General features: G+C 46.6%; 3 protein-coding genes across 3 annotated transcripts; all 3 read right to left on the bottom strand.

Annotated features, from left to right (window-relative positions):
- Positions 1 to 21,859: 21,859 nt before the first annotated feature.
- On the bottom strand, positions 21,860 to 23,791 carry LOC149441684 (general transcription factor II-I repeat domain-containing protein 2A-like). Its single transcript, XM_089657060.1, has one exon. It carries the CDS (start codon positions 23,789 to 23,791, stop codon positions 21,860 to 21,862), a length of 1,932 nt encoding a protein of 643 aa, XP_089513186.1.
- A 3,826-nt stretch (positions 23,792 to 27,617) lies between these two features.
- LOC149441682 (uncharacterized) lies at positions 27,618 to 64,624 on the bottom strand. Its single transcript, XM_089657066.1, has 3 exons — positions 63,422 to 64,624; positions 50,386 to 50,393; positions 27,618 to 28,844 (listed from the first exon to the last, which is right to left on the bottom strand). Exons 1-3 carry the CDS (start codon positions 64,554 to 64,556, stop codon positions 27,834 to 27,836), a joined length of 2,154 nt encoding a protein of 717 aa, XP_089513192.1. The 5' UTR covers positions 64,557 to 64,624; the 3' UTR covers positions 27,618 to 27,833.
- LOC149441683 (uncharacterized) lies at positions 38,781 to 39,994 on the bottom strand. Its single transcript, XM_089657050.1, has 2 exons — positions 39,767 to 39,994; positions 38,781 to 39,654 (listed from the first exon to the last, which is right to left on the bottom strand). Exons 1-2 carry the CDS (start codon positions 39,992 to 39,994, stop codon positions 39,502 to 39,504), a joined length of 381 nt encoding a protein of 126 aa, XP_089513176.1. The 3' UTR covers positions 38,781 to 39,501.
- Positions 64,625 to 68,768: the final 4,144 nt, after the last annotated feature.

Here is a 68,768-nt window from a genome sequence, read left to right as displayed (position 1 = left end):
GACAAATGAAGTATGGGGAGTGAGTACCGGAGTATCCAGCCAGTTCTGCCAGAGAGACATAAGTCTCCTAGGAGAAGTTAGGTTTTCATGTATTATTATGGGGTTCACCTGCTCAATCCATGCCTGGTGGGACTATGAGTTGATAACCAGAATGCTTGGATTCGATTTGCAGGTTCGTTCAGAAAGTGCATCTAAGAATCCAAAAATCACAAGCTTAATCTCAGCTAGGGAGAGACTTTGTTCAATTAAAAGAAAAACTTCAAAGACAAGTGAGAAAATGTAAATGAGAAGCTGAGAGAAGAGCTAAAAACACTAAAAATACCCCCACAGATCTATCCTAGAAATTCAGTCTAAAATGTAACAATTACACCAAGAAAACCCTCAACTGAGGGAAGAGATAATGACACCAAAGATACAAATGGAGCTCAACAATCAGGAAAGAGAATCAAAGTGGATGATTTATACAAAGTACCCATCAAGGAACAACAGACCGGTGAGACCAATCAGCTTCCGAAATGTAACAAGACAAAGACCAGCAATAGCCAAGACAACTCTACTAATCCTGAGACCACAAATAGTGATGGCCGAACACCCCCCTGTTCAGGTCGCGGTCAAACATCCGAACCTACAGAATGTTCTACAGTGAATGTCAAACACAAAGGACTGAGAGGTGTCTTACCGCATCTGAGTATGAAGATCCCGCTCAGTTACTAATATCCGGCATGAGTTATGTGATGAAGTCACGCGGTATTTTAGTAGTGAGACATTCATTCATGTTCCTGGTGTCAGTGGGGCTCCCCGCTGACAGCTGAATGTCAAAAGAATTGTCAGCATTGCCCAGCAATTAAAAAAAAGCAAGCCCATCGAGACTGGTATGGATTTTGAGAGGAACCTTCCATGACAATTTTTTTTTAACCCCTTCCATATCGGGCACTTTTACCCCCTTCCTGCCCAGGCCAATTTTCAGGTTTCAGCGCTCTCACACTTTGAATGACAATTGCGCGATCATACAACATTGTACCCAAACTAAAATGTTATAATTTTCTTCACACAACTAGAGCTTTCTTTTGGTGGTATTTAATCACTGTTGCAGTTTTTATTTTTTTGCTAAATTAACAAAAAAAGACCGAAAATTTTTAAAAAAACACATTTTTCTTTGTTTCTGTTATAAAAGTTTGCAAATAAATAATTGTTCTTCATAAATTTAGGCCGAGATGTATTCTGCTACATGTCTTTGGTGAAAATAACCCAAATTAGGATGTATTTTTTAGTTTGTAGGAAAGTTATAGAGTTCACAAACTATGGTATAGATCTGAATATTGATCAATCCTGAAGTACTGACAGCCAATCTAATTTCTTGAGGTCCAAGAATGTCAGAACGGTACAGATATCCCCCAAATGTCAGAACAGTACAGATATCCCCCAAATGTCAGGACGGTACAGATATCCCCCAAATGTCAGGACGGTACAGATATCCCCCAAATGTCAGGACGGTACAGATATCCCCCAAATGTCAGGACGGTACAGATATCCCACCAAATGTCAGGACAGGACAGATATCCCCCAAATGTCAGAACAGTACAGATATCCCCCAAATGTCAGGACAGTACAGATATTCCCCAAATGTCAGGACAGTACAGATATCCCCCCAAATGTCAGGACAGTACAGATATCCCCCAAATGTCAGGACAGTACAGATATCCCCCAAATGTCAGGACGGTACAGATATCCCCCAAATGTCAGAACAGTACAGATATCCCCCAAATGTCAGGACAGTACAGATATCCCCCAAATGTCAGGACAGTACAGATATTCCCCAAATGTCAGGACAGTACAGATATCCCCCCAAATGTCAGGACAGTACAGATATCCCCCAAATGTCAGGACGGTACAGATATCCCCCAAATGACCCCTTTTTGCAGAGTAGACAGTCCGACGTACTTCATAAGAGGCATGGTGAGTTTTTTGAAGTTGTATTTTTTTTGTCAGAATTTTTTGGAAAATGAAAAAATGAAAAAAATTATTTTCACTATTTTTTTTTTTTACATACTGTCACCAGTGCAGTACAGCGTCATCATATAACTGGCATGGCGGTGATCAGGGACACTGACTGGTGACAGTATGAAAAAAAAAAATATATATATATTTTTTTTATTATTATTTTTACATTTTTATTACATTTTTTTCTTTTTTATTATTTTTTTTTTATATTTCACTATGTCCAAAGTAGTATAATATTACCATAGTAACATTGTACTACTTTGGGGAAGTGATCAGTATTTTTTTTTTTTTTACACGCAAGCATTTACCTGAATGACATCGATTCATTCAGGGGTTTTTTTTTTTGTGCGCTTAGCTGTGATTTGGCCACAGCTAATCACATGACATGTGCATGTGATTAGCTGTGACCATTCACAGCTAGACACACTAGTATACAATGGATGGCATGAATGAAGCTATCCATTGTATACAACTGTCTTGTGACCTGCTGTGATTGGTCACAACAGGTCACATGGCATCAGCAACGGGGGCTGATACTCAGATCTGTCATCGGCCATGTTCGAGGTACACAGTCGGTGAAAGATCGCGCTGCTGCGCGCTCTGCAAGTGCGAAAACTGTGCATGTGTGGGAGGACACCATATGGCTTCCACCTGGAAATCTACAGCCTTTTCCTGGCCACCAAACGGCTATTGGCTGGATGGCTATTGGTTAACAATGGCATGTGGGTCCCCCCAAAATCTATACCAGACCCTTATCTGAGTATGCAGCCCGGCAGGTCAGGAAAGGGGTGGTGAGCGCCCCCCTTCCTGAACCATACCAGGACACATGCCCTCAACATGGGGGGGTGCTTCGGGTCGGGAGCCCCCCAAAGCACCTTGTCCACATATTGATGGGGACAAGGGCCTCTTTCCCACAACCATGTCCTGTGGATGTTGTGGTCTGCAGCCTGGGGGTTTATTGGAATCTGAAAGCCCCCTTTAACAAGGGGACCCCAAGATCCTGCCCCCCCCCGCCTATGTGAAGGAGTTGGCGGTATATGACACTGCTACCCATTCACAAAAAAAAGTGTAGTGTAAAAAAGTGATAGGAGTCAGTCTTTGACCAGTCCTTTATTAAAAATAAACATTTAAAACAAAATGTCCCCCAAAGTAGATCCAACATCAATCACGATCCTGCCACCACCGCTACCCAAAAAAGGGGGAAAAAAAGCCCCGCTTACGACACTGGCTCCTGGCTGTCTGACAGCTGGGGCCATGACAACAGTTTTTATATACCCCGCCCCCATGTGACATCACCACACACTGTGATTGGTCAAAGTATTGCACCTGACTTGTGGTTAGGTGCATTGCTTTGTCCAATCACAATGCACTGTCAGGGCGCATTGCATTGTGGGGCATGGTGGGCAAACAGCCCACTGAACACCCATACTTTTTGTGTTTGCTGAACACACGAACGGCCCATGTTCAAATCAAACTTAGGTTCAACTCGAACATGAAGCCCATCCCTACAAACAAACAGTCATCAAACCACAAGAACAGCCAACAAACTCCGGATTCTTATTGTTATTAATAGACTCAAATGGGAAATATCTAAACATCAAACGACTCTTCCCAGGAACAAGAGACAACAAAATTCAAGTCCAACAACTGAACAAGCGATAGGAGTCATCAATGATCCATATTTCACCAACCCCAAACATATCATCATACACACCGACCCAAACATATCATCATACACACCGACCCAAATGTATCATCATACACACCGACCCAAACGTATCATCATACACACCGACCCAAACATATCATCATACACACCGACCCAAACATATCATCATACACACCGACCCAAACATATCATCATACACACCGACCCAAACATATCATCATACACACAGACCCAAACATATCATCATACACACCGACCCAAACATATCATCATACACACCGACCCAAACATATCATCATACACACCGACCCAAACATATCATCATACACACCGACCCAAACGTATCATCATACACACCGACCCAAACATATCATCATACACACCGACCCAAACATATCATCATACACACCGACCCAAACATATCATCATACACACCGACCCAAAACATATCATCATACACACCGACCCAAACATATCATCATACACACCAACCCAAACATATCATCATACACACCGACCCAAACGTATCATCATACACACCGACCCAAACATATCATCATACACACCAACCCAAACGTATCATCATACACACCGACCCAAACATATCATCATACACACCGACCCAAACGTATCATCATACACACCGACCCAAACATATCATCATACACACCGACCCAAACATATCATCATACACACCGACCCCAACATATCATCATACACACCAACCCAAACATATCATCATATACACCGACCCAAATGTATCATCATACCCACCGACCCAAACATATCATCATACACACCGACCCAAACATATCATCATACACACCGACCCAAACATATCATCATACACACCGACCCAAACATATCATCATACACACCGACCCAAACATATCATCATACACACAGACCCAAACATATCATCATACACACCGACCCAAACATATCATCATACACACCGACCCAAACATATCATCATACACACCGACCCAAACGTATCATCATACACACCGACCCAAACATATCATCATACACACCGACCCAAACATATCATCATACACACCGACCCAAACATATCATCATACACACCGACCCAAACATCCTCCAGGGACAAAAGGAAGCCTCTGAGAATAAACTATTACAACTAACAGAGACCGCACAACAGAAATGTCCTCACTCCAACATCATACTGTCCTCCCTAATTCCAAGGATGGACATAACAAACAGATAAAACCAGGTCAGAGCCTACCATTCACCTGACACAACATCATTCCATCATGACCCAACACCTCTATGACTACAAACAACTCAACTAACAAGGGGGCAGTCAACTAGCAAGACAACTCAAAGACATTGTACTGAATGGAACTCACAACCCGGGATCTGGCACAAACCATCTCAGATGGACACAATGGGGCTGATTTACTAAAACTGGAGTGTGCAAAATCTGGGGCAGCTGTGCATGGGAGCCAATCAGGTTTTGACTTCAGCTTGTTCAATTAAGCTTTGATTGGTTCCTATGCAGAGCAGCACCAGACTTTGCACTCTCCAGTGTCATCATAGGCTGTGTCCAGAATGACCACCCATCCCCCATATCAGCTGGCTTCAATGTTATATCTCACCTTGCTGCTAATGATGGCAATGCACCTTTCTCCTCAATGGTCCCATTATTAGGATATGACCCCAGAGTTCCTGATTATAGACTGTCATACGTCACCATCTTTATCATCCAAATGAAGAAACATTTCTGCTGCTGCATATGTAGTGGGTGGTGGAAACTTCCATTTTGTCTGTAAACTTCAGACAGACCTACTCAGTGGTGTGACTACAGATGATCCCTCAATATTGCCTCTCCAAGAATAATGTCCCTTCAATCTAATATTCCTAAAACATCTCTACAAGTCTTCTGCCAACAAAAACTTCTTCATGATACCTTTAGGGCTAAAGCCCAAACCTTTCCCCAGAAGGTCCATCTTACCCGATGTCAGTCCAGCTGAGGAGAAGGTGACAATTCCATCTATTTCTGTTGATGATGAATCATCTGTTGGGATGGTTGGATGAGTGGGAGATCCCTTGTTGCAGCGTTGATGTTTCCTACCTCCCCTGTGATCTCTACTGTTTCCTTGATTCTGATGGACAATACGAGGCCGGTGTTGTCCTTCTATAGATTCTAATAATGTGCCTCCAGCAGAGGAGGGAAGTGATGGGTCAGAGGCTGTAGAAGAAGCTCTAGTGAGCAGTCTAGATGGACGAGGTGAGTCTTGTGTAGGTGGTGCTCCAAGAGTACGCCTGATTAGTAGACGTTTAGATGTTGGACTCCTTCAGCTGCTCGGCTGACAATGCAGACTGCAGTGTAGACTCCACCTGTGTGATCTGTACAGCCAGAACAGGTTCTTCCTTCTGGAGAAATGAAACTCAGAGAACAATGGAGCTTCTGTTTAGGACTTGTGTAAACAGACCATTGAATTCCTCCCTGTCCACAAACAAAGCTGGGGCCAATTTACCTCCTAGCCCCCGTATAATAAGCTGTGCTTTCTAAGATTCAGCTAAAGCTATCTTTTTACATAGACAAGACAGTTGTCTTTTTAGGAACTTCTCAGGAGGACTTTGATCTGGTGTCATTTACCCAAAAAACCCTTCCCCTCCTCCACTAAGAACACCCCCTTTCTCCCCCATAGAGGACACCCCTCCTCCACTAAAGACACCCTCTCCACTGAAGATACTCCATTCCTCTCTTTTCCTCCACTGAAGACACCCCTTCCCCTCCTTTCCTGCACTGGGGACACCCTTCCCCTTCTGAGGACACTCTCTCCCTTAGTGTTGTCACCCCTCCCCCACTCAAGACACTCTTTCCACTGAGATCACCCCCTCCAGTTTAAGAAGCTCCGGGTAGTTCTGGTTATTAAGGATACGTGTGAATGTGATAAAACCTTGAGATTGGAAATAATATTTGGCCTTGCTCCAAATTCTGTCAATCAGTGCTAGAGTGGGGAACTGTGCTAGGGCTTTGAACTCACCTGCTTCCAGGCATTCCACTAAATGATCTGTGGACACAATCCCTAGAAGAAGTGAACTGACCGGGTCTGGGTGTGGATTGTCCTGCCAGGCTGGAAAGTGTTGTAACTGGGCCATAATATAATAAAGAGAAGGATTGGGAACCTCAGGGCCTCCCATATCTGTAGCCTCCTGTAGAGTTTCTAGTTCAATCTGAGGCGTGGCATCCACCAGATTAAGGAGCCAAACACCATATCAAATCTTCTAAAGATCCGTATAGGAATCCAAACAGGGACATTGTGCAGAATATAAAGTTATTGAGGGGCCCAGATCATTCTGATGAAGTTACACCTCCCTACCACGGATCGAGGGAGTTTAGTCCAGCTAGTTGTTTTCTGTTGAAATGTTTTAATTAATGGAGGTCAGTTTAGATCTGTATATTCGATAGAGTGGGGTGAATGATAATACCCAGATATATAAAGGAGGCCACTATTTCAATCTGCGCAGCTTCAGGTGGTATGGGATGTGTAAGGGTGTCCAGTGGGAGAAGGGTTGACTTATCCCAATTTATTGAGAAGCCGGAGAAGGAGCCAAATTCACTGATTAATGTCATTAGGTGTGTCAATGACACGCAAATGTATCACCCAAAAACAGAAGTCATACATCGTCATAGAACGCTACTTTCTCCATCTGCTCTCCTCTACAAAAACCATTTACCCGGACCCTCTCCAATGGCAGCCACCAGAGGTTCTATCACTATAGCGAATAACAGCGGGGAGAGAGGACAGCCCTGCCGTGTTCCTCTGCCTAGTGTGAATGAGATGGACAGGGCATTGTTAACCCGAATGGGCACAATAGAATAATTAAATCCACAAAATGAAAGTGTTCCCCAGGATTACATTTCACAAAGACTTGCCAAAGGTATCTCCATTCTACACTGCCAAACACCTTAGCAGCATCAGGAGACAAAATCACCGTCACCCATTGTCACGGACTGCCAGTGCCTCTCCCATCCCCCGCCATATCCCTCCACCCCTCCCTTCCCCCTTGCACATTCTGAAGTCTGGGGAGCTTCCATGGACAATGCTGGGCCGGCCGTTGCCGAGGCAACCTAGCCACGTCCCACTTGATTTTCAAAACTCTCGCACAGGAAGTAGCCCTTCTCTCTCTGCTCCTGTCCATGCGGCTGGAACCATCTTGCTCCCAGAAAGATGCTGGGAGGCTCGGGTGAGGGGGACTGAGCCTCCCCAGCCATTCCCCCTGCAGACCCCAAAAGGTCAGGACTGTAGCCCTCTACAATACCCATGGGTTGGGAGTCTCCACAGCTCTGCATGAGCCTTCTCCTCAAAGGTCAGACCCCACAGCTGAGACCCTGCCAGTCTGTAAGCCTGTCTACTGGGCACCCTTGCACCCTGTCTGCTGCTGAGTGCCCTGGGAGCTGCTGCTGAGGGAGCCTGCACACTGTCCGTGGCTGCGTGTCCCTGGAGGCTGTCTGCTGCTGAGTGCCCTGGGAGCTGCTGCTGTCTGCTGATCACTGGTTGTCCCTAGAATGCTGACAGCTGGTCATCCCTGTCTGGAGCCGCCTGCCGCTGAGGGTCTGCAAGCTGCTTACCGTGAGTGTCCTGAACTGTCCCCGCTGTGTGCACCGACCACCCGTGTCCTGAACTGTCCCCGCTGTGTGCACCGACCACCCGTGTCCTGAACTGTCCTTGTTGTGCGCACTGACCACCTGTGTCCTGAACTGTGTCGGCTGTGCGCACCAACCACCCGTGTTCTGAACTGTCCCCGCTGTGTGCACCGACCACCCGTGTCCTGAACTGTCCCTGTTGTGCGCACTGACCACCCGTGTTCTGAACTGTCTCCGCTGTGTGCACCGACCACCCGTGTCCTGAACCGTCCCTGTTGTGCGCACTGACCACCTGTGTCCTGAACTGTGCCTACTGTGTGCACCGACCACCCGTGTTCTGAACTGTTCCCGGTGTGTGCACCGACCACTCATGTCCTGAACTGTCTCCGCTGTGTGTGCACTGACCACGTGTCCTGATGGCATGCCTGGAGTATAGCTACCTGTGGTGCCCCTGAGTGTTTGAGCCATCACAACCCGTTGAGTCCCCGTGAACCCAATGACCCTAGAAAGCTGGGTGGGAGCTGTGCTGTGGCCAGTCTCCACAGCTAGAGTCCCGTTGAGTCCCCGAGGCCCCTGCCCAGGGGTAGATTGCCGCCTGTTGCTCGAGACCCCTGCCCAGGGGTAGATTGCCCCCTGTTGCCCAAGGCCCCTGCCCAGTGGTAGGTTGCCGCCTGTTGCCTGAGGCCCCTGCCCAGTGGTAGGTTGCCGCCTGTTGCCCGAGGCCCCTGCCCAGTGGTAGGTTGCCGCCTGTTGCCCAAGGCCCCTGCCCAGTGGTAGGTTGCCGCCTGTTGCCCGAGTCTCCAATCCGCTGTCCAGTCATGGAGGGAGCTTGGCTGAGGCCCCAAGCCTAGGGGGGAGATTGCCTGCCTGTCGCTGAAGACCCCCCGTGCCTGGAATCGTCCCTGGTTTGCGCACACATCACCCTCCCTGCCATTTCCCCATTGAGTGTCTGTCAATTTGTTGCTTCAATAAAGTTTTCTGTGTTCCCCATCTTCTCCGTGTGCTCTGTCCTGCCTACGCTTCCGTTACACCCATATTATCAGAAGGGATTTGAAGGTTAAGATAAAGCCTATGACTATTGATTGCTGTAGATCTGTTAGGAATGAAACCCGACTGATCCGGGTGAATAAGTGTAGAGAGAACCCTAGTTAGTCTGGTCACCAGTACTTCAGTAATAATTATGAGGTCTGAGGTCAATAGCGATATGGGCCAGTAGGATTCTGCTAAGGTTGGGTCCCTCCCCGGCTTCAAGTACGACTATTATTGCCTCAAACATGGGGAGGGAGTTCTGTTCCAATGCCACCTGGAGTATTTTAAGTAGTTCAGGTAGAAGTATTCCCCCAAAAGATTTGTAAATTTCCATCAGCAGCCCATCTCCGCCGGGAGCCTTGGAATTGGAGTATGAAGCTCCAGCCATCTGCAAGTCTTCAGGAGTGAGTGGTGCATTAAGCTTTTGCCTTTGTTGAATAGTAAGTTGAGGAAGTGTTAAAAACTCCCGCATGGTAGAGTCATCAGAAGACACTTTGGTAGAGTAGAGCGTTTCATGAAAAGATCTAAAGCCTTGTAAGATGGAGGGGGTATCTGTGACCAATTGAGTCGAGGGCAGTTTTAAAGAAGAGATATGAGAATATGGTCACTGAGTTTTGCAATGATTGCGAGAATATGACCCGTCTTTTCCCCCTCCTCAAGGCTTGAGAAGGAAAAAATGTTTATTTTCAGCATGCTGAAGTTGGACAGTGCGCAGAAACTGTTGTGCCGCAAGCACCCCCCTCTCTGTATCAGGGTTGGTATTGCTAAGATAGGCTTGTCCTGCCTTAGTTACAGATTGGCCGGCCTCAACCTCCCACTGTCTGGAGTTAGTCTTCATTCTGGAAATTTCTCTGATACACGTGCCTCTAATATATGCTTTCAAAGCATCCCAAACAATCATAGGAGACATTGAGGCCCTGATTTACTATTGTGCCTGGGCGCATATCCGTGGGCGAACGTCTAATTTTTACAAGCGACCGTCTACTTTTACCCCGCAACGAGATTAACTATTGAGCAGCGTCCATAAGTAGACGCCCAATCGAATTTACTAACGAGACACACGCCTGGAATCAGACTCACAAAGCAGACTTGGTAAGAGGCATGTCTAACACCATGAAAAATCACTGCAGAGACGTTCCCATTGAAATTTGCTTTGCCAAATATCAGGACTTCACTTTAAACAATATCTGCCATTTCAAAAAAAAATTAAGAATGTGTTAAAAATTGTTTTTTAAAAACAAATCAACACAGTAAAAAACTAGACGCCCGTGCAGCTTATTTGGCCGATATAAATGCGCATGCGCAGAACACATTTTAGACGTCCTCTGTGGGCGCTTGCTTTTTAGCCACTGCTCAATAGTAAATCTCAGTGTGGAGTCCTCTGACAGCCGGCACTTGGTCGCGTCTCCTGTGTGTGGAGTCCTCTGACAGCCGACACTCGGTCACGTCTCCTGTGTGTGGAGTCCTCTGACAGCCGGCACTCGGTCACGTCTCCTGTGTGTGGATTCCTCTGACAGCCGGCACTCGGTCGCGTCTCCTGTGTGTGGAGTCCTCTGACAGCCGGCACTCAGTCATGTCTCCTTTGTGTGGAGTCCTCTGACAGCCGGCACTCGGTCGCGTCTACTGCGTGTGGAGTCCTCTGACAGCCGGCACTCGGTCACGTCTCCTGTGTGTGGATTCCTCTGACAGCAGGCACTCGGTCACGTCTCCTGTGTGTGGAGTCCTCTGACAGCCGACACTCTGTCGCATCTCCTGTGTGTGGAGTCCTCTGACAGCTGGCACTCGGTCGCATCTCCTGTGTGTGGAGTCCTCTGACAGCCGGTACTCGGTCACGTCTCCTGTGTGTGGAGTCCTCTGACAGCCGGCACTCTGTCGCATCTCCTGTGTGTGGAGTCCTCTGACAGCCGGTACTCGGTCATGTCTCCTGTGTGTGGAGTCCTCTGACAGCCGGCACTCGGTCCCGTCTCCTGTGTGTGGAGTCCTCTGACAGCCGGCACTCGGTCCCGTCTCCTGTGTGTGGAGTCCTCTGACAGCCGACACTCAGTCACATCTACTGTGTGTGGAGTCCTCTGACAGCCGGCACTCGGTCACGTCTCCTGTGTGTGGAGTCCTCTGACAGCCGGCACTCGGTCACGTCTCCTGTGTGTGGAGTCCTCTGACAGCCGGCACTCGGTCGCATCTCCTGTGTGTGGAGTCCTCTGACAGCCGGCACTCGGTCACGTCTCCTGTGTGTGGAGTCCTCTGACAGCCGGCACTCGGTCACGTCTCCTGTGTGTGGAGTCCTCTGACAGCCGGCACTCGGTCACGTCTCCTGTGTGTGGAGTCCTCTGACAGCCGGCACTCGGTCACGTCTCCTGTGTGTGGATTCCTCTGACAGCCGGCACTCGGTCGCATCTCCTGTGTGTGGAGTCCTCTGACAGCCGGCACTCGGTCGCGTCTCCTGTGTTTAATAAACAGCACTCGGCATATCTTCATGTATTCTAATTTGATTTCCTTAGTTCTATTGATTCTATTTTTGTTTCTTATCCTTTATAATTATTTCTGTAATGATTTTACTTATTTAGAAGGTCTAGATAATATTTATTTTGACAGCTGAATGTAAAAATAAAGGTCTGCAATAAAAAAAAAAACAAAAAAAAAAACAGCATGGGTCCCCCCTCTCATCCATACCAAGCCCTTCAGGTCTGGTATGGATATTAAGGGGGAACTCCATGCCAAAATTTAAAAAAAAAAACAGCGTGGTGACCCCCTCAATATCCATACCAGACCCTTATCCGAGCATGCAGCCCGGCAGGTCAGGAAAGGGGGGGGACAAGCGAGCGCCCCCCCTCCTGAACCATACCAGGCCACATGCCCTCAACATGGGGGGTGCTTTGGGGAAGGAGGGGCTCCCCCCCAAAGCACCTTGTCCCCATGTTGATGGGGACAAGGGCCTCTTCCCCACAACCCTGGCCGGTGGTTGTGGGGGTCTGCGGGTGGGGGGCTTATCAGAATCCAGGGCGGGCTTATCAGAAATGGGGCGGGGTTTCTCGGATGAGGTCCCCGGCTGGCCCCCCCCTAACCTATTTAAGAGCTGTCAGTGAGACTTTTTTCAGAATGCTGGAAGCCTCCGACGGGACCGGAACTTTTTTTTTTCTTTTTTTGGATCGCCGCCGCCGTAATTGACGTTGGATCTACTTTGGGGGACATTGTTTTAATAAAGGACTTGTCAAAGACCCTGTACTGTGTTTTTTTTTTACACCACACTTTGTTTTTTTGTGAATGAGTAGCAGGATCATGTACCGCAGACTCATTCACGTGGGGGGGGGGCTGCGATCTGGGGGCCCCCTTGTTAAAGGGGGCTTCCAGATTCTAATAAGCCCCCCACCCGCAGACCCCCACAACCACCGGCCAGGGTTATGGGGAAGAGGCCCTTGTCCCCATCAACATGGGGACAAGGTGATTTGGGGGGGAGCCCCCCTGCCCCAAAGCACCCCCCCATGTTGAGGGCGTGTGGCATGGTATGGTTCAGGAGGGGGGGCGCTCGCTCTCTCCCCCTTTCCTTACCTGCCGGGCTGCATGCTCGGATAAGTGTCTGGTATGGATTTTGGGGGGAACCCCACGCTGCTGTTTTTTTCTTTAATTTCGGCGTGGAGTTCCCCCTTAATATCCATACTAGACCCGAAGGGCTTGGTGTGGATGGGAGGGGGACCCCACGCCGTTTTTTGTTTACATTTTGGGGTGGAGTTACCCCTTAAGATACATACCAGACCTGAAGGGCTTGGTGTGGATGGGAGGGGGGACCCCACGCTGTTTTTTATTTATTATAGTGCTGGTTTTTAAATGTAATTCTCCATTTTTTTTCTTCACTATAGCTCAGAAATTCACCTGTCACTTCCCCCAGCTAAAATAAAAAGTTTTCTTGGAATTTATATCCCTAAAGGAAACAATGTTTACTTTGAGTTTATTAAAAGATACAAAGTTTTCTGTAACTTCGGGGAAAGTGACTTCTAAGCTTGTGAACTATAGTGAAGAAAAAAAAAAAGGCGGCATTTGCATTTGAAAATCAGTGCCGACATACACTTTGTATTGTGAAAAAAATTAATTGTGTAAACCGAGGCATTATTTTCAATGGATTTTCATTCGGAAACCAAAAATTCCGTTAACCGAGGCGTTGGTAAACCGAGGTACGCCTGTATTAGTATTGCAATCCTTTGTATTGGGATACATAGAACCAACATACATCAGAATTGGCAACATAGCACAACATTTGTGTCACATTGGAGACATCTGGCTAGTTACACTGACCTTGCCCAGGGACTTAGGATTGATTCACACCACAGAAAGCAGCATCTTTGCTTTCTGTCTAAATGATCCCTAGAATGTGAATTAGAATTAGGCCTTGTCTGTTCAAACACCTTTAAAGTAGCACCTTATGTGAATGTCAAATGATGGGATGAGATAAGGGCCTGGACTAATGATTGATTGGATAATGCTGGTTTGCACTCCACCCCCTTTTGGGAAAGTTTATCAAACCATGAAAAGAGTGAGCGAGAGAGAGAAAAGGATAAAAAAAATTTTTATAAAATAATGGCATGGAGTCCCCCCCCCCCAAATCCATAACAGACCCTTGTCTGAGCATGCAGATACCGCATGCCTTCAAAGATTTATTTCCTTTGTTGAATTACCTGCTTGGTCACACTAGATGTGATTTAAAATTGTGCTTTTTGTTGGCAATTTCACCGTGTTTTCTGTAGATTTACCAATGAGTTATTGAATTTTCAATTGTGTTTTGCACTGCGGTTTCTATTGTAGTCTATATGTGAAATCGCTACAAAATGCTGAAAAAGTTATACAAGAACAACGTTTGAAATTGTGCTGCAGCAAATCGCTTACGTTAAGACACTCACATCCACATTCATTAGATCAGATATCAGGTACAATTTCAATTCCCAAATCGCACCTGAAATCGTACACCCTGGATGCGACTTGGCATGCGATTTGCATGATATGCGACTTACAAATCGTATGCCAAGTTGCACCCTATTGTCTGATATTAGAGCAGTCACATGGGTGCGTTTCCAACACTGATTTCTGAAGTAGTACATGTACTACTTTTGTGACGATTTGCATAGATATCTGTGTCAGATGTCTTGCAAATCACAAGGAAATCGGCATCTTCACTGTAGGTCGCACAATTTTCAAATCGGCTTTGATGTGACCGGGGTGTAAGGCCTTTTTATGTTTGATTTCCTGAATGTTTTTCCTATTTATGGGAAATGTTGCATGCTAGCAAAACTGAATTGACATTTTCAGTATTGCATGCGAGATGTGGTCATGTGACTGCCTTAACTCATGCGATAATCTGCAGTGAATTGTGCCCATAGGGCCAAGAAATATTGCCAATAGGGTTCCCTTTCACATTCCTGTTCAATGTTCTGTTGTATGCTGCACAGGTACACTTCACTGTAACTTTTTTTTTTACTCTGATTTATGGGGCCTGTATACCAAGGGTTAACACAGGTGGGAAGAGGATTCATCAGGTGCAAACACTTTCTCTGACCAAATGAATGACAGTGGTGGGTGTGGCCTACCTTATATAAAGAGTTGCAGTAGTGGGTGATTTTTGCCTTGTACAGGCACATTATTTCTGCAAGTCCTTGTCTGTGGTGGTTTGGGGAGGAAGAGATATTGTGGTGAATTGCCCCAGGCCACACTCACGCTGTGTTTGGGGGAGGAAGAGATATTGTGGTGAATTGCCCCAGGCAACACTCATGCTGTGTTTTGATGTGGGCTGTAAATGTTTTGCATGTTCTTCCTTCTAAGGTGTGTTTGTGTGTTATTGTACAATGATTGTGTTTATTATCTTTGCATTGTAATCCTAACACATGTCCATTGCTCTGCTCTTCCAAGTTTTCTTTATTTAGAATGAAATGCAGTTTTCAGACAAACATGGTGAGAAATGTGTGTCTGGGGGATTTGGGGAGGTGGGAGGTGTTTTTATTTTGGCACATATGTATTTTTATATTGATATTTCGATCTGCAGCTTGTTCTGCTGATAAGCCTAAGTGATTCCTATTAACTGTTTGTCTCCTGCTGTATCCTGTGAAAGCACAGTTCATTAGAGGTATAATCTTTTAGATTGTAAGCTCTTATGAGCAGGACCGTTCTATTTTAGCAACATCAATCCTGCTTTTTTTTTTTCTTCACCAAGAAATTGAATGTGCCTACTTGTTGTTGCTGTCCAAATAAATGTGGAATGTGTATTTGATCAAAAAACATTTGGACTATGTATTTTTTGAGGGGATTATTTCATGTTCTAGTTGAATGTAGCACAGTGGCTAAATGGTTAGCACTTCCACCTGGCAGTACTAGGGTCATTGGTTCGAATCCCAGCCATGGCACCTCCTGCCTGGAGTTTGCATTTTCTCCCTGTGCCTGTGTGTTTCCTCCAGGTACTCCGGTTTCCTCCCACACTCTAAAGACATGCTGGTAGGTTAATTGGATCCTGTCAAAATTGGCCCTATATGTGTATGAATGTAAGTTAGGGCTATTAGTACGCCCCTTGAGGGTTAGGGACTGATGTGAATTTACCACATACATGTAAAGCGCTGCGTAAATTGACAGCGCTATATGCAAGTATGTCCAAACTAACAAACCAAAAGCCCCCTATTGCATCACAAGACCATGTTATGTTCCAATAAATAGGTCATGTTCAATGTGCAGCTAGCTATTCTTTTTCTACAATCCTCTTAACAGTAATAAATTGGGCCCCCAATTTATGTTGACTTTGGGCCTTTACTGGCAAATATATATTCACCAATGTCATATACACAGTATAGCTGCAAACATACATTCACCAATGTCATATACACAGTAGAGCTGCAAACATACATTCACCAATGTCATATACACAGTATAGCTGCAAGCATACATTCACCAATGTCATATACACAGTATAGCTGCAAACATACAGTCACCAATGTCATATACACAGTAGAGCTGCAAGCATACATTCACCAATGTCATATACACAGTATAGCTGCAAGCATACATTCACCAATGTCATATACACAGTATAGCTGCAAACATACATTCACCAATGTCATATACACAGTATAGCTGCAAGCATACATTCACCAATGCCAAATCCACAATAGAACTGCAAACATATATTTGCGAATGTCACATACACAATGGAGCCACATGTAAAATTGATATGGTGCACAAATAAACGCCAAGACGGCTGTTGGAGTATGCGCTAGAGCAGCTGTCATACCGGAAATACATCATGACTTTGGCGGCAGGACGTTTGCACACACCTGGAAGTGGTAGTGGGGAGTGTGAGTGGATGGGAGTGTAGTTAGGAGAGTTTAGTGGTCATTTACAAGTCTATGTTTTAGTTTTGTGAATTGTTCTTTTGTGGAATTCAAGACCACATCTGGACATGGCGAGATCGCTGTTCTCCACTGAGGAGCTGATCCTCATTTGCTGCAGAAACATTACTAATAATTGTTGTATTTTCAGTTGAAAACATGTCCAATTCCTAGATCCATTGAGGTACATAGCAGAGGTTCAAGGTTCTTCCTAACTATACAGGTGGCACAGACACAAGCATACACCCAGGGCCACTGTTAGATATCATGGGGCCCCATACAGCATACCTGACAGCCCCCCACCGCCAGAGAAAATATCCAAATTATATTTATGGTAAAATACACTAAAAACTTTTGTTAATGGACATAATCCCAACCATATTCCTGTGAAATCTAAATGATAAAACTGTACTGAGTTCATAAATAAAGCTGTGTGTGTAATGGAGGTCTTGGGGCTCATGGGTGCTGTGGCCTGTAGAGTGGGAATCAGTGGTTGGTTTTTGTGGCTATCGCTGTTTGCAGGCAACCTATGTTACACAATGGAAATGCTGCAGGTCATAATTTGACAAGCATATGGGTGCAGGTGTACAGCCCTGAACACAGACAGTGAGCATTCAGGGCCACTTCCCCACGCCTTCACACCTGTCAGATGACAACCTATGTTCATACAGCTGCTGTGTCCCCATAGTGTAACAGGTGGCTCCAGCCACATAAAAAACCCCCTCATTCATGCTGTACAGGCCAGAGGACCTGCCCTGATGAAGTCACGTGTTAAGCGTGATGATACGCGTGGGCGGTGACGCACTTCCGGTCGGACGCCTTCTTTATTTACATTGGACACCCATGCAAGTACATCTGATCTGAGGTTTGATTTACATGTGATGTACAAGATGATTTTAAATGTGAGCGTATTCGATATGTGATACTTTGGTGAATAAATAGTTGTACACTATGCAAGCATTCACTTCTATTTTCTGAGGGATCAAGTGGCTGCAGCCACCTTATGTGCCTGAAGAGGAGATCTGCTGCCCTGTGAGCCTGTGCTGGAATCTGTACATGAGGGGAGGTCAGTGCGGAGAGCTGTGGAGGATTACCTACTATTAAGGGTCCATGTGTTAGTGATCCTGAAGGCCTTTTGACCCTATGCAGGTCGCAAGAGGGAGGTGAGCGGGGAATTCAGCAATTTTTGGATATCTCTGCACATTTATCAGCACAAAAAAGAAGAATTGCTGTGTACTTTATATATTTTTTTTGTATATTGTCAGGTGTTTTACACCTCTGTCAAGGTCCTACCTTTTCCCAGAGGTTATGTTACTCCATGTGCTAGCATCCATCTTGGATTTCTGCTGAGCATGATGGGAATCTTTTATGCCTTCAGGTCTCTGAGGTCCATCCCCCAGAGGGGTGTGGCTGAGTACATATAAGCCTGGGATCTGCACATGCTCTTTGCACTTGTGTCTTGTGTCTTTGTCTTGCTACAGCTCTGTGTATACGCTTGTGACTCTTCTGGTATTCTGACTCGGCTTGTGACTAAGACCATTCTCTGCGTTTCCCTTTGATCTGACCTTCTGTTGCTGAACCCGGCCCGTGACCTGTGATTCTCTGTCTACTGTTCTGTACTGTTTTGTCCCGTTGTTATTGACCCGGCTTGTCTGACTACGCTATTGTCATTCTCACCAACTACACGCCATTGGCGGCGGCCATTACCGCAGCTGGGGTGTCTCGGGGGCCGCGACCTGGTCCCTGGTTGCGTCAAGTCCATCCCCACCATCAGGGGCCCTGGTGAAGGGCAGCCTGGGACTTAGACTCCGCGCCCTGAGGGACTTCAGTCTGTTGGTGGTGGTTGTCGTCAGCCAGTGCGTTACCCTGCCACTAGGCCTACCTGTCCGTTCCACAGCCCTGCCCTGACACCTCACAGGACTTTATATATTTATTAATTTATTTATGTTTGTTTGCATGATCAGTTCTTAGGTTATGCGTTTATTGGGATGCACATGCGTTTTGTGTTATATGGTGGGAACTGATTTTTAGCTCCGGTGGGAGGTTTTTTAGCACATTGAGTCCTGTTGTGACTTGTTTGATTTGGAGCACTATTGGATCCTATTGGATTACTTGGGGCACCATTTATGGTATTTGGTCCTTTTAGGACCTCGTATTGACACTTGTCACACGTGATTCTTTATGAGTTTTTTGGCACTATTTAATATTGTGTGTTTATGTTATTTGTGTCACTAATTTTGCACTGTTTCACTTATTCATTTATATGTGAAGAATTGTTATGGTAGTAGTGCTGCATCATTTGTGTTTCATTCATCTTTGGAATGGTCAGTGTACCTGTCACCCCTTATATTTGATTACGGTTTCTGAATAAAATGAAGTGATTTTAATACTACTACACTATGGGCACAATCTTTATGGCTTCTTTATGGAGCCTGCAGAGCCTGTGAGGAGTACCAGTCTGAACAAGTACCCGGAGGAAGGGAATCCCTGAAAACAGGTGGCTGACCCTAAAGGAGACCTCTGGAGCTAAGCATCTTCCACCGACCGCAGAGCTGCCCATTCCTAGACGGATGTTCTACAGATAACCATCACACATCATCACCATTAGTCCCTAAGGAGGAATTTTTATATGTGCATTTCGATGCGCATCTGGTGAGCGCACAATCCTACCATTTTCGACAGCTATTATCTACATTGGTGGATTTTGGGATTATTCTTATGTTTTAGACTGATTCCACCCCTCTAGTTTTATTTCAAGTGCTGCACTTTGTATTTTATTTTTCATCATACTTCTAAGGTGTCCTGTGTAGTGTGGTGATAGCACCTCCTCTGGAGGTTCATGTTCTAAGGTGTCCTGTGTAGTGTGGTGATAGCGCCTCCTCTGGAAGTTCATGTTCTAAGTTGTCCTGTGTAGTGTGGTGATAGCGCCTCCTCTGGATGTTCATGTTCTAAGGTGTCCTGCGTAGTGTGGTGATAGCGCCTCCTCTGGAGGTTCATGTTCTAAGGTGTCCTGCGTAGTGTGGTGATAGCGCCTCCTCTGGATGTTCATGTTCTAAGGTGTCCTGCGTAGTGTGGTGATAGCGCCTCCTCTGGATGTTCATGTTCTAAGGTGTCCTGCGTAGTGTGGTGATAGCGCCTCCTCTGGAGGTTCATGTTCTAAGGTGTCCTGCGTAGTGTGGTGATAGCGCCTCCTCTGGAGGTTCATGTTCTAAGGTGTCCTGCGTAGTGTGGTGATAGCGCCTCCTCTGGAGGTTCATGTTCTAAGGTGTCCTGCGTAGTGTGGTGATAGCGCCTCCTCTGGAGGTTCATGTTCTAAGGTGTCCTGCGTAGTGTGGTGATAGCGCCTCCTCTGGAGGTTCATGTTCTAAGGTGTCCTTTGTAGTGTGGTGATAGCGCCTCCTCTGGAGGTTCATGTTCTAAGGTGTCCTGCGTAGTGTGGTGATAGGGCCTCCTATGGAGGTTCATGTTCTAAGGTGTCCTGTGCAGAGTGGTGATAGCGCCTCCTCTGGAGGTTCATGTTCTAAGGTGTCCTGTGTAGTGTGGTGATAGGGCCTCCTCTGGAGGTTCATGTTCTAAGGTGTCCTGTGTAGTGTGGTGATAGCGCCTCCTCTGGAGGTTCATGTTCTCAGGTGTCCTGTGTAGTGTGGTGATAGCGCCTCCTCTGGAGGTTCATGTTCTAAGGTGTCCTGTGCAGTGTGGTGATAGCGCCTCCTCTGGAGGTTTATGTTCTAAGGTGTCCTGTGTAGTGTGGTGATAGCGCCTCCTCTGGAGGTTCATGTTCTAAGGTGTCCTGTGTAGTGTGGTGATAGCGCCTCCTCTGGAGGTTCATGTTCTCAGGTGTCCTGTGTAGTGTGGTGATAGCGCCTCCTCTGGAGGTTCATGTTCTCAGGTGTCCTGTGCAGTGTGGTGATAGCGCCTCCTCTGGAGGTTCATGTTCTAAGGTGTCCTGTGCAGTGTGGTGATAGCGCCTCCTCTGGAGGTTCATGTTCTCAGGTGTCCTGTGCAGTGTGGTGATAGCACCTCCTCTGGAGGTTCATGTTCTCAGGTGTCCTGTGCAGTGTGGTGATAGGGCCTCCTCTGGAGGTTCATGTTCTAAGGTGTCCTGTGCAGTGTGGTGATAGCGCCTCCTCTGGAGGTTCATGTTCTCAGGTGTCCTGTGCAGTGTGGTGATAGCGCCTCCTCTGGAGGTTCATGTTCTAAGGTGTCCTGTGCAGTGTGGTGATAGGGCCTCCTATGGAGTTTCATGTTCTAAGGTGTCCTGTGTAGTGTGGTGATAGGGCCTCCTCTGAAGGTTCATGTTCTAAGGTGTCCTGTGCAGTGTGGTGATAGGGCCTCCTAAGAAGTTTCATGTTCTAAGGTGTCCTGTGCAGTGTGGTGATAGGGCCTCCTATGGAGTTTCATGTTCTAAGGTGTCCTGTGTAGTGTGGTGATAGGGCCTCCTATGGAGTTTCATGTTCTAAGGTGTCCTGTGTAGTGTGGTGATAGCGCCTCCTCTGGAGGTTCATGTTCTAAGATGACCTGTGTAGTGTGGTGATAGCGCCTCCTCTGAAGGTTCATGTTCTAAGGTGTCCTGTGTAGTGTGGTGATAGCGCCTCCTCTGGAGGTTCATGTTCTAAGGTGTCCTGTGTAGTGTGGTGATAGCGCCTCCTCTGGAGGTTCATGTTCTAAGGTGTCCTGTGTAGTGTGGTGATAGCGCCTCCTCTGGAGGTTCATGTTCTAAGGTGTCCTGTGTAGTGTGGTGATAGCGCCTCCTCTGGAGGTTCATGTTCTAAGGTGACCTGTGCAGTGTGGTGATAGCGCCTCCTCTGGAGGTTCATGTTCTCAGGTGTCCTGTGCAGTGTGGTGATAGCGCCTCCTCTGGAGGTTCATGTTCTAAGGCAGTGGTGGGCAACCTTTTTTTTCAACTGAGCCAAATCTCGCCAAAACCACGATTGAAATTTATTTTGAGAGCCACATTTTTAAAACTGAAAATACATAGGATGGTACACTGTTTTTAGTTTCAATAACTTTTTATTGAGAATATTCTGCATGCAAGTATCCACATAGGTCGGGAGGATACAAATAACACAACTAATAAAACAAAAACTTTAGAACGATATTATTTATCGATAACGTTAAATTCCGTAAAATTTGCCTTACAATGTAGAGAAAATGACATCCTGACAATGACTGACAAAGTCACAACCACTAATGTGAACATTGGCCTTGCATTTCCTTGGATAGTTTGAGTAAGTCAGGTTTGTATGTTGTTGTTTTTAATTTTAGGCACGATTCCAGGTTCTCATCGATGCGACGATTTCTCGATTTACTCTTGATAAGGTTCATGCTTGAAAATGATTGTTCGCATAAATATGTAGACCCGAACAAGGAAAGAACAGCAAACGCTAGCTTTTTTAGTTGATTATATGAGTCAGGAATATTATTCCAGGTGTTAAAAATCAACATATCTTCCTTCTCCAGGTCTTTCAAAGCAGACCACTTGTTCTGTGAACTAAGTTCACATTTGTTTTTCTCCAATCTTTCTAAATCAGCACAAAGATGTTCAAATTTCGAGCTCCACAGTTCTTTGTTTTTTAAATCCAGCAATTGCATTTCAAAGTTGCCAATGTCGATATTAAAGGGAGAAAAATGTAATTCCGTTACAGTGGCATCCAGAGGTTTTTTAACAAAGGCCAACGTCGCTTTGCTGTTTCTGAATTCCTGAAACCTCGTGAGAAAAGCTTCCCTCATATTTAAAAGTGCTGTTTTAAAATAGGTAATGTCAATATCAGAATTATTTTCTTGGCAATGTTTCAACAGGCTTGGAAAGTGAATCAAAGTTTCTCTGTCAAAATCTTGAGCAAAAACAGATAATTTGTTTTCAAACGAAATAACTTCTTCTAACATCGAAAAAATTGTGTTTCCTTTCCCCTGTAGTTTATGATTAAGCTGATTTAGATGGGAAGTAACATCCACCATGAAATATAGTTTTTGGGTCCACTGATCGTTTGTTAATTCTGGATAGTGAACACCCTTCTCGAGGAAAAATGCTTTGATTTCTGATAATAAGGAAGCAAAACATTTCAAAACGTTTCCTCTTGATAACCAACGTACCTTGTTATGCAGCAGAAGATCTGCATATTCACTCTCAATTTCAACTAAAAATTCTTTAAATTGGCGATGATGAAGAGCTTTAGCTACAATGGAGTTGATCATCTTAGTCACCAATTCCATAACTTTGCACATTTCTTCTGGAAATGTCTGCACACAAAATGCTTCTTGATTTATGATGCAATGGTATGTAAGTATCTCGTGACTCATTTTTTCTTTCATGATAGCAACAAATCCATTTCTTACGCCGGTCATACTTTTTGCCCCGTCTGTTGCAATTGAGACGATTTTATCAAGTGGAATATGATATTTTTCAATGCAACCAATTACAGCATTTGCTATATCCTCTCCACGTGTTTGACCTTTGAGTGGCAATAATCCTAAAAGTTCTTCTTTAGGACCTGTAGCTGACATAAATCTTACAAAAAGTGAAACTTGAGCTGTATCATTTAAGTCACAAGACTCGTCAACTGCTATTGATAAAGCTGAAACCACTTTAAGATCAACTTGTTGGTTGGTTATATTGGAAGACATTTTGGCTGTTCTATCCTTCACTGTTTTAGCAGACAATGGCAACTCTTTAATTTTTTTTAGAATTTCATCTTTGTTCTCCATATCCCTGAATAACTCTTCTGATGCACTTATAAAACAACGTTTTATGTATTCGCCATCTGTATATGGTTTGCCTCTCTTAGCAATCTCTTGACTAACCGCAAAACTTGCAAAATTAACATAGTTGGAAGACTGCACCCGCTGATTAAACGCAGAACTTGATTTTTCTTGACTCTTCAGAAGTTCCTCAACTGCTTTCTTCCTTGCATCACCAACAGGATATTTATTACTAAAGGACAAGTGTTTTGTTGTAAAGTGTCTCTCCAAATTAGATTTTTTGTTATGCGCCAATTTTTCTTTACAAATAAGACAGGTCGGAAAGCCATTTACGTTCTGAAACGCGAAAGTCTCGGTCCATTCCACTTTAAATTCACGGTTTTCGTCTTCCATTTTTCGTTGTTTTTTCTTTGTAGCCATGTCAAACAGGGCACCTATAAAAATGTTTCATTTCAAAATAAAGCCACCAACACCAAACCGGCATCCTTAATCACATAAAAGAAGTAATATTGGATGACACACTGTTATTTATCTGTGGATGACGCACTGGTATTTATCTGTGGATGACGCACTGTTATGGGGATCTGTGGATGACGCACTGCTATTTATCTGTGGATGATGCACTGGTATTTATCTGTGGAAGACGCACTGTTATTTATCTGTGGATGATACACTGTTATGGGGGATCTGTGGATGATGCACTGTTATGGGGGATCTGTGGATGACGCACTGTTATTTATCTGTGGAAGACGCACTGTTATGGGGGATCTGTGGATGAAGCACTGTTATGGGGGATCTGTGGATGACGCACTGGTATTTATCTGTGGATGACGCATATATGGCATCTTATGTGTGTGTAAATAGTATTATAAAATGAGTGGGGCTCATCATGGATATTTTAAGCAGGGTTCTCCACCTTGATGGATACACCCAAACAGTAGGCAAGAAGTAAAAGTAATAAAACAGGCATGCACACATTGCACTGGCTCTGCAGTCAAGTTGAATAAAAGTAAAAAATGACAACATAAAATGAAATAAAAATCAAGATACAACTAAAAAAGTACATATAAAAGTATGTGAAAACACACTCAAATAGTCCTCACTGGTACTGTTATATATTGACCTCAGAACCTGGCCACAAACTTATTTTGTTGGCTCCTAGATTACGATATTCCGCAATTTTATGTCCACACCCCCCTTTTCACATCAACCCTTTTTATGTCAATCCCACAATGTCACATTTCTCCCCTCATGTCACATTTCTGCACCTCCATGTCACACTTCTCCCTTCGTGTCACATTTCTGCCCCTCCATGTCACACTTCTCCCTTCGTGTCACATTTCTGCCCCTCCATGTCACACTTCTCCCCTCGTGTCACATTTCACCCCCTCGCGTCACATTTCTGCCCCTCGTGTCACATTTCTGCCCCTCGTGTCACATTTCTGCCCCTCCATGTCACATTTCTCCCCTCGTGTCACATTTCTGCCCCTCCATGTCACACTTCTCCCCTTGTGTCACATTTCACCCCCTCGCGTCACATTTCTGCCCCTCGTGTCACATTTCTGCCCCTCGTGTCACATTTCTCCCCCCTCATGTCACATTCCCCCCCCCCTCATGATGGCCATCACGCCTTTCTTTTTACCCTGCCCTGTTCACATCTCTCATTTCCATAGTTAGGAACACTTAATTCATAATCACCCCCCCCTCCCATGATGGGCATCAGTCACCCCTTTCTTTTTGCCCTGTTCAGAGTTCACATCTCTCATATGAGTACATAATTCATAATCATCCCCCCTCCATGATGGCCATCAGTCACCCCTTTCATTTGTCTCTCCCTGGCCCTGCCCACATCTCTCATTTCCAAGTTCCAGAGGCATATAGTTCATATTCATCCCCTCCCCCCCTCCATTCCCCCCCAACCCTTCCTTCTTCTGTCACAGAAATTGAGTCCCCAGAGGCAGGCAGGCCAGGCCATTGCTACACCTACTGGATGACACGCTGCCGATTTGGAAGGCACAGTCTTCTTCTGAGGGCGGCAGACAGAGAGAGGATGCTGCCTCGCCGCCGCCGCGCTACACAGAAAGTCACGCCCCCCCATACCACATGACCCGACTGGAGCTGTGTAGAGCCGGCCGCCGGGGCTGCACACAGGGCGCGCACTGACAAAGGCTAGCTGCAGAGTCCTGACTTTTGGGGCGGCCGCCCGAAAGGAGGGAGGGGAGCGGGCGCCCGGCACACAGAAGAGCCGCATTAAAGTGTGTAAAGAGCCGCATGTGGCTCGCGAGCCGCGGCTTGCCGACCACTGTTCTAAGGTGTCCTGTGTAGTGTGGTGATAGCGCCTCCTCTGGAGGTTCATGTACTGAGGGATCGTCCACCTTTATGCTTTTCCTTCCAAAAACACTGTTTTATCTCCCCAAAATGTATTCTTTTTTTGTTGATGATTTTGTACAAATCTGCTAGGCCTTCCCTAAGTTTCCTCTCCAAATCAGAATACAATGAATGTGTTGTGAATGCAGATAACAATCTCTCTGCATCTCCAATATCCTTCTCCAATGATAACATCTGTTTATTATATTCCGGGGCCAATATGGACATCATTTGCTGTGAGCATGATTGTAGGCTTTCCTCCCGTTCCCTCTTGAATTCCTTACTTATTTTTTCAATGTTGGGAAAGATCTGGATCCTCCACCCAAGTGGGTTGATCTTTTCTCGGGCATACTTATCGAATGTTTCATTATGCCAAAAAAAGTGCAGATTTCTTTTCCAAGATCTTTCCCAACCTCAAAAACAGCGAAAAAATTGCTGTTTCAGTTTGTTCCTTCTGGGAAAAGTCCGCCTGATAAGAAGACATCAAATGTAGCCATTCTTGACCCCGGAACTCACTGATATTGATGGATCCACAATCCCATTCCAACAAATGTAACACTTCAATGGCAGAGGATGTGCCCTGTACAGAGGGAAACATGTAAATAATATTCTTTGTAATGTGTAAACGATGATCGCGTTCCTTCATTGTTATATTTAATAAAAGCTCTTTTCTTATTATCTATCGCTTTTGTAACTTTGGCTGTAAGCCACATAGGTTGGATTTGTAGCCTTTTATACTTGTTGCCCATGGAAATATATTTTGCAGTGTGGTCACATACAGTCTTTTTGAAGAACTCCCATTTCTGTGTTGTGTTCATCGATGCCAATATTCCCTCCCAGTCTAAGTCTTGGAGAGCAGATCTCAGCCTTTAAAAATTAGCTCTCTTAAAGTTCAGCATTTTTTTTTCCCGTATGTGCTCGCTGTTTACAGCTAACAATAAATGAAATCATGTTATGGTCACTGCTACCCAGATGTTCTTTTCTATGGACATTCGTAATAATCTCTGCATGTTTGGAGATGACCAGGTCCAGCAGAGCATCATTCCTAGTTGGGGCTTCTATGAACTGGACCATAGAATTGTCCTGTAGTAGGTTTACACATTCCTGTCTTTTAACTGTTCCTGCAGAACCATTACTCCAGTCAATTTCCAGGTAGTTCCCATCCCCCATTATTATCACTGTCCCAGCCCTTGCAGTCCTTTCCATCTGTGGGAGGAGCGGAGTCTCCACCTCTTCATTAACACTGGGAGGCCTATAACAAAATACAATGATGACCTTTGTAGTACGCCCCCCATGTGCAGTTCCACCCAGGGACAGACTGACTATTTGGAAACTCGTGTACTGCCCGAGGGCCCGGGGTAAGTAGGGGGACCCACGAGATGCCCCTGGTACCTTTTTCATTAGCTATTTTGAGTTTGGGCAAGGACAAAGTGGCCCCATGATCCCCTATTGCCCGGGGGCACCAGGAGTTGTCAGTCCACCCCTGGTTCCACCCATAATACTTCAGCCTCATTACACTCTCCATCAACTAGGTCCTCTTTCACACTCGCTCTGAGATCACTTCTCACATAGAGACAGACACCACCACCTTTCCTATTTCCCCCGTCTCTCCGAAAGAGAACCTAGCCAGGAATATGAATGGCCCAGTCATGTGAGGAATGAAGCCAAGATTCAGCAATACCAATTCAATCCTAGTTCTCTTCATGCACCAAACCTTCCAACTCACCTATTGTGCTGGGCAGACTTCTGGCATTGGTGAGCAAACACTTTCATTCACCGACACCTTGTTCATTCACCGACACCTTGTTCATTCACTGACACCTTGTTCATTCACCGACACCTTGTTCATTCACTGACACCTCGTTCATTCACTGACACCTTGTTTACACGGATTTTGTGTATTTTTTATTTTCATACAAATGGTACCAATTCCACTGGTTATTTGTAACATGGGAACCTTCTTATCATCTGCCATAGCCCTCTTCCATCTTTTCCCATTCCACCCCCCAATAAGTACTGACCCCTGTCTGATCTGTCTACCCTGTTATAATCCCTGATGTACAGGAAGACAGGACTTCAGTGAGGAACATTTCCCTCACTCAGGACAGGAAAGTAGCTTCTCCCCCGTATGAGATCTTTGATGTATGTAAACATGGGACTTCTGTGAAAAACATTTCCCACACTCAGGACAAGAATATGGCTTCTCTCCTGTGTGAGATCTCTGATGTGTGTAAAGATTGGACTTCACTGAAAAACATTTCCCGCACTCAAGACAAGAATACGGCTTCTCCCCTGTGTGAGATCTCTGATGTCTGTAAAGATTGGACTTATCTGAAAAACACTTTCCACACTCAGGACAGAAAAGTGGCTTCTCCCCCATGTGAGATCTTTGATGTGTGTAAAGATGGGACTTCACTGAAAAACATTTCCCGCACTCAGGACAGGAATATGGCTTATCCCCCGTGTGAGATTTCTGATGTGTGTAAAGACTGGACTTCACTGAAAAACATTTCCCACACTCAGGACAAGAATACGGCTTCTCTCCCTTGTGAGATCTTTGATGTGTGTAAAGATGGCACTTCTGTGAAAAACATTTCCCACACTCAGGACAGGAAAATGGCTTTTCCCTCGTGTGACATCTCTTATGTCTGTGAAGACTGGACTTATCTGAAAAACATTTTCCACACTCAGGACAGGAATACGGCTTCTCACCTGTGTGGGATCTTTGATGTGTGTAAAGACTGGTCTTCTCTGAAAAACTTTTCCCACACTCAGAACAGGAATACGGCTTCTCACCTGTGTGAGATCTTTGATGTGTGTAAAGATGGGACTTCTGTGAAAAACATTGCCCGCACTCTGGACAGGAATACGGCTTCTCCCCCGTATGAGATCTCTGATGTTTATGAAGATTGGACATCTCTGAAAAACATTTCCCACACTCAGGACAGGAGTACGGCTTCTCCCCCGTGTGAGATCTCTGATGTGTTTGAAGACTGGAATTATGTGAAAAACATTTCCCACACTCAGGACAGGAATACGGCTTTTCCCCTGTGTGAGATCTTTGATGTCTGTAAAGATCAGACTTCCTTGAAAAACATTTCCCGCACTCAGGACAGGAATATGCCTTCTCCCCTGTGTGAGATCTATGATGTCTGTAAAGACTGGACTTCAATGAAAAACCCTTCCCGCACTCAGGACAGGAGAACCTCTTCCCTGTTGGAAGGCCGGCCCGGTCCTGCACAGTCTGAGGTTCCTCAGGATACGAGGAATCCGATGGTCCATCTACACTGGGTGGTGCCGGATGGACATTGGAGGGAGCCGGGTTTTCTCCTGGACTATACTGTGTGATGTCCTCATCTTCTACTTTCCAGTCTGGAGACAAAGTGAGACAATCCTCGGAGGTTTTCCTCATCTCCCGGCCATGGACTAAAATACAAAGACAAAGAGGATTACTAGACAGGAGCTGATTGGTTCCCCCAAACCAGGACTCCGCCCACATTAGGCAGCTTGGTCTCTGAGGAGCTTACAATTCCACCCTCAAGGGAACTAGGAAATGGCTCCTCTGTTCTCCTACCAGGTCATTTCTTTATTCATGGACCTTAGTCAGAGAGTGAGGAAACAACCAGAACTGTCTTTTATAGGAGGGACAGTGATGAGGGGATTATAGGACGAGGGTCCCCACCCCCTCTATCACTCATCGCCATCTTCCCAACACAAGAAGTACTGCACTTCCTTATTTAGTCCATGATTTAGTCATGAAGAACAGCGGGGCTGAGCCCCACCAGAGGTCAGAGAGTGAGGATGGGGGAGAACAACCAAGATGAAGACTGGACTGATCCTGAAGACCACCATCATTGGGGTATTGACTCCTCCCTCATTATCACTTTCTGTTTAAGGGTCCAAAGTTGGAGGATGTTATATTATTATCACCATGTAAAAGTCTGTGCTCCAATCACATCATCCGATATAAAATGTCCAGCTGGGGGGAAATGGGTGTAACAAAAGAGAATCCATATTATGTGTATATATAGCAGTGGGGGGAGGGGAGAGAGCAGAAGTCAAGAGTATGTAATGTACAACATAGAGTATATAGTGCAGGGGTCAGGAGTATGTAATGTACAACAGAGTATAGAGTGCAGGGGTCAGGAGTATATAATGTACAACATAGAGTATATAGTGCAGGGGTCAGGAGTATGTAATGTACAACATAGAGTATATAGTGCAGGGGTCAGGATAATGTAACGTACAATATAAAATATAAAGTGCAAGGGTCAGGAGGATGTAATGTACAACAGAGTATATAGTGCAGGGGTCAGGAGTATGTAATGTACAACAAAGTATATAGTGCAAGGGTCAGGAGTATGTAATGTACAACATAGAGTATATAGTGCAGGGGTCAGGAGTATGTAATGTACAACATAGAGTATATAGTGCAGGGGTCAGGAGTACATAATGTACAACAGAGTATATAGTGCAGGGGTCAGGAGTACATAATGTACAACAGAGTATATAGTGCAGGGGTCAGGACTCACAGTATTAGTATTCTGTAATCAGTGGAAGCTTAAATGTTTACTGTAGACAACATGTAGAGGTGATCTGGGATTAAACCATCATGAAACACATTAGATTGGAGGTGAGCAAATCCTTGGGCGGAGGGGTGGCGGTGGACGTGGTATACTTGGGCAGAGGGGTGGCGGTGGATGTGGTATACTTGGGCAGAGGGGTGGCGGAGGATGAGGCCTGCCTCACCACCAGCCCCCACACAACTCCTACGACCTCCCTCCTCCTCTATCCTACGCTCCCTCACCAACATCTTTAATCTTTCCCTCTCTACTGGTGCATTCCCCTCCCCTCTGAAACATGCACACATCACTCCCATACTCAAAAAGCCCTCCCTGGACAACCTTAGACCCATCTCCCTGCTGCCATTTACATCCAAACTCCTTGAGCGCTTAGTCTACAATCGCCTAAGCTCTCACCCCAATGATAACAACCTCCTCGATCCCCTACAGTCCAGCTTCCGTCCCCTACACTCCACTGAAACTGCCTTACTTAAACTCTCCAACGACCTGCTAACCGCCAAAGCTAATGGCCACTATTCAGTGCTCCTACTCCTTGACCTCTCTGCAGCTTTTGACACAGTCGACCACCCCCTCCTCCTTAATAAATTACACTCCCTTGGCATCAGAGACTCCGCTCTCTCCTGGCTCTCATCCTACCTATCACAGCGCTCCTTCAGCGTTACCTATAATGCTACCACCTCCCCCTCACTCCCCCTCTCTGTTGGGGTCTCAAGGCTCTGTCCTTGGACCCCTTCTCTTCTCCATCTACACCTCCTTCCTTGGCCAACTCATACACTCCCATGGATTCAACTACCACCTCTACGCCCACGATACGCAAATCTCTCTCTTTACCTGTTGCCTCACCCCTTCAGTCTCCGCCCAAATCACCCACCTACTGAAAGACATATCAGACTGGATGTCACTCCACTTCCTTAAACTGAACCTTTCCAAAACAGTCTTCCCCCCAGCCCACACCCCCCCCCCCCCACTGACTTCTCCATCACGTCCAACAATGCCACCATCAAACCCGCCCCGCAGGCCAGAGTACTTGGTTTTATTCTGGACTCCAAGCTATCCTTCCAGCCCCAAGTCCAATCACTAACAAACTCATGCAGACTCCACCTCCGCAACATCACCAAAATCCGCACGTTCCTAACCCCAGAAACCACTAAACAGCTCATCCACTCCCTCATCATATCACGACTTGACTACTGTAACTCCCTCCTCACTGGCCTGCCTCACCACAGGCTATCCCCACTTCAATCAATCCTGAATACGGCAGCCAGACTCATTCACCTTACCAACCGCTCCGTATCCGCCATCCCCCTCTGCCAATCCCTCCACTGGCTTCCGATTGCCCAACGGATCAAATTCAAAATCCTAACACTGACGTACAAAGCTGTCCATCATACTGCCCCGAACTACATCACTGACCTAATATCCAAGTACCACCCAAAACGAACTCTCCGCTTCTCACAAGACCTCCTTCTCTCTATTTCCCTGGTCTCCTCCTCCCATGCCCACCTCCAGGACTTCTCCAGGGCATCACCCATCCTCTGAAACTCCCTGCCCCAACCCATAAGCCTATCACCTACTCTCCTCTAGGCGCATCCTGAAAACCCACCTCTTCAGGGAAGCCTACCCTGCCCTCACCTAATTGCTGATCTCCTCCTCTCTTCCTACCACTCCAATACCCATAGCCACTTCCTCCTGTACCACTATCCCCTTCCTCCTAGATTGTAAGCTCCAAGGAGCAGAGCCCTCGAACCCCTCGTGTATCTCATTGTATTGTCGCATGTATTGTCTCCCATTGTAATGTACAGCGCTGAGCGAACTGTTGACGCTATATAAATACTGTATAATAATAATAATAATACATGGACAGAGGAGTGGACGTGGTATACTTGGACAGAGGGATGGCTGTGGAATACTTGGGACAGAGGGGTGATGGTGGATGTGGTATACTTGGACAGAGGGGTGGCGGTAGACGTGGTATACATGGACAGAGAGGTGGCGGTGGATGTGGTATACATGGACAGAGGGGTGGCGGTGGACGTGGTATACATGGACAGAGGGGTGGCGGTGGATGTGGTATACTTGGATAGAGGGGTGGCGGTGGACGTGGTATACTAGGACAGGGGGGGGCGGTGGATGTGGTATACTTGGACAGGGGGTGGCAGTGGACGTGGTATACTTGGACAGAGGGGGGCGGTGGACGTGGTATACTTGGACAGAGGGGTGGCGGTGGACGTGGTATACTTGGACAGAGGGGGGCGGTGGACGTGGTATACTTGGACAGAGGGGTGGCGGTGGACGTGGTATACTTGGACAGAGGGGGGCGGTGGACGTGGTATACTTGGACAGAGGGGTGGCGGTGGACGTGGTATACTTGGACACAGTTCCCCACACACGGCTAATGTGTAAGGTAAAGTCTACAGGCTGGAAAATCCGAATGTAAATGGATAGAAAACTGGCTAAAAGATTGTATTCAGAGAGTAGTGGTTAATGATTCATACTCTGAAGGGTCTGGGGTTGTCAGTGGGGTACCCTCAGGTTCAGTGTCATCAGTGGTATACCCCAAGGTTCAGTGGTATTAGTGGGGTACCCCAAGGTTCAGTGTCATCAGTGGTGTACCCCGAGGTTCAGCATCATTGGTGTACCCCAAGGTTCAGTGTTATTAGTGGTGTACCCCACGGTTCAGTGTAATTAGTGGGGTACCCCAAGGTTCAGTGATATTAATGGGGTACTCCAAGGTTCAGTGTCATCAGTGGTGTACCCCAAGGTTCCGTGTGATTAGCCGGTACCCGCCCGGCCTATGGCCAGATGGTGGCTGGGCGAGCACCTCATTCCTCTGGGTGGAAGCCATATGGCATCCTTCCAGACATGCGCAGTTTGCATGCCCGCAGAGCCGCGCTGTAAGCCATGTACCGGGGTGGGCTCCCCAGGTTACAGTGAAGTCACGAACGAGGAAAGCAACCCCAACACCAGCTTTTGCCACAACAGAATTTTACTTAGATGTGGCAAATAAACACAACCACAAATGCTGGGAACATACCATAAATTTACATACACCCAGCCCAGAGGCTGAGACCCTTGTGCTGCACAGCACGGCGCCTCCTGATGGATGAAGGTAGAAAGTGTAGTAATTTACCTACTGGGGGCACAACTAAGCTGCCACACCTTACCTGTTATTACCCTACAGAGCAGGAATCAGTGTATGGGGGTACGGTATGGGCTAGCCTGCGGTGCAGCACAACAGCTTACAATCTTACACAAATCTACAGTATTCCCCCTCCCATAACTGGTCCTGTAGCACGTCCATGAGTATTCCTTCTGAGCAAAACGCCAGTCTGGCTTGAGTTTGTAGGATTTTATCAGCTCTCCAATCTAAAATGTCACTTTAAGTTGTGGAGTCCTTCCAATGATCAATAACAACACTTGTGGCCTGACACAAACAGAGACCCTAACTTACTATAGGCTTGTCTCAGTCCTATAGGCGCCAACACTGAAATGAGATGCGTGCACAATCTTACCGACCCGGGTCTGCTTTGCATCCGCTGGTGACTCTGAACAGAACAAACGTCTCTTCAACAGGCATGCAATGTCATCAGCAGTACATGTTGCTTTGCTCCTCTGTCCTCATCAGCTTCCTGGCAGCAAATCTTTCTTTCTTTGAACAGGGCTAGCGTCTTCAACACCATCAGCTTCACTCAAGTGAATTTCTGATTACAGAGGGCCATCATCACAGCTGGATGGCAATGGATTCTCAAAGTCACTCAGCCATCTTCTCTCTCTCAAGCATGGCTGCTCTCCTCTCCTTCCCCTGCTCACTCTCCAAGTCCAAAACCCCACCCCTTCATGAACATAGAAGTCTCTATGCAGTCTGAGGCTGCTACAATAAACAGTGACATCTTGTGGCTCAACTGCAGAATGTCAGTCAGAACATTTTTAATTCACCTCAATCAGTGTTCAAACAATGAAAGCAGTTTCCCCATCTCACAGCACAGCGGCATGATCTGTCACTGGCCGTGCACCTCGGACACAGCCGGTGACAGATCTGTGTAAGTACCATGTAAGTACCATCCGTTGTAAGAACCATGTGACCTGCTGTGACCAATCACTGCAGGTCACATGACAGTTGTATACAATGGATGGCTTCATTTTCTTCCCAAAAGAAGAACAAACATTTTGAAATTAAAACACGTTTTTCTTTGTTTCTGTTATAAAAGTTTTCAAATAAATAATTGTTCTTCATAAATTTAGGCCGAGATGTATTCTGCTCCATGTCTTTGGTGAAAATAACCCAAATTAGGATTTATGATTTAGTCTGTAGGAAAGTTATAGAGCTCACAAACTATGGGATAGATCTGATTATTGATCAATCCTGAAGTACTGACAGCCAATCTATTTTATTAAGGACCAAGAATGTCAGAACAGTACAGATATCCCCCAAATGTCAGAACAGTACAGATATCCCCCAAATGTCAGGACGGTACAGATATCTCCCAAATGTCAGGACAGTACAGATATCCCCCCAAATGTCAGGACAGTACAGATATCCCCCAAATGTCAGGACAGTACAGATATCCCCCAAATGTCAGAACAGTACAGATATCCCCCAAATGTCAGGACGGTACAGATATCCCCCAAATGTCAGGACGGTACAGATATCTCCCAAATTTTAGTTTGGGAACAATGTTGTATGTCAAAGTGTGAGAGCGCTGAAACCTAAAAATTGGCCTGGGCAGGAAGGGGGTAAAAGTGCCCAGTATGGAAGGGGTTAGTGGGGTACCCCAAGGTTCAGTGTTATTAGTGGGGAACCCCAATGTTCAGTATTATTGAGGTACCCCAAGGTTCAGTGTGATTAGCGTTGTACCCAAAGGTTCAGTTAGCGGGGTACCCCAAGGTTCAGTGTAATTAGTGGGGTTCACCAACGTTCAATGTCATTAGTGGGGTAACCTAAGGCTCAGTGTGATTAGTGGGGTACCCCAAGGCTCAGTGTGATTAGTGGGGTACCCCAAGCTTCAGTGTTATTAGTGGAGTAACGCAAGCTTCAGTGTTATTAGTGGGGTACCCCAAGGTTCAGTGTTATTAGTGGGGTACCCCAGGGTTCAGTGTTATTAGTGGGGTACCCCAAGGTTCAGTGTTAGTGGGGTACCCCAGGGTTCAGTGTTATTAGTGGTGTACCCCAAGGCTCAGTGTTATTAGTGGGGTACCCCAGGGTTCAGTGTTATTAGTGGGGTAACCAAAGGTTCAGTGTTATTAGTGGGGTACCCCAAGGTTCTGTGTTATTAGTGGGGTACCCCAAGGTTCAGTGTGATTAGCTGGTTCCCGCTCGGCCTATGGCCAGATGGTGGCCGAGCGAGCACCTCATCCCTCCGCGTGGAAGCCAAATGGCATCCTTCCAGACATGCGCAGTTTGCATGACCGCAGAGCCATGCAGCGGCAGGATCTGTCACCGGCCATGTACCTCGGACACGGCCAATGACAGATCTGTGTAACGGCCCCGTTGTAGGTACCATGTGACCTGCTGTGACCAATCACTGCAGGTCACATGACAGTTGTATACAATGGATGGCTTCATTTTCTTCCCAAAAGAAGAACAAACATTTTGAAAATAAAACACGTTTTTCTGTTTCTGTTATAAAAGTTTGCAAATAAATAATTGTTCTTCATAAATTTAGGCCGAGATGTATTCTGCTCCATGTCTTTGGTGAAAATAACCCAAATTAGGATGTATTATTTAGTTTGTAGGAAAGTTATAGAGTTCACAAACTATGGTATAGATCTGAATATTGATCAATCCTGAAGTACTGACAGCCAATCTAATTTATTGAGGTCCAAGAATGTCAGGACAGTACAGATATCCCCCAAATGTCAGGACGGTACAGATATCCCCCAAATGTCAGCACAGGACAGATATCCCCCAAATGTCAGGACGGTACAGATATCCCCCAAATGTCAGAACGGTACAGATATCCCCCAAATGTCAGGACGGTACAGATATCCCCCAAATGTCAGGACGGTACAGATATCCCCCAAATGTCAGAACGGTACAGATATCCCCCAAATGTCAGGACAGTACAGATATCCCCCAAATGTCAGGACGGTACAGATATCCCCCCAAATGTCAGGACGGCACAGATATCCCCCCAAATGTCAGGACGGCACAGATATCCCCCCAAATGTCAGAACAGTACAGATATCTCCCAAATGTCAGGACGTCACAGATATCCCCCAAAATTTTAATTTGGGTACAGTGTTGTATGATCGCGCAATTTCATTCAAAGTGTGAGAGCGCTGAAACCTAAAAATTGGCCTGGACAGGAAGGGGGTAAAAGTGCCCGGTATGGAAGGGGTTAGTGGGGTACCCCAAGGCCCAGTGTCATTAGTGAGGTAGACCAAGGCTCAGTGTCATTAATGGGGTAGACCAAGGCTCAGTGTTATTAGTGGGGTACCCCAAGGTTCAGTGTTATTAGTGGGGTACCCCAAGGGTTCAGTGTTATTAGTGGGGTACCTCAAGGTTCAGTGTTATTAGTGGGGTACCCCAGGGTTCAGTGTTATTAGTGGGGTACCCCAAGGTTCAGTGTTATTAGTGGGGTACCCCAAGGTTCAGTGCTATTAGTGGGGTACCCCAAGGGCTCAGTGTTATTAGTGGGGTACCCCAAGGGCTCAGTGTTATTAGTGGGGTACCCCAAGGGCTCAGTGTCATTAGTGGGGTACCCCAAGGTTCAGTGCTATTAGTGGGGTACCCCAAGGTTCAGTGTTATTAGTGGGGTACCCCAAGGTTCAGTGCTATTAGTGGTGTACCCCAAGGTTCAATGTTATTAGTGGGGTACCCCAAGGTTCAGTGTTATTAGTGGGGTACCCCAAGGCTCAGTGTCATTAGTGGGGTACCCCAAGGTTCAGTGCTATTAGTGGGGTACCCCAAGGTTCAGTGTTATTAGTGGGGTACCCCAAGGGTTCAGTGTTATTAGTGGAGTACCCCAAGGTTCAGTGTTATTAGTGGGGTACCCCAAGGTTCAGTGTTGGGACCCTTACTTATTAATATATATATAAACAATATGGGGTGTGAGATTATAAACCCCATTCCAGTCTTTGCAGATGACACCAAGCTGTGCCGGGGAATAACGTCCTTACAGGATGTCTCCAACTTACAAGCCGACCTCAATGCTCTGTGTAATTGGGGGGCTATGGGGCCAATGAGGGCTAATGGTGATAAATGTAAGGTTCTGCACTTGGGGGCTAAGAATATGCATCATACATACTAGGGGGGTACAACTGGGGGGGTCAATGGTGGAGAAGGATCTGGGGGTTCTGGCAGATCACATGCAATGCAAGCTGCGGTTTCAAAACTGAGCAAAATCCTCTCTTGTATTAGGAGAAGTATAGACTCCAGAGAGAGAGATATCACCCCCCCTCCCCTCCCCCCCGGTACAAATCATTAGTAATACCTCATCTGGAATATGCAGTTCAGTTTTGGGCTCCAATTCACAAAAAGAACATTGGGGAACTGGAGAAAGTACAGAGAAGGACAACCAAACTGATACGAGGCATGGAGGAGATCAGCTATGATGAAAGATTAGAGGAACTAAATGTATTCTCTACTGAGAAGAGGAGATTAAAGGGGGGGATATGATCTCCATGTATAATACATAGGGGGGGATATGATCACCATGTATAATACATAAGGGGGGATATGATCTCCATGTATAATACATAAGGGGGATATGATCTCCATGTATAATACATAAGGGGGGATATGATCTCCATGTATAATACATAAGGGGGGATATGATCTCCATGTATAATACATAAGGGGGGGATATGATCTCCATGTATAATACATAAGGGGGGATATGATCTCCATGTATAATACATAAGGGGGGATATGATCTCCATGTATAATACATAAGGGGGGATATGATCTCCATGTATAATACATAAGGGGGGATATGATCTCCATGTATAATACATAAGGGGGGATATGATCTCCATGTATAATACATAAGGGGGGATATGATCTCCATGTATAATACATAAGGGGGGGATATGATCTCCATGTATAATACATAAGGGGGGGATATGATCTCCATGTATAATACATAAGGGGGGGTATGACCTCCATGTATAATACATAAGGGGGGGTATGACCTCCATGTATAATACATAAGGGGGGGTATGACCTCCATGTATAATACATAAGGGGGATATGATCTCCATGTATAATACATAAGGGGGGATATGATCTCCATGTATAATACATAAGGGGGGGATATGATCTCCATGTATAATACATAAGGGGGATATGATCTCCATGTATAATACATAAGGGGGTATATGATCTCCATGTATAATACATAAGGGGGGATATGATCTCCATGTATAATACATAAGGGGGATATGAGCTCCATGTATAATACATAAGGGGGGATATGATCTCCATGTATAATACATAAGGGGGGATATGATCTCCATGTATAATACATAAGGGGGGATATGATCTCCATGTATAATACATAAGGGGGGGTTGCTGTAGGAAAGTCCTGGATTCTTTCTTGGATACACAGAATATAACTGGATATAACATTTATAGGGAAAGTTGATCCAGGGAATATCCGATTGCCTCTCAGGGGGTCAGGAAGGATTTTTTCCCCTGCAGGAGCAGATTGGATCGCGCTTTGCTGGGTCTTTGCCTTCTGGTGGATCAGCTGTGGGTGTAGGATTATAATTTTTAATGGTACAACTAGATGGACTGTCTTTTTTCAGCCAGACTAACTATGTAGGTCCCACACCGCTGCCTCCCATCTCCTGAGACTGCACTCAGTGACTTGGGTCTGAGACACTACAGACATATCCCTCCACCCGGCACAGCCAGCAGATAACAGAGAAGGTCCCCTGGAGGAGTCAGGCACAAGGCAGGAGACCCCAGTCACATGTCCTGGGTGCCTACATTATGCAATGCTTAAAAATGAACATTTTGCTGCCAGCTGAACCCCAGAACCTCCATAAATCCAGTCTAGATACATAAATTGTGTCTGCAGTACAGAGAAGGAAGATTATCCGAGAGAAATCCAGGAATACAGGACGGGGAACACAGCTCAGGAAAGTGACCAGGGGATTACAGGCTGATATCACCCAGTCCCCGCCCTACTCTGGACCAATCAGTGAGCAGTATGGGTGGAGGAATGGATTTAGTGTTCATGACCCACCTGTGCTGATCTCTGTAGGAGTGTCCTCCTCTATAAATGTCCCCGTTATTCCATCCTCCTCCATAGACTGCTGATCATCCCTCACATACGCCTCTTCTTCTTCTGCTTTCACCTCAAATTCTATATCGATTGGATCTCCACTCTAAATCAAGGAAATGAGAGAAAATATCATCTGTAAGATATAAGGTTACATAAAAAAAAACTCCACACATTGTCTCCATGAGTCCATGTTGTAGATGCTCCATCCCACCAACCTTGTAATGGTGAGGGATGGTGTGACCTTCCTGTGTGGAATCCCGGGAATAAAGAGGACGGGGACATCTCTCTGGTGGGTTCCTGGTATTAGGTGGCTCCATCATATCCTTGTGTCCTTCTGAAAACTCCTCCATCACTCCATACTCCTCATCCTCCTCTTTATACTCTTCTGTAACAACAATATTATCATCCCCGAGGATTCCACTCTGAAAGATATAATAAAACATTAATTGTAACAAACATGCTGTGTATAAATCACAACTACCAATAATTGTCATCATCTACCTGATGATGGTGAGGGATGGTGTGACCTTCCTGTGTGGAATCCCGGGAATACAGAGGACGGGGACATCTCTCTGGTGGGTTCCTGGTATTAGGTGGCTCCATCATATCCTTGTGTCCTTCTGGAAACTCCTCCATCACTCCATACTCCTCATCCTCCTCTTTTATCTCTTCTTTAACCTCAACTTTAGGATCTCTCAGGTTTCCACTCTGAATATATAATAAAAATGACATCAATGGTAACAATGCAGATAATGTACAGATCCTAATGATACTATCAGTGATTGTTCCTCATCTACCTGATGATGGTGAGGGATGGTGTGACCTTCCTGTGTGGAATCCCGGGAATACAGAGGACGGGGACATCTCTCTGGTGGGTTCCCATGACTGGATCCATCTGTAGGAAACACACACACTGACTGAATCCATTGTTTCTATGTGTTTATCAGATGATGGGGGATCTAGGTGGATCCTCCGTACTGCTCTCTCCTTTACAATAAAGTCTCCTCTTACCCGGTGATGTGAGGGGCGGCTGATTGTCCATCATGATGTCCTTGTAGAGATCCTTGTGTCCTTCTAAATATTGATATGTATCATCAACATGTGTGTATCATCATCTGCTGGAGATAAAAGACGTCACAATGACTATAGAGGAAGAGGACAGACATGACTATGGAGGAAGAATGTCAGGGAGCGAGGAGCCAGGCACACAAGGAGGTGCAATTAAAGGTAGGTTTATTATACAAAAACAAGACAGAGTCTATGCAAGTCCAACAGCAACAGCGGATGACTTGATAGGACAGTAGCCAGGAAGGATGGTCGCCAGAGCCGGGGTCAGAAGCCAGGAAGAATGGTCGCCAGAGCCGGGGTCAGAAGCCAGGAAGGATGGTCGCCAGAGCCGGGGTCAGAAGCCAGGAAGAATGGTCGCCAGAGCCGGGGTCAGAAGCCAGGAAGGATGGTCGCCAGAGCCAGGGTCAGAAGCCAGGAAGGATGGTCGCCAGAGCCGGGGTCAGAAGCCAGGAAGGATGGTCGCCAGAGCCGGGGTCAGAAGCCAGGAAGGATGGTCGCCAGAGCCGGGGTCAGAAGCCAGGAAGGATGGTCGCCAGAGCCGGGGTCAGAAGCCAGGAAGGATGGTCGCCAGAGCCGGGGTCAGAAGCCAGGAAGAATGGTCGCCAGAGCCGGGGTCAGAAGCCAGGAAGGATGGTCGCCAGAGCCGGGGTCAGAAGCCAGGAAGGATGGTCGCCAGAGCCGGGGTCAGAAGCCAGGAAGGATGGTCGCCAGAGCCGGGATCAGAAGCCAGGAAGGAGTCTTGCCAAAGCCGAGTTGTTATCCAGGAGAGCAATGAGAAACAAAACGAGCTTGCTGCTATGCAAAAGACAGGACACAAATGCAATGGACAGCTACAAACAGCAGACTTATATGTGATAAGCCGCCACCTCCTGGAGGAGGAGCCGCAGAGGGCTGAAAGCATAAAGGATCCCACAATGCTTTGCAGACACCTAAGATGGATGCCAGCACATGGAGAAGCACAAGCCCTGAGGAAAGGTAGGACCTTGACAAAGAGGACGGACATGACTATGGAGGAAGAGGACGGACATGACGGGGGGTTACTGGGTGTAAATAGAACATAACATCTTATTACCATTTTATGATTGTAGTCTCTGCCTGGTCTGTGCTTGAGAATCATCCCCCCCATTCATGTGATCCTTATCAGTTCCTAATTGGGGCGGAGATGAGTGCTCATTTGGCCATCTCCCTAGAAATTTAGAACAGCTTATGGGGGGAGATCACTGATGGGGGGGGGCACAGTCACTGATGGGGTGCTGCTTTTGAGTGAGTGCTGCGTTGATGGAGTGCTAAGAAGCAGTTGAACTAAAGCAGAACTCAAGCAGCAGGAAGATACAAGAAACTCTCCTGCATGCTGGACAGACTGCAAGCAAACACCCCGGGAAACATCTCCTACAAGTCTGAGTCCCACTCCGTGTACCTTTAATATGTCCCCTCTACTCCTCCTTTCATATTACTTTCCTGCGTTCTCAAAATCTCACTTCTTTACCCCTCTGCTCTACCCCAGGACTTGTACATCTCCCCCTCACTGCTACCATCTCCCTACTACTGCTCTCATCACCTCCTGCTGATACTTCACTCCCCTGCTGACCCAAACACCAGGACTGGAAGACATGTGCGCTCGTGTACATCCCGCTCCCATCTTACTTTCTGCACCCTCCTTCTCCTAACATCTGGGGATATCTCCCCAAACCCTGGTCCTCCAGTATCTCACCCCCACACCAGGCACCCTCCTTCTCCTAACCTCTGGGAATATCTCCCCAAACCCTGGTCCTCCAGTATTTCACCCCCACACCAGGCACCCGCTTTCCTCCAGGAATAGCCGCAATCCCCTCAATTTAATATCAGTCCCCGTGCTCCCAAAAACCACCCTCCCTTTTTCATGTGTGCTCTGGAATGCCCGCTCTGTCTGTAATAAGCTCACCTCTGTCTATGACCTTTTTGTCTCCCGCTCCCTTCACCTACTAGCAATTACAGAAACCTGGATCCAAGCAGCAGATTCTGCTTCCTGTGATACATATGTGACATGAGTGTATAGGGTGTATGGATGAGAAGTGATTGACACTCAACTGTCATAATGCTAACGATTATAACCATTAGATGGGTAACTGGAGTTCAAAATAACATGTTGGAAGTGTACATTAAACCAGTTAAAACCAGTTGAAACCAGAGATGTGGCTGATATTCACCAGATGTGCATTCCATCAAAATAGGTAACTACGCGTGATGGCACAGCCGATCACGCGTTGACTCTAACTACTCTGCAGAATCATACATGACGTTATATAACCAGCAGATACTGCGCATGGCAGTAGATAAAGACATTCCAAACTATGTATATAAAAGACGGGGGATTCTAGGGGAATTTGGGACTCATTGAAGATGCGGCAGACGTGCCTTGCGGTGATTTCCCGGATTCCCCATGCTGACTGTTGGAGTCCCCCAGTCACTGGGCAGTGGGTGATGCTACAATATCCGGTGATGTATTGATGCTTTATTCTTGCTATAATATGATCTAAATATGATTTGCTATTCTGACAATTCTTATGTTATTATACTAACAGAACTTATTCAATAAATCATGTTTTGCTTTAATATTTATTAAACCTAATCCGTGTATTAGTGAGCGATTGTAGTAGTGTTAAAAACACTTTGTTTTGAGGCAAAACACTTCCACCGCAGCACTTCCCTATGGAGGCCTCCTCTGGACCCACTCACCCAGACCCAGTGGTCAGAAAGGTGGTGGGGTTGGTTTACTTCTATCCCCACTGAGCACCTTTCAAGTCCTCCCTAACCCTCCCTCTCTATCCTTCTCTTCTTTCGAGACTCACTGCATCCGGCTGTTTTCTCCCATTTCTCTGAGGATTGCAGTGATCTATTGGCCTCCTGGACCCGTGTCCCGCTTTCTTGATGATTTCTCCGCCTGGCTACCCTACTTTCTCTCCTCTGAAATACCCGCTATCATTCTCTGAGATTTTACCATCCCTGTTAATGTGAACAACCCGGCTACATCCCAACTCTTCAACATAACCTCATCTTTTGCATTAGTACAATGTATACCGTCCTCCACTCACTCTGATGGGAATACATTAGACCTTGTTTTCTCCCATCTTTGCACTCCCTACAACCTCACAAACACCCCCTTTCCTCTCTCTGATCACAATCTCATCACCTTCACAGTCTCCTCATCTTCAAACACCTATCCCTCCAAGCAGCAAACAATTACCCGCAGAAACCTTCACAACTTGAACCCGGCTCCTTTCCACTCTGCAACTGACCAACTCTATGACAGAATCTCTCCCCTGTCCTGCCCTGACCTGGCCACTGCTGTCTACAACAGTTCACTGTCACCCACACTGGACTCACTTGTTCCTCTAACAACACGAAGCATCAGGCCCCGACTGTTACATCTGTGGCAGAATGACAACACCAGACATCTTAAACGACATAGTCGTGCGTTGGAGCGATTGTGACATAAAACCAAATCCCAGCAAGCATTCACCTGATATAAATCTGCTTTCTTCACATACAATTCCTCCCTCCATGCTGCCAAACAAGACGACTGTCACTCTCATCAATACCTTGTCATCCAGTCCTCGTCGTCTCTTCTCTACTTTTAACTCTCTACTTTCTCCACCTCCACCCAGTACCTCACTCACTGCTCACGAGATTGCAAATAATTTCAAAAATAAGATTGATGCAATTTGTAGGGACATCACCACTGCACAGACATCCATCCCACTTAGCATACCTTATACTAAACCTCCCTCAACACTTTCCTCTTTTGACCTCGCTACTACTGAAGAGGTCACTAAGGTTTTCTCAGAAGTCTGTCTCACCACCTGCCCCCTGGATCCTGTCCCCTCACAACTACTGTGCTCACCCTCTTCTTTCATCCTATGCTCCCTCACTCACATTTTCAATCTTTCCCTCTCTACTGGTGCCTTCCCCTCCCCTCTAAAGCATGCACACATCACTCCCATACTTAACAAGCCCTCCCTGGACCCCACCAACCTGAACAACTTAAGACCCATCTCCCTGCTGCCATTTACCTCTAAACTCCTAGAATGCTTAGTCTACAATCACCTGAGCTCCCACCTCACTGACAACAACCTTCTTCACCCTTTACAGTCTGGCTTTCGCTCACTACACTCCACTGAAACTGCCCTACTAAACCTCACTAATGATCTACTAACTGCTAAAACCAATGGCCACTACTCCGTACTCATCCCAAACAACGGCCACTACTCCGTACTCATCCCAAACAACGGCCACTACTCCGTACTCATCCCAAACAACGGCCACTACTCCGTACTCATCCCAAACAACGGCCACTACTCCGTACTCATCCCAAACAACGGCCACTACTCCGTACTCATCCCAAACAATGGCCACTACTCATCCCAAACAATGGCCACTACTCATCCCAAACAATGGCCACTACTCCGTACTCATCCCAAACAATGGCCACTACTTCGTACTCATCCCAAACAATGGCCACTACTCCGTACTCATCCCAACCAATGGCCACTACTCCGTACTCATCCCAGCCAATGGCCACTACTCCGTACTCATCCCAGCCAATGGCCACTACTCCGTACTCATCCCAGCCAATGGCCACTACTCCGTACTCATCCCAGCCAATGGCCACTACTCCGTACTCATCCCAGCCAATGGCCACTACTCCGTACTCATCCCAGCCAATGGCCACTACTCCGTACTCATCCCAGCCAATGGCCACTACTCCGTTCTCATCCCAGCCAATGGCCACTACTCCGTACTCATCCCAGCCAATGGCCACTACTCCGTACTCATCCCAGCCAATGGCCACTACTCTTACTACTTAACCTCTCTGCGGCTTTTGATACGGTTGACCATCCTCTCCTCCTCAAAAAACTACACTCTCTTGGCCTCCGAGACTCTGCTCTCTCCTGGTTCTCCTCCTACCTATCGCAGCGCTCCTTCAGTGTTACCAGTAACTCTGCCTCTTCCGCTTCACTCCCTCTCTCTGTAGGGGTCCCTCAAGGTTCTGTCCTTGGACCCCTTCTCTTCTCCATCTACACCTCCTCCCTTGGTCACTTGATAAACTCCCATGGCTTTAAGTACCATCTCTATACTGATGACACACAAATCTATCTTTCTACCCCTCACCTCACCCCTTCAGTCTCCTCCTCACCTCACCCCTTCAGTCTCCTCCTCACCTCACCCCTTCAGTCTCCTCCTCACCTCACACCTTCAGTCTCCTCTCGCATTACTAACCTACTAAGTGACATATCATCATGGATATCACTCCACTTCCTCAAACTCAATCTTTCCAAAACTGAGCTCTTAGTATTCCCTCCAGCCCGTGACCCCCCCCCCCCGACTTCTCCATCAATATCAATAACACAATCATCAGTCCCTCCCCTCATGCCAGGGTACGAGGTGTAATCCTAGACTCCCATCTGTCCTTTCAGTCCCAAATCCAATCACTGTCCAAATCTTGTAGACTTCACCTCCGCAACACCTCCAACCTCCACAACATCTCCAAGATATGGTGGTTCTTAACCTCAGAAACTACTAAGCAACTTATTCACTCCCTGGTTATCTCTCACCTTGACTATTGTAACTCCCTCCTCATTGGCCAACTCATCACAGGCTATCCCCTCTTCAGTCTATTATGAATGCTGCTGCAGACTCATCCACCTTACTAACTGCTCCATATCTGCCACCCCTCTCAGCCAATCCCTCCGCTGACCTCCACTCAGTGTCCTCCACCCCTCTCTGCCAATCCCTCCACTGGCCTCCACCCCTCTCTGCCAATCCCTCCACTGGCTTCCCATTGCCCAATGGATAGAATTCAAAACATTAACAATAACATATAAAGCCATTTATAACTCCGCCCCAAATTACATCACCGATCTCATCTCTAAATATCACCCAAACCATCCTCTCAGCTCCTCGCAAGATCTCCTACTCTCTAGCTCCCTTGTCTCCTCCTCCCATACTCATCTCCAGGACTTGTCCAGAGCTTCCCCCATCCTCTGGAACTCTCTACCCCAATCTATCAGACTATCACCTACTCTGCTCACTTTTAGGCGATCTCTGAAAACCTATCTCTTCAGGGAAGCCTATCCTGCCCTCAGCTAATAATGGAATCTTCTACTCCTCCTACCAGTCCATCCCCCACAGTTACATTTTGTACTACTAGCCCCTCCCTCCTAGATTGTAAGCTCCCAGGATCAGGCCCTCCTAACTCTCTTGTATTGATCTGTATTGTTGCTGTATTGTCTCCCGTTATATTGTAAAGCGCTGAGCAAACTGTTAGCACCATAAATCCTGTATAATAATAATTACCTCCTCTACTGCCATGTCAAGCAACCTCTCCGATCTCCTTCAGACTGCACAGAACTTCTTCTCTTTATTCCAGATCACTTCCTGTCTGTTCCTGACATCACTTCCTATCAGTACCCGACATCACTTCCTGTCTGTATTCCATAGAGAAGTCCTGTCTGGGTAGTAGAAATGAGATCACCATCTTGTGGAGTTCAGAGGAACTGCAGCCCCAGAATGTCCCATCCTTCATATGGGAGAGAGAGAGAGCGAGAGAGAGAGAGAGAGAGAGACTACCCAGAATGTCCCATCCTTCATATCAGAGAGAGACAGACTACCCAGAATGTCCCATCCTTCATATCAGAGAGAGACAGACTACCCAGAATGTCCCGTCCTTCATATCAGAGATCAAGACAGACTACCCAGAATCTCCCATCCAGGGGCGGACTGACCATTTGGAAACTCAGGCACTGCCCGAGGGCCCAGGATCAGTAGGGGGCCCCATGAGATGCCCCTGGTACCTTTTTCATAGGCTTTTTTTAGTTTGGGCAAGGGCACAGGGGCCCCATGATCCCCTATTGCCCGGAGGCCCCATGAGTTGTCAGTCCGCTCCTGCTCCCATCCTTCCTATCAGAGAGAGACAGACTACCCAGAACGTCCCGTCCTTCCTATCAGAGAGAGACAGACTACCCAGAATGTCCCGTCCTTCATATCAGAGAGAGACAGACTACCCAGAACGTCCCGTCCTTCCTATCAGAGAGAGACAGACTACCCAGAATGTCCCGTCCTTCATATCAGAGAGAGACAGACTACCCAGAATGTCCCATTCTTCATATCAGAGACCGAGACAGACTACCCAGAATGTCCCATCCTTCATATCAGAGACCAAGACAGACTACACAGAATCTCCCATCCTTCCTGTCAGAGTGAGACAGACTACCCAGAATGTCCCGTCCTTCATATAAAAGAGAGAGAGTCAGACTACACAGAATGTCCCATCCTTCATATCAGACAGCCAGGCAGCTCTTGAAGGCTGGTAGGAAAGAACCCTAAGAGTAGCTAAGGGTTTGACTAGAAGAGGAAAAAGTGCCAAGACACCTCCACAGGGGTAAGCAGAGAGAAGAAATATGGCACAACCCATATGGTGCACAAAACACCAGCAGGTCATAAGGATGCACAGGGACCCATGTGCCTAAACACCCATCGGTGCCTCTAAGCAAAACTGCCTACATCTAATCACAGAACATGGTCCAACAAAGCATCCTCAGCTGAGGAGAGGGGAATGGGGGGAAGGGATCCTAGATTGTCTACCTGATTAGGAACAGGAGCAAGGGAAGGAGTCTGGAGGAACTGCACATCGGTCATCAAATGAGAACTTACCCTCCAGTGACCAGGTCCCACAAAGGTCTCCAGGCAGACTCCCTACCTGCTGGGTGAATTAGCAGCAGGACCCAAGCATGATCTTCTTGCTGACAATGTGGAGAGCACAGGGCCATCCAGCAATTAAATCCTCCTGCCAGGTGGGAAATCAACAGCTTTCAGGTACTGAATCAGAAGAGAACCAGATGGCAAATTCTTATCTCCGAAGAGGACAGCATAGTGAAACGTAACACTCTCAGTGCAGTACAGCATAGGGACTAGGCCACTAGGCCTGCCACAGGGAAAACTCCCAGACCTTTCCATAGCGGAAGACTCTTCAACATGTGAGGGATTTCCAGTGGAGCTCAGGTCAGAGTACCAAGTCATGGAGGGGATGCTTGATGAGACGGGAACTGTTCTCAGGAAACAGATTGGAGCCCCAAGACTTTCATGGTGAAGGGAAGAAATACCCCTTTCATACAAAAAGGGAGACAGGTAATATCTAGAAGTACTTAGTCTAGAGAGACCATTTTTCATGTTTTGCCCCAAGTTCAGGCACCCAGGCATGAGGGATTGATGACAAGGACTGAGTTACAATTGAAAAAGGGAGTCTAACTTATGAGCGTAATCCCTTGGCACCCTACACACCCTGAAAGATGAGGGAGGGAGAATGATCCTGACTTATAATGGGAGGAATTAGAACCCTAAAGCACAGGTGTCAAACTGATGACCCTCCAACTGTTGCCAAACTTCAAGTCTCATGAGACATTGCAAGATTGACAGTTACAAGCATGACTCCCAAAGGCAGAGGCATGATGGGACTTGCAGTTTTGCAACAGCTGGAGGGCCGCCAGTTTGACACCCCTGCCCTAAAGGAAATGAGCAACCTTGCCCAACAGTGACCTTTAAAAACCCCAAGGCCTGGAACAAAAGGCTGATTCTCCAGATGACGGGTAGTACATCTATAAGGTTTGAAACAACCACGTTAAATCTGTGTCCACTTCAGGAGACTGCAATGACCCCAACCAGAGGTAGACTGTTGGAATTCTCAGATACAGTGACAAGGTCAACATGGCCAACATGAATAGAAGTTTAAGGCCAATCACAGACATAATCTGCAGGGGACCATTTAGAGCCTTTGAGGGTAGAGTGCACCGATATCTGAGCAAAAACAGCCAGAAAGTCCAAAGGGGAGACTGAGGTCCCTGTGGACATGGGGGATACCTTGGCCACACACGAGAGAGCTTTGGTAGACTTCAATAAAGATGATCCAGTGACAATAGGGGTCCAAGGTTCTGAATTACAGGTGACAATTCCTTCTGGGAAGGAAGCACTCTAGGACTATAAGCCGTGTTCATCCTTGGCAGTGGTACAGTCCTGGCTGTCTTAGTGAAGACATGGTGTGTTTGCACAGTGGTAATTCAACTAGGCCCAATGTGAGGCAAGGTTTTAAGTCTCATAAACCCAGGCAGCTTGGGCTGAGGGTTTCAGGTGGCCGGGGGTGACCAAGTCATTGTAGGCAGGGAGATCCGTGTGATGCTTCAAGAGCAACGGCAGAATGATGCTTCCTCCAAGTTGAATAGAGAGAAAGAGAAGTCAGAGCTCCACCCAGTGAATGCCATCAGCACTTGATTCCTCATCCTTAACTCTTAGTGGTGGGAAATTTAAAAATGGTGGCCATCAATGAGGTAGCTCCCAGTGCTTTATCACAACTGGCTCTGCTCACTAAGTTATTCTTCAAAGACAGGATCAGACCTGTGACCGCAGCACAACTCTGGACCCGAAAGCACTCCTTAGCTAACTAAAACAGTACACCCTGGCCTGGAGAGCACCAGAATGAAAAGCCCAGTGCCCAATGGTTACATTCCAGGCTAGTCTCACATGTACAGTCCAGGAGGGTCTGGCCTCAAAAGCTAGTGCTGAGAAAACACTGATCAGGATAGCTGATCAAGATCATCTGAGTTCACCAAAGAACCTTGATAGATTGATTGATGTCACCAAGGAACCTTGATTGATTGAAATAACCAAGGAACCTTGATTGAGGTCACCAAGAAACCTTGATTGATTGAAGTCACTAAGGAACCTTGACTGAGGTCACAAAGAAACCTTGATTGATGTTACCAATGAACCTGCCACGGTCTGGGTCAGGTTCAGAGACCAGTTGCTACAGCAGTTGTAAGGCTTACCTGAAACCAGCAGGATTGGTACACCAGCGGCCCACCCTGGGCATGACAGAGGCTCACCTGAGGTGCGGGGTCTAAGCATCCACCGGTCTTCCCCAGAGCTCCTAATGGTGGAGATGGATTTGGCTGCGTGTGAATGCCAGGTCGCAGATCTCAGGATCACCCCACCAGGGAATGAATAGGCTGGAAACCAAAAGCGGATCAAACAGTTCAGGGATCAAAAAAGAAGCGGAGTCAGTCACAAGCCAAGGGTCGGTCACTAATGGTAGTAGATAGGATGAGGCAGAATCATAGTCAGTAGCACGCCAAAGGTCGATAACGTAGATGAAGACGGCAGCAGGAACAGTAAGTGGGATATTGGCTGGGAAGGCACAATAATCTGGCAAAGAGGAAGTGCAGAGGAATGGCTTATATAGGAAGTTCATGGGAGGAGCAAGGAGTTCAAGGTTCAAGAGAAAACAGGGCCAAGGCAGGATCATCCAAAGAATTGTCAAGGGAGCTGTGCAGAATTCCAGGTGGCTCAGTGAGAAGAAACATTGTCTCTCACTGCAGAAGGCCCAGGTTCGATCCCAGGCTCTGACAGTACTCCCCAACTCACAGGACATCCCCTGGACGTCTTAGGACCAGGCTTGTGTGGAAACCTCTGGTGGAATTCTCTTGTTAGTCTAGGAGCATAAACATTTTCCTCAGGCTCCCAAGAATTTTCCTTTTGCCCATATCCTTCCCATTGGACAAGATATTGCAACTTTCCTCTAAACCACCTAGAATCAAGAATCTTCTCCACCACATATTCTTCTTCACCCTGTACCTCAACAGGTGGAGGAGGTAGAAGAATTCTTCCAGAGAAAAGGATTGTTGTGAAATGGTTTGAAAAGCGATACATGAAAAACCGGGTGAATCTTCATACTGTCGGGAAGTTTTAAGCGAAAGGTGACTGGGTTGATCTGAGCAGAAATCTGAAAAGGACCCACAAACTTTTGACCCAGCTTAGCAGATGGCACATGTACCTTCAATTTCTTTGTTGATAACCAAACTTTGTCACCCACATGAAACGGAAGTTCTCTCCGGTGTCTGTCAGCCGTCTTTTTGTAATATTCCTGAGCTTCCCTCAAAGTCTCAATCAATTTCTCCTGAATCTCCTGCAATGTAGTTAGTCTGTTGGTAACAGCAGGAATTGGAGTTGTGATAGGGAGATCAGGAATAAAAACTGGATGGTAACCGGTGTTTAAGTAAAAAGGGACTTTGAGAGGTGGAACTATGTTTAGAATTGTTGTATGCAAACTCTGCAGTGGGAAGACAGTCCACCCAGTCATCCTGAAGATAAGTGACAAAGCATCGAAGATACTGCTCCATTGTTTGATTAGTTCTCTCAGTCTGACCATTAGACTGGGGATGAAAAGCAGAGGACAGATTGATTGTAACACTCAAGGCTGAGCAAAAGCTTTTCCAAAATTTCGAAGTAAACTGCACACCTCTGTCAGACACTACATCATCAGGGATTCCATGCAGTTTAAATACTTCTCGAACCATTAGTTCTGCAGTCTGTTCAGCAGTGGGCACCCCCTTCACTGGAACAAAATGGGCCATTTTTGTGAGACGGTCAACCACCACCAAAATGGTGGTCTTTCCTTTTGAGGGAGGTAAATCCACCACAAAATCCATAGAAATAGACCCCCATGGTCTTGATGGAACAGGGAGTGGCTGAAGCAACCCCAAAGGAGAGGCTTTATTGTGTGCAAAGGTCAAGCATGAGGCCACATAGCGTTTGACATCCTTCTTGTACCCCGGCCACCAAAAGGAACGTGACAACAGTTCTTCAGGTCTTAGTAACTCCAAAATGCCCAGCAAGTTTGGAATCATGAACCAACTTGAGAGCTTCCACCCGAACAGACTCAGGTACATAAAGATGATGTCCTTGAATCCAAAAGCCATTCTTGTACACCAGGTTCATGTCCCTAGGAGGATCATTGAGAAGTGGGTCATTCTCATACCCCTCTTTGAGAAGACTCAAGAATGTCTTTGCACTTGTGGCCCCTAGGAAGTTCTTTTGTGTTAGGATGGAATATTCGGAGTTGCCCTCCAGGAGAGGCTCGGACAGCATCCTTGATAAGGCATCAGCCTTACCATTCCTCGATCCAGGTCGATATGATATAATAAAATTAAATCTGAAAAAGAATAGAGACCAGCGAGCTTGTCTAGAAGACAATCTCTTGGCCGAACAAATAAATTCCAGATTTTTATGGTCAGTGAGAACAGTTACAGGATGATTAGCCCCTTCTAGCAGATGCCTCCATTCAGAAAAGGCTTCCTTAATTGCCAGTAACTCTTTATTCCCAATGTCGTAATTTCTTTCGGCTGAGGACATCAAACGGGAGAAAAAGGCACAAGGATGAAGCTGCATTTTTTCACCACTTCACTGAGACAGGATCGCTCCCACGGCAGAATTGGAGGCATCCACTTCCACTATAAAGGGTAGTTCAGGATCGGGATGTACCAAGATTGGTGCAGAAGTGAAAAGAGTTTTCAGTTTTTCAAACGCAGCTTGTGCCTCAGAGGTCCACATGAAGGGTACCCCTTTCTTTATAAGCTGTGTGATTGGAGCTATCACTCTAGAAAAGTTTCTTATAAATTTTCTGTAAAAGTTGGCAAACCTGCCGAAACGTTGAATTTCCTTAACATTTCCAGGTGCTGACCAATCTACCACTGCTTTGATTTTCTCGGGATCCATGCTCATGCCCTCTGAAGAAATGATATAGCCTAAGAACTGGATCTGGGTTTGTTCAAACTCACATTTCTCCAATTTAATGTAAAGTCTATTTTTCCTTAATCTTTCAAAAACTGTGCAAACATGTGTGCGGTGCTCCTCCCAATTATTGTAAGAGATAAGGATACCATCCAGATAGGCAATTACAAATTGGTCCAACAGATCACGAAAAACATCGTTGATAAAATGCTGAAACGTTGCAAAGTTCAAACAGCATTGTAGCAAACTTGCTCATCAGAGATGGACGTGGAGTTCCCCTGTTTTATTAGAAGTATTCCTCAATCCTTTATTCCCTTCCCCCTCCCTTCCTGAGAGGCACAGGGACAGATGTGTAAGTCTTAAAAGTTGCTGGCAGGCTGGAGCAGCAGGGGGTCCAGCACTACAAAGCCCCCCCCTCCATAGAGACAGCAGACTCTCTGTCCAAGGGACCTGTTTGATTTCACACCTCGGGGAAGGATGGCAGAACCTTCTCAAGAGTTCAAGGGATTCCCCAGAAGCACAAACAAGATAACATTTTTAACAGATCTGGTTTTCCCGTTTCATATCATGGATTATGACAGATGTTGGTTCTAATTCAGAGTTCGCTCGACTGACCCCTCCCTAAACAGCGTATTGGTCAGTTACTCAGAGCCATTTCCCCTGCTGGGGGACTTTTAAAAACTCAGGCTAACAGGCCTAAAAAAAAAAAGCTAAAGAGATCTCCTAATTTTAACATCGTAACAGCAGGAGATCAAAGACCCTTCGCTCTGCAACTTAGATCTGCTTACCTTAAGGCTGAACATGACAAGTAACTTAACCTTTTAACTTCTCCCTGTTATCTCTTTGCTGTGCTACTTTCTATGTATATACAGTTGCAAGAAAAAGTATGTGAACCCCTTGGGATTACTTGGAGTTTTGCATGAATTGGGCATAAAATGTGCTCTGAACGTCATCTAAGTCACAACAATAGAAAAACACAGTCTGCTGAACATAATACTACACACACATTAGATGTTGCCATGGTTTAATTGCACATAACATGTAAACATTCACAGTGCAGGGAGGAAAAAGTATGTGAACCTTTGGACTTAATAACTGGTTGACCCTCCTTTGGCAGTAATAACCTCAACCAAATGTTTCCCGTAGTTGCAGATCAGACCTGCACAACGATCTGGAGTCATTTTGGACCACTCCTCTTCACAAAACTGTTTCAGTGTAGCAATATTCTTGGGATGTCTGGTGTGAATCGCTCTCTTAAGGTCATGCCACAGCATTTCCATTGGGTTGAGGTCAGGACTCTGACTGGGCCACTCCAGAAGGCGTATTCTGTGCTGTTGCAGCCATTGTTTTGTTGAATTACTTGTATGATTTGGGTCATTGTCCTGTTGCATCACCCATCCTCTGTGGAGCTTCAGTTGGAGGACAGATGGTCGTACGTTTTCCTGCAAAATGTCTTGATAAACTCTGGAATTCATTTTCCCATCAATGACAACAATCCGTCCAGGCCCTGAGGCAGCAAAGCAGCCCCAAACCATGATGCTCCCTCCGCCATGTTTCACAGTGGGGATGAGGTTTTGATGTTGGTGTGCTGTGCCTTTTTTCCTCCACACATAGTGTTGTGTGTTCTTCCCAAACAACTCAATCTTGGTTTCATCTGTCCACAGTATATTCTGCCAGTAGTGCTGTGGAACATCCAGGTGCTCTTTTGCAAACTTCAAACGTGCTGCAATCTTCTTATTGGACAGCAATGGCTTCCTCCGTGGTGTCCTCCCATGTACTCCATTCTTGTTTAATGTTTTCCTTATTCATCTTACCGTTCGATCAACAACTGCTGCTAGACTCATACACCTTACCAACCAATCAGCAACTGCTGCTAGACTCATACACCTCACCAACCGATCAGGGACTGCTGCTAGACTCATACACCTTACCAACCAATCAGCGACTGCCGCTAGGCTCATACACCTTACCAACCGATCAGCGACTGCCGCTAGATTCATACACCTTACCAACCGATCAGCGACTGCCGCTAGACTCATACACCTTACCAACCGATCAGCGACTGCCGCTAGACTCATACACCTTACCAACCGATCAGTGACTGCCGCTAGAGTCATATACCTCACCAACGGATCAGCGACTGCTGCTAGACTCATACACCTCACCAACGGATCAGCGACTGCTGCTAGACTCATACACCTCACCAACCGATCAGTGACTGCTGCCCCTCTCTGCCAATCCCTTCACTGGCTTCCACTAACCCAACATATAAAATTCAAAATACTAACCACAACTTACAAAGCCATCCACAATCCTGCCCCTAGCTACATCACCATCCTCATCCACAGATACTGACCAAAACGCCAGCTCCGCACCTCCCATGATATCCTCCTCTCTATCTCCCTCATCACCTCCTCCCATGCTCGCCTCCAGGACTTCTCCAGAGCCTCTCCCATCCTCTGGAACTCCCTACCACAATATGTCTGGTCAGTCCCCACCCTGTCTGCCTTTAGGCGATCTTTGAAAACCCACTTATTCAAGGAAGCCTACCCCACCCCCACCTAAGAACTGTACTTGAATCTCCTCCACCAGATCATCCCCCACAGCTATCACCTTTTGTATCCCCTCCCCCTTCCTTCAGATTGTAAGCTCCATGAGCCGGGCCCTCCTATTCCTTCTGTACTGAAATGTATTGTAATTGTACCGCCCCCCTTATATTGTACAGCGCTGAGCAGACTGTTGGTGCCATATAAATCCTGTATAATAATAATCATATACTCCTGACCACTACACTTAGTTTGCAGGGCTGTATATAATAGTCTCCTGAGCCCTGCACTCTGGGACATTATTCATGATTAACCGTAAACTGATGACCTGTAAAGGCTTTTGAAGTCACCTATGAGAAATGTTTCATCGTTACACAATTTTTTTTTTTACTCTTTATTATATTTTTACTTTTAACAAGATTGTAGTCATAAAATCAGGAAATAGAAAAAAGGCAGAAATCTGATTGGACAGGAAGAGCCCTTGTCTGGAATGTGGGGGCGGAGTCATTATTATTGGTGTACAATACAATACACAACGTGTTCCATTATTATAACAAAGTATTGTAGAAAAGATCCCAACATAGAAAATGGGGGAAAGGAGGAAATAAAGGCGGATATGAAGGGGAATCTGTGTACGGGGAACACCTTAACAATCACCACCATTTTATTCTCCAGGGCCTCTGATGTCACAGAATAGATGTTTGGGGGTTTATCTCATCTTCAGGACCAAAATCTGCATTTTCCCATGTGTGCAAAATCATGCAGAAACAGCTCTGGCAGTGAGAGGGTTAATGTGGGCTAGATGGGATCACTCTGCTGGGGTGACATTAGAGCTCCCCCTAGCTGCAGCCTGGTAATAACATTGCTGGGAGGTCTCTTCATTTCTCTGCTCCATACTTCCCGTCTTTATAGAAACGTCTCCTGACATTTGGGGGTCTATTCATAGAATGTTTGTATAGCAATTCCCTCAGTGAGAGTTCATGTCCATTCCTCCTGTGTGAATGGGGAATGGTGAATGTTAGGAGTCTATTTGCTGAGCGGGATGAATATTTCCCATTGATTTCAAATGAAACATGTTGCCCTTGTACACTAGGTGGAGCTGATTACTATGATACTTAGCGCCATCTAAAGGCCAAACAAGCAATTTTGGATTTTAAATCAATGATTGGATTAATGATATGGTTTTATTTATTTTCTTCAACTCATAAATGTATGAGAGTGATCTCCGGTATTTGTATGACACCCCCCCTCACATAGTACACTAATAATATGTTGGGGGTGTGATCTCCGGTATTTGTATGACACCCCCCTCACATAGCACACTAATAATATGTTGGGGGGGTGTGATCTCCGGTATTTGTATGACACCGCCCCTCACATAGTACACTAATAATATGTTGGGGGTGTGATCTCCGGTATTTGTATGACACCGCCCCTCACATAGCACACTAATAATATGTTGGGGGGTGTGATCTCCGGTATTTGTATGACACCGCCCCTCACATAGTACACTAATAATATGTTGGGGGTGTGATCTCCGGTATTTGTATGACACCGCCCCTCACATAGCACACTAATAATATGTTGGGGGGTGTGATCTCCGGTATTTGTATGACACCGCCCCTCACATAGTACACTAATAATATGTTGGGGGTGTGATCTCCGGTATTTGTATGACACCGCCCCTCACATAGTACACTAATAATATGTTGGGGGTGTGATCTCCGGTATTTGTATGACACCCCCCCTCACATAGCACACTAATAATATGTTGGGGGTGTGATCTTCGGTATTTGTATGACACCGCCCCTCACATAGCACACTAATAATATGTTGGGGGGTGTGATCTCCGGTATTTGTATGACACCGCCCCTCACATAGCACACTAATAATATGTTGGGGGTGTGATCTCCGGTATTTGTATGACACCGCCCCTCACATAGCACACTAATAATATGTTGGGGGTGTGATCTCCGGTATTTGTATGACACCGCCCCTCACATAGTACACTAATAATATGTTGGGGGGTGTGATCTCCGGTATTTGTATGACACCGCCCCTCACATAGCACACTAATAATATGTTGGGGGTGTGATCTCCGGTATTTGTATGACACCGCCCCTCACATAGCACACTAATAATATGTTGGGAGGGTGTGATCTCCGGTATTTGTATGATACCGCCCCTCACATAGCACACTAATAATATGTTGGGGGGTGTGATCTCCGGTATTTGTATGACACCGCCCCTCACATAGCACACTAATAATATGTTGGGGGGTGTGATCTCCGGTATTTGTATGACACCGCCCCTCACATAGCACACTAATAATATGTTGGGGGGGGTGATCTCCGGTATTTGTATGACACCCCCCCTCACATAGTACACTAATAATATGTTGGGGTGTGATCTCCGGTATTTGTATGAGAAGATCAACATGTGACATGGCTGAATGAATGCTGGTCATATAATAGTTCATCTATTCTCTAAGTGGGGTGGTATCTATTGGGCCAATCCCTTTTACAAACCACACATAATATCGCCCTTCAAAGTGAAAACAGAAACAATTTGAACAAAATCAAAGAGTAGAAATATTTTCCGGTGGATCCCCTCTACCCAGACCCCATATGTAGACATAGAACAACAAGCTGTGTTCCCTCTCGTGCCGCACTCCTCCAACCACCCAAACCCACACAGAAGCCAAGGGAAATAATGAGAGGAAAGTTCCCCCCTAGTTTGGGGAGGAGTTCTCCTTCCCTCCTGTTGGGGGATGGGAGAAGGATGGACTGAAGACAGAGAGACGCTTCGGGGTCACCACTGTTCTGTAGAGCCTTGAAATGAAGGACATCAACTTCAGAAGTTCTTGTTGTCTGTGTAAAGTTCCCCGATAACGAGATCTGGGCTCTCCCGGCTTCTAGCTCTGTAACCCGCTATATCATTATCAGGAAACGCAACTCCGACACCCAAGAAGGGCTGAAGTTGTGTCCTTCATTTCCAGGATCTACTGACCACTCTGCACCCCGACATTTACTGCACTTCATCCATGTCTTTGTGGGCCTCTCATCTCCTTATGGACTGTTTCTTCCATGATGAAGATCAGCCATGGAGTATATCTGAGGTGTATATCAGGGTGTCAGAAGGGGACAGGATTGGTATACAAGGTCAGCAACAAACAGTAAACAGGCTCATCAGTAAAACATCCCCGGGAAGAGGTCCAAGCTCCTTGAGCACACATGACTGTTACAGACATTGCACATGCTCAGAAACATGTTGCATTCTTCCAAGGCAACATCATCACGCCAGCACTGCGGTCCACACTGCATTCCAGCCCTGATTTCCAGATGTGGGATGTCTGCTGGCCAGCTTCCTCCCCCATAGACAGCGGCACACACCGATCACGTTGGAGTCCTTCTTCCCGGTGATGTGTTACTGATGAGCCTGCTTACTCTGACTTTATGGGAGGGGCCTGCCTTATATACCAAGAAATGTATTCTCTGATGGGGGGCACAGTCTCTGATGGGGGTGCTGCTTCTGATGGAGTGCGGCTTCGAAAGAGTGCGAAGCAGTTAAACACAGCAGTTGAACTAAAGCAGGAGAAAGACACAACAGCAAGAAACTCTACTGCATGCTGGACAGACTGCAAGCAAACACCCTGGGAAACCTCTCTTACATGCCTGACTCCCACTCTGTGTACCTTTATATAATACGCCCCTCTTCATACTACTATCCTCTGTTCCCAAATCTCATTTCTTTACCCCTCTGCTCCACCCCAAAACTTGCACATCTCCCCCTCATTGCTATCATCTCCCTACTACTGCTCTCATCACCCCCCAAAATGCCTCTTCTACTCCTTCTCATTTTCCTCTCCTCCATTCCCAAAATCCATTCACTATATCCCTCTGCTCCTCCTAAACATTTGTATATTGTGTCCTCACTGCTTCCTTCGCCCCACTATGGCACCCACCACCTCCTCCTATTATTCCACTCTCCCACTGACCCGAACACCTCCACTAGGAGTTTTTCACGCTCCTGCACATCCCGCTCCCATGCCACCTTTCTCACCCTTCTCCTCCTCCTAGCCGCGGGAGACATCTCCCCGAATCCTGGCCCTCCACCACCTCCCTCACCCGCACAACACCCTCCCGCCTCCATGTCCTAACGCAAACTAGTATCTGTCCCCCTGCTCCCTAAAATCTCCCCCCCGTTTTCATGTGCACTCCTGAACGCCCGATCGGTGTGCAACAAGCTTACCGCCATCCACGACCTCTTTGTTTCCCGCTCCCTCAACCTCCTAGTGATCACGGAAACCTGGATCCAGCCCACTGACTCTACCTCCCTGCTGCACTCTCCTACGGAGGTCTCACCTGGACCCACTCACCCAGACCTAACGGTCGTAAAGGTGGTGGGGTTGGTCTGCTCCTGTCACCGCAGAGCGCCTTCCGAGTCCTCCCAAACCCCCCCTCCCTATCCTTCTCCTCCTTCGAGGCCCACTGCGTCCGACTATTCTCCCCAACCCCCCTGAAGATTGCTGTGATATACCGGCCTCCTGGATCCATACCCCGCTTCCTGGAAGACTTCTCCTCCTGGCTACCCTTCTTCCTCTCCTCTGAGCTACCCACCATCATCCTTGGGGATTTCAACATCCCTGTCAACCTCGACAACCCAGACACAGCCCGTCTCCTCCACCTAACCTCCTCCTTTGCACTTGCACAGTGCATACAATCCACCACCCACTCCGACGGTAATATCCTTGATCTTGTCTTCTCCAACCGCTGCGCTCCCCACAACCTCACTAACACCCCCTTCCCTCTCTCTGACCACAACCTGATCACCTTCTCTATCTCCTCGTCCTCCAACGCCTACCCCTCCAAATGTCACACTACTACCAGCCGTAACCTCCGCAACCTTAACCCTGCCCCCCTCCACTCTGCAGCTGATCAACTCCACGACCGCATCCTCCCCCTGTCCTGCCCCGACTTGGCTATGACTGCCTACAACAACGCGCTGTCAGCAGCCCTTGACTCACTAGCGCCTTTAACCACACGCAACATCAGACCCCGACCGCTCCAGCCCTGGCAGACTGATCACACCAAAACCCTCAAACGACACGGTCGTGCCCTGGAGCAACTATGGTGCAAAACCAAATCCCAACAAGCCTTCACCCGCTACAAATCTGCCTTCCGCACCTACACCTCCTCCCTCCACGCAGCCAAACAAGCCTACTTCCTGACCCTCATCAAGGCCCTCTCCTCCAATCCTCGCCGACTCTTCTCCACCTTCAACTCTCTACTCTCTCCACCCCCACCTCCACCCAGCACCTCACTCACCGCCCTTGAGATTGCCAATCACTTCAAAAACAAGATTGACACAATTCGCAAGGACATTGCCGCAACTCACACGCCCTCTCAACCCGTCCCCTCTCACACAGCTACCCCCTCATCCCCCCTCCCCCTCGACATTACCCGCAGGGACTTCGTCACTGCTCAAACTCCCTCCAACCCCGTTCCCCCTCACTCAGCTACCCCCTCATCACCCCTCTCCCACGGCCCCACCACTGCTCTGACCTCCACTCCCACCCCATTCTACATTCCTCATACTGAAGCTCCCCCAACACTCCACACCTTTGACCTTACCACCATCGAGGAAGTCTCCAAGATCCTCTCTGATGCCCGCCTCACCACCTGCCCCCTCGACCCTATCCCCTCACAATTCCTACGACCTCCCTCCCCCTCCATCCTACGCTCCCTCACCCACATCTTTAATCTCTCCCTCTCCTCCGGCACTTTCCCCTCCCCACTGAAGCATGCACACATCACCCCCATACTTAAAAAGCCCTCCCTGGACCCCAATGACCCGAACAACCTCAGACCCATCTCCCTGCTCCCACTTACATCTAAACTCCTCGAGCGTCTCGTCTACACCCGCCTATGCTCTCACCTCAATGACAACAACCTCCTCGATCCCCTACAGTCCGGCTTCCGTCCCCTACACTCCACCGAAACTGCCTTACTCAAACTCTCCAACGACCTTCTAACCGCCAAAGCTAATGGCCACTATTCAGTGCTCCTACTCCTTGACCTCTCTGCGGCCTGCGACACAGTTGACCACCCCCTCCTCCTCAAAATACTACACTCCCTTGGCCTCAGAGATTCTGCTCTCTCCTGGCTCTCATCCTACCTGTCACAACGCTCTTTCAGCGTTACCTATAATGCTACCACCTCCCCCTCACTCCCCCTCTCTTTTGGGGTCCCTCAAGGCTCTGTCCTTGGGCCCCTTCTCTTCTCCATCTACACCTCCTCCCTTGGCCAACTCATACACTCTCACGGCTTCAACTACCACCTCTATGCCGACGACACACAAATCTATCTCTCCGCCCCCCACCTCACCCCCTCGGTCTCAGCCCGAATCACACACCTACTGAGCGACATATCAGATTGGATGTCGCTCCACTTCCTTAAACTGAATCTCTCCAAAACCGAGTTTCTTGTCTTCCCCCCAGCCCGAACCCCACCCCCCATTGACTTCTCCATCACATCCAACAACGCCAATATCAAACCCGCTCTGCAGGCCAGAGTACTTGGTGTCATTCTGGACTCCAACCTATCCTTCCAGCCCCAAGTCCAATCTTTAACAAACTCATGCAGACTCCACCTCCGCAACATGCAGACTCCGCCTCATCGCCAAAATCCGCACGTTCCTAACCCCAGAAACCACTAAACAGCTCATCCACTCCCTCATCATATCACGACTCGACTACTGCAACTCCCTCCTCACTGGCCTGCCTCGCCGCTGGCTATCCCCGCTTCAGTCCATCCTGAATACGGCTGCCAGACTCATTCACCTTTCCAACCGCTCCATTTCCGCCACCCCCCTCTGCCAATCCCTCCACTGGCTTCCGATTGCGCAACGGATCAAATTTAAAATCCTAACACTGACGTACAAAGCCGTCCACCATACTGCCCCGAACTACATCACTGACCTAATATCCAAGTACCGCCCAACACGCACACTCCGCTCCTCACAAGACCTCCTTCTCTCTAGTTCCCTGGTCTCCTCCTCCCATGCCCGCCTCCAGGACTTCTCCAGGGTGTCACCCATCCTCTGGAACTCCCTGCCCCAATCCATCAGATTATCACCTACTCTCCTCTCCTTTAGGCGCACCCTGAAAACCCATCTCTTCAGGGAAGCCTACCCCACCCCCTGCTAACTTGCTGACCTCCTCCACTCTTCCTACCACTCCATCCCCCACAGTTATCTCCTCCTGTGCCACCATCCCCTCCCTCCTAGATTGTAAGCTCGAAAGAGCAGGGCCCTCGATCCCCTCATGTTTTGCATTGTATTGTTATTGTTCTGTCACATGTTCTGTCCCCCTTTGTAATGTACAGCGCTGAGTGAACTATTGGTGCTTTATAAATACTGTATAATAATAATAATAATAATGTATTAGGGGGGCTACACTTAGAGGGGCTTTTTCCTGCCCCGCTTGTCTTCTTTACATTGCAGCCAGCATCTGCTCCAAGGACAAGCTTGTCCTCCCTGGATGGACTTTCAAAGACGGACATTTCCCGCACTTAAGGCACTGATACACCTTGAGGGTTATGTGGGACCCCTGATGTACAGGAAGATAGGACTTCAGTGAGGAACATTTCCCTCACTCAGGACAGGAATATGGCTTCTCCCCCGTGTGCAATCTCTGATGCCTGGAAAGATCAGACTTCTGTGAAAAACATTTCCCACACATAGGACAGGAATACGGCTTCTTCGCTGTGTGGCATCTCTGATGTTTGTAAAGACCGGACTTGTCTGAAAAACATTTCCCGCACTCAGGACAAGAATAAGGCTTCTCACCTGTATGAAATCGCTGATGTGCATAAAGATTGGACTTCTGTGAAAAACATTTCCCGCACTCAGAACAGGAATACGGCTTCTCCCCCGTGTGAGATCTCTGATGAATGTAAAGAATAGACTTCCTTGAAAAACATTTCCCACACTCAGGACATGAAAATGGCTTCTCCCCAGTGTGAGATCTCTGATGTGTGTAAAGATTGGATGTCTTGGAAAAACATTTCCCACACTCAGGACAGGAATACTTTTTCTCCCCCATGTGAGACTCCTGATGTTTGTAAAGACTGAACATCTCTGAAAAACATTTCCCACACTCAGGACAGGAATATGTCTTCTCCTCCATGTGAGATCTCTGATGCCTATAAAGATTGGACTTCAGTGAGAAACATTTCCCGCACTCAGGACAGGAATATGGCTTCTCCCCAGTGTGAGATCTCTGATGTGCGTAAAGACTGGATTTGTCTGAAAAACATTTCCCACACTCAGGACAGGAATATGGCTTTTCCCCTGTGTGAGATCTCTGATGTGTGTAAAGATTGGTCTTCTGTGAAAAACATTTCCCGCACTCAGGACAGGAATATGGTTTCTCACCTGTGTGGAGCCTCTGATGTATTTGAAGATTGGACTTTCGTGAAAAACATTTCCCGCACTCAGAACAGGAATACGGCTTCTGTCCCGTGTGAGATCTTTTATGAACATTAAAATTGGATTTAGATTGGAAACCCTTCCCGCACTCAGTACAGAAGTTCTTCCCTGTTGGAAGGCCGGCCCGGTCCCGCACAGTCTGAGGTTCCTCAGGATACGAGGAATCCGATGGTCCATCTACACTGGGTGGTGCCGGATGGACATTGGAGGGAGCCGGGTTTTCTCCTGGACTATACTGTGTGATGTCCTCATCTTCTACTTTCCAGTCTGGAGACAAAGTGAGACAATCCTCGGAGGTTTTCCTCATCTCCCGGCCATGGACTAAAATACAAAGACAAAGAGGATTACTAGACAGGAGCTGATTGGTTCCCCCAAACCAGAACTCCACCCACATCAGGCAGCTTGGTCTCCGAGGAGCTTACAATTCCACCCTCAAGGGAACTAGGAAATGGCTCCTCTGATCTCCTACCAGGTCATTTCTTTATTCATGGACCTTAGTCAGAGAGTGAGGAAACAACCAGAACTGTCTTTTATAGGAGGGACAGTGATGAGGGGATTATAGGACGAGGGTCCCCACCCCCTCTATCACTCATCGCCATCTTCCCAACACAAGAAGTACTGCACTTCCTTATTTACTCCATGATTTAGTCATGAAGAACAGCGGGGCTGAGCCCCACCAGAGGTCAGAGAGTGAGGATGGGGGGAGAACAACCAAGATGAAGACTGGACTGATCCTGAAGACCACCATCATTGGGGTATTGACTCCTCCCTCATTATCACTTTCTGTTTAAGGGTCCAACGTTGGAGGATGTTATCACATTATTATCACCATGTAAAAGTCTGTGCTCCAATCACATCATCCGATATAAAATGTCCAGCTGGGAGGAAATGGGGGGAACAAAAGAGAATCCATATTATGTGTATATATAGCAGTGGGGGGAGGGGGGAGAGCAGAAGTCAGGAGTATGTAATGTACAACATAGAGTATATAGTGCAGGGGTCAGGAGGATGTAATGTACAACATAGAGTATATAGTGCAGGGGTCAGAAGTATGTAATGTACAACAGAGTATATAGTGCAGGGGTCAGGAGTATGTAATGTACAACATAACGTATAAAGTGCAGGGGTCAGGAGTATGTAATGTACAATACAGAGTATATAGTGCAGGGGTCAGGAGGATGTAATGTACAACAGAGAGTAAATAGTGCAGGGGTCAGGAGTATGTAATGGACAACAGAGTATATAGTGCAGGGGTCAGGAGTATGTAATGTACAACATAGAGTATATAGTGCAGGGGTCAGGAGGATGTAATGTACAACATAGAGTATATAGTGCAGGGGTCAGGAGTATGGAATGTACAACATAGAGTATATAGTGCAGGGGTCAGGAGTATGTAATGTACAACAGAGTATATAGTGCAGGGGTCAGGAGTATGTAATGTACAACATAAAGTATAAAGTGCAGGGGTCAGGAGTATGTAATGTACAATACAGAGTATATAGTGCAGGGGTCAGGATTATGTAATGTACAACAGAGAGTAAATAGTGCAGGGGTCAGGAGTATGTAATGGACAACAGAGTATATAGTGCAGGGGTCAGGAGTATGTAATGTACAACATAGAGTATATAGTGCAGGGGTCAGGAGTATGTAATGTACAACATAGATTATATAGTGCAGTTATCAGGAGTATGTAATGTACAACAGAGAGTATATAGTGCAGGGGTCAGCAGTATGTAATGTACAACATAGAGTATATAGTGCAGGGGTCAGGAGTATGGAATGTACAACATAGTATATAGTGCAGGGGTCAGGAAGATGTAAAGTACAACATAGAGTATATAGTACAGGGGTCAGGAGTATGTAATGTACAACATAGAGTATATAGTACAGGGGTCAGGAGGATGTAATGTACAACATAGAGTATATAGTGAAGGGGTCAGGAGGATGTAATGTACAACATAGAGTATATAGTACAGGGGTCAGGAGGATGTAATGTACAACATAGAGTATATAGTGAAGGGGTCAGGAGGATGTAATGTACAACATAGAGTATATAGTGAAGGGGTCAGGAGGATGTAATGTACAACATAGAGTATATAGTGCAGGGGTCAGGAGTATGGAATGTACAATAGAGAGTATATAGTGCAGGGGTCATCAATATGTAATTTACAACATAGAGTATATAGTGCAGGGGTCAGGAGTATGTAATGTACAACACAGAGTATATAGTGCAGGGGTCAGGAGTATGTAATGTACAACAGAGTATATAGTGCAGGGGTCAGGAGTATGTAATGTACAACATAAAGTATAAAGTGCAGGGGTCAGGAGTATGTAATGTACAATACAGAGTATATAGTGCAGGGGTCAGGAGGATGTAATGTACAACAGAGAGTAAATAGTGCAGGGGTCAGGAGTATGTAATGGACAACAGAGTATATAGTGCAGGGGTCAGGAGTATGTAATGTACAACATAGAGTATATAGTGCAGGGGTCAGGAGGATGTAATGTACAACATAGAGTATATAGTGCAGGGGTCAGGAGTATGGAATGTACAACATAGAGTATATAGTGCAGGGGTCAGGAGGATGTAATGTACAACATAGAGTATATAGTGCAGGGGTCAGGAGTATGTAATGTACAACATAGAGTATATAGTGAAGGGGTCAGGAGGATGTAATGTACAACATAGAGTATATAGTGAAGGGGTCAGGAGGATGTAATGTACAACATAGAGTATATAGTGCAGGGGTCAGGAGTATGGAATGTACAACAGAGAGTATATAGTGCAGGGGTCATCAGTATGTAATTTACAACATAGAGTATATAGTGCAGGGGTCAGGAGTATGTAATGTACAACACAGAGTATATAGTGCAGGGGTCAGGAGTATGTAATGTACAACATAGAGTATATAGTGCAGGGGTCAGGAGTATGTAATGTACAACATAGAGTATATAGTGCAGGGGTCAGGAGAATGTAATGTACAACATAGAGTATATAGTGCAGGGGTCAGGAGGATGTAATGTACAACATAGAGTATATAGTGCAGGGGTCAGGAGTATGTAATGTACAACATAGAGTATATAGTGAAGGGGTCAGGAGGATGTAATGTACAACATAGAGTATATAGTGCAGGGGTCAGGAGTATGGAATGTACAACAGAGAGTATATAGTGCAGGGGTCATCAGTATGTAATTTACAACATAGAGTATATAGTGCAGGGGTCAGGAGTATGTAATGTACAACACAGAGTATATAGTGCAGGGGTCAGGAGTATGTAATGTACAACATAGAGTATATAGTGCAGGGGTCAGGAGGATGTAATGTACAACATAGAGTATATAGTGCAGGGGTCAGGAGTATGTAATGTACAACATAGAGTATATAGTGAAGGGGTCAGGAGGATGTAATGTACAACATAGAGTATATAGTGCAGGGGTCAGGAGTATGGAATGTACAACAGAGAGTATATAGTGCAGGGGTCATCAGTATGTAATTTACAACATAGAGTATATAGTGCAGGGGTCAGGAGTATGTAATGTACAACACAGAGTATATAGTGCAGGGGTCAGGAGTATGTAATGTACAACATAGAGTATATAGTGCAGGGGTCAGGAGGATGTAATGTACAACATAGAGTATATAGTATAAGGGTCAGGACTCATAATATTATTATTCATCAATCAGTAGAAGCTTAACTGTTTCCTGTAGACAAGTTGCAGAGATCCCACACCGCTGCCTCCCATCTCCTGAGACTGCACTCAGTGACTTGGGGCTGAGACACTACAGACATATCCCTCCACCCGGCACAGCCAGCAGATAACATAGAAGGTCCCCTGGAGGAGTCAGGCACAAGGCAGGAGACCCCAGTCACATGTCCTGGGTGCCTACATTATACAATGCTTAGAGTAAAAATGAACATTTTGCTGCCAGCTGAACCCCAGAACCTCCATAAATCCAGTCTAGAGACATAAATTGTGTCTGCAGCACAGAGAAGGAAGATTATCCGAGAGAAATCCAGGAATACAGGACGGGGAACACAGCTCAGGAAAGTGACCAGGGGATTACAGGCTGATATCACCCAGTCCCCGCCCTACTCTGGACCAATCAGTGAGCAGTATGGGTGGAGGAATGGATTTAGTGTTCATGACCCACCTGTGCTGATCTCTGTAGGAGTGTCCTCCTCTATAAATGTCCCCGTTATTCCATCCTCCTCCATAGACTGCTGATCATCCCTCACATACGCCTCTTCTTCTTCTGCTTTCACCTCAAATTCTATATCGATTGGATCTCCATCCTAAACCAAGAGAATGAGAGAAAATATCATCTGTAAAATATAAGATTTATTATTGTGACATCACACACAAAATCCACACATTGTCTCCACAAGTCCATGTTCTAGATGCTCCATCCCACCAACTAGGTCTGGACCTGGCCAATAAAATTGTCCCAGGCATTTTAGACTGAGGAGCCCAGTGTAATCCTCCACACAATGTAGAAAAAGAAAACTTTCCACCCACA

This window comes from Staurois parvus, unplaced genomic scaffold (genome assembly GCF_062004578.1).
Source record: "Staurois parvus isolate SC_StPar_1 unplaced genomic scaffold, SC_StPar_1.0 ptg000960l, whole genome shotgun sequence".
NCBI classification, from domain to species: domain Eukaryota; kingdom Metazoa; phylum Chordata; class Amphibia; order Anura; family Ranidae; genus Staurois; species Staurois parvus.
Note: the sequence above shows the minus strand (reverse complement) of the source record. Positions and strands in the feature narration are given on the sequence as shown.

Excerpts from the sequence above, each read along its gene's own strand:
- LOC149441684 (XM_089657060.1), bottom strand. The coding sequence starts at position 23,791 with ATGGCTACAAAGAAAAAACAACGAAAAATGGAAGACGAAAACCGTGAA.
- LOC149441683 (XM_089657050.1), bottom strand. The coding sequence starts at position 39,994 with ATGTTTTATTATATCTTTCAGAGTGGAATCCTCGGGGATGATAATATT. Across the intron at positions 39,655-39,766 it reads CCATCCCTCACCATTACAAG|AGTGGAGATCCAATCGATAT; the intron begins GTTGGTGGGATG and ends TCCTTGATTTAG.
- LOC149441682 (XM_089657066.1), bottom strand. The coding sequence starts at position 64,556 with ATGAGGAAAACCTCCGAGGATTGTCTCACTTTGTCTCCAGACTGGAAA.